At 37.6% G+C, this 72,089-nt stretch overlaps 5 protein-coding genes across 5 annotated transcripts in view; all 5 read left to right on the forward strand.

Annotated features, from left to right (window-relative positions):
* The first annotated feature begins 8,752 nt into the window (after positions 1-8,752).
* LOC114500117 (olfactory receptor 4A5-like) lies at positions 8,753-14,576 on the forward strand. The gene is made up of 2 exons (XM_028516712.2): positions 8,753-9,271; positions 13,522-14,576. The coding sequence occupies exon 2, from the start codon at positions 13,572-13,574 to the stop codon at positions 14,517-14,519; it is 948 nt and encodes a 315-aa protein (XP_028372513.1). The 5' UTR covers positions 8,753-9,271; positions 13,522-13,571; the 3' UTR covers positions 14,520-14,576.
* Positions 14,577-33,617: 19,041 nt separating this feature from the next.
* LOC114500170 (olfactory receptor 4A5-like) lies at positions 33,618-39,121 on the forward strand. The gene is made up of 2 exons (XM_028516781.2): positions 33,618-33,904; positions 38,079-39,121. Exon 2 carries the CDS (start codon positions 38,129-38,131, stop codon positions 39,074-39,076), a length of 948 nt encoding a protein of 315 aa, XP_028372582.1. The 5' UTR covers positions 33,618-33,904; positions 38,079-38,128; the 3' UTR covers positions 39,077-39,121.
* A 19,085-nt stretch (positions 39,122-58,206) lies between these two features.
* Positions 58,207-72,089, forward strand: part of LOC114500110 (olfactory receptor 4A5-like) — a 133,826-nt gene continuing 119,943 nt past the window's right edge. The window contains exon 1 of the mRNA XM_036029417.1: positions 58,207-58,329. The gene's annotated coding sequence lies outside the window, so the exon portion shown is untranslated. The remainder of the gene's footprint in view (positions 58,330-72,089) is intronic.
* The window catches only part of LOC114500172 (olfactory receptor 4A5-like), a 74,500-nt gene continuing 60,685 nt past the window's right edge, over positions 58,275-72,089 (forward strand). Inside the window, exon 1 of the mRNA XM_036029425.1 lies at positions 58,275-58,329. The gene's annotated coding sequence lies outside the window, so the exon portion shown is untranslated. The remainder of the gene's footprint in view (positions 58,330-72,089) is intronic.
* LOC114500194 (olfactory receptor 4A16-like) lies at positions 62,604-63,726 on the forward strand. The gene has a single exon (XM_028516808.2). It carries the CDS (start codon positions 62,619-62,621, stop codon positions 63,564-63,566), a length of 948 nt encoding a protein of 315 aa, XP_028372609.1. The 5' UTR covers positions 62,604-62,618; the 3' UTR covers positions 63,567-63,726.

Raw genomic sequence — 72,089 nt, forward strand, 5'->3', positions numbered from 1 at the left:
GGCAATAATGCTCAGGATTGAAGTGAAGTAGGCTAAGATCAGAGAGAGTTGCTGTGTAGTATGTACAATTGTATGGAATGACAATTATGTACAATAGTACTCGAACAACAATATGACAAGAAATATATAATTTTGATAAGTGGAATAGAAAGTACCTGATCAAGAGTTGTGTGCTATTGGAATATGGGTGAAGTGAAAAAAGGCAAATTGAAGAGATAATTAAAGAGATAACTAAGAGAGAATAAGGAAAACTAGTCAAATAATGCAGTTAAACAGAGAGAAAAAAAGAGGAAAACTAAACATAACGAAGAGAAATAAAAAGCACTAATAAAATAAAGGTAGTCAAATAAGAAAAGATAATAATAAAACACATAAACAATAAACTCCCAGCTCCATGGGATAGCAAAGTGACATTTGTCTCAGTTTCTCTGTTTTTGGTGTTAGCCTTGTACTGCCACTTTCATCTGCTTCTGGAATCTTCATAACTCCAATTCTCATGGTCTCCTCTGGGGGAAGAAATAAAGAAAGAAAAAAAAAAGAGAGGATCCAAAAATAAAGAAAAATGATAAATCTCCTGCTGACTTTAAACCTGTTGAATGAGTTCTGCTGGTTTTCCTAGATGCCACAAGAAGAGGTGGGCTGGGTTTTGCTTTTCTCCCTTCCTATGGTTTTGAGAGGATGGAGACAGGGTTTGGGTTGCAATATTCACAGTTTCCTGGCCTCTGCTGGCCCAGTTCCTCTGTTAACTGCCAGGCTAAAATGAGCCACCCAGTCTTTGGGCACACACAGTGAGTCAATATTGGGCATGGAGCCTGAGACAAGTGAGGTGTGTAGTTCTCCTCAGCTACTCAGTCTCTGGGCATCCAGCATGAGTCAATCTTGGGTGAGGGGCCCAAGACAAGTGGGGCCTGTGATTCTGCTCAGCTACTCAGTCTCTAGGTGCCCAGTGTGAGTCAATCTTGGGTGTAGAGGCTGAGTAAGTGGGGCACACATTCTGCTCTGCTCTGCTGTCAGGTTCTGGGCATGTGCAGCTGAAATCACCCTTGGGTTCGGGCAGCCACTGCTGAGAGTTCCTTACAAAGCAGCTGATGCATGGGTCACAGGCCAGCAGTGATCACGGAACACTGTGGATGGCTCGCTGAAAAACACACGAAAAAAAACACATGCACAGAGACAGACCAGTTTCTGTGGGGAAGTAGGGACGAAATGGCCATCCCCCCCTAGTGGGGAGCGCCCTATTTACCATCCATACCTGCTTTTGTTGGGCTCATTTTGCATAATAGTTCAGGTAAAGTACAGTACTTATCAGGGGGAAGTAAGGAACTATAGAAAACAAGGAACTCTGTTGGTCTATTGAGTTGGGGTCAAAGAGCTGTAAGACTTTGAGGAACAAACTAACTTCCTCCTTGGACCCCTCTCATTCAACTGAGAGCATTCTGAACAAAGAAGGTTTCACAGTAATTTACATATTTTTTCTTAGGCCTGATCACCCAGGGAATCCACCCTTTTCAGCACAGAGCTGCACCACCCTGTCATTGTTTCAGGCTTAGGTGGAGCAAGGGAACTAAGGCAATAAGGAGATTTTCTCCCAGATGATGAGAACTCAGGCTATGTCAAAGCCGAGGAGCGAGGGTCCATCACCCCCTTTTGCTGAAGCTCCCCAAGTCCTTCTCTTGGGGGGCCACCCAAAGTGATCGTGCCTGTCTTAGGTCATTCCCCCCTTGGGGAATCTTACCCGTCTTTGGCTAACCAACCAAGCTTTTTGGGGTTCAGTTATGAATAAAGCAGCAGAAGCAGCATTCCTGCCAGGGAGATAAGCTTTTGTCTCCTTGCTGGCTTACGGTTCCAAGGGCGTTCCCTTAGCCTTAGCCTAGGCAGGGGTTTCAGCTTCTGATACCAGTCAGGGTGGTTCCCAACAAGCAGCTGTGTGATGTTCTTCACAAGTGCCTGGCTTTTCACACAGCCCACCCTTCTACCTGGTTTGGAGACTATCTGAGTCAGGGTCTCACATGCCCAAATTCTCCCTTCTCCAGGTGTAGCCCAGGACCCCAATTTCTCTGGTGCCAGGGTCCACAGTCCCAATGGATGTATACTGCCTCTGTGTGTCTCCCACTTCATCTCTATTCCCACCAGCAATTTCCAGCATCTAGGTTCTTCCTGGTGGCAGGCTGCCCTCCCTGCTCTGGTAGGGAACGGAGCTGGTGCTCTAACAGTCCACCCCATACCCTCAGCAGGCACAGGGTGGGGGCCACAGTAGCCTTGGTCCCTGACAGATCCCATGGACCTTACTGTCCTACAGCAATATCCTTATTATCTGTTTTTGAATGGCCTCTTCAAGTTTTTGCTCTGAACTACAAATAAACTGGGATTCCTTTGGCTCTTCACTCTTTTCCTCCAAAGATCAGCCAGGTGTTCCAGATGGGCACAGAGAGTCCTGGGCTCTGCTCTCACCTACCTTGCTGCCATCTCCTCTTAACAGTGTCAGTAAATGTTGTGTAGTTTATGATTTCAGTAGTATACTAGCTGCTCTATATAATTAAATAGTTGTCATGTTGGGGTCTGACACTTCATTGACCTCACAAAGTTGAAGCTTAAATGTGAGAGCTTCTATAAATGGTTGACCCCCTGAGACAGCTCTGCACACAGTCCAGGCTGTTTGAAGTTCCTTTGGATCCATACAATACAGATGGTCTCAGGGACACATTCTGTTTTTAGACACTGGCAATAAGTTTTGTTTATTTTCTCTTAAGTTGCCCTTTTATCTCTTTTCTTGGGACATTACATGAAATGCATACCGAGTGGTATATATAGTCTATGGACATTTGGGATCACAGTCCCCAATCACTGGCCCTGTATCTCTGAGCCTGAGTAAAGAAGTAAACATATATTTTTAATATGGTTATATTTGGAGGTGGGGCCTTTGGGAAGTGATTTGGTCATGAATGTGGAATCCTATGAATAGAATTCAAGTCCTTATGACACAGTCCACAGAAAGCTCTCTTGTCCTTTATGCCAGGTGAGGAACCAGGGAAGATGGCTGTCTGTGAACTAGGAAGCAGGCCCTCCCCAGGCACTGCAGCTGCCAGAACCTTGACTTTGGTGTTCTCAGTTTCTAGAAGTGTGAGAAATACTGTTTATGGTCTAACATTAGTCTATGGTATTCTGTTGTGGTAGCTCAAAAGGATGAAGACAGGCATTTAGTTAATTTTTAAATTTGTATAGTTACTTCATGTGATAAGATAAAAGTCTTGGTTAATTGTGTGCATTCAATGGTCTCTGTAAAGTCAGCGAAAGCTGCCTCACTGTCTTTGTGCTCTCTGTTCCCTGCACAATGACTGGGACATAGAATCCACTCCATAGACTTTGTCGCTTTTATTCTTGAATTTTCAATCTATTGGAATGAGAATTTTACTGATGAGTTTTGATGAACTCTATCTAGATTAAATTTATGTGCACATTTACTACAAATTTTTGTTCTTCTTTGATATTTGCTATAAATATTTCCCTTATGTTATTTATGCTATAATTATTGGTGTTCTCACAGAAATAGGTTATATTTTCATATTTTTTTCTGTTTTTGATTCCTTCTATCCCATCACTCTTGGAAAATGTAATTTTCTTCTTAAAAGATTTTATGAATTATAACAGGTTATGTTTTTAAAATGGGTTTAAAAAGTTTTTAAACCCAGATAGAATTTACTTTATGATGAAAAAAGATCTAAGCTTTTTTCACCCAATTAAGTAAAATAGTTTGTTTTATGATTTATTCCAATAATTAAAACCCTTCCATTTACTATATCAACTTTTATACACCTATAAGCTTCAATGTTAGGGCTGTTTCTCCTCATCCTCTTCTTCTTCTTTTTGTTAGTTTAGGGCAAACCTGACTAAATGATTCTTTTAGTGTGGACCCAGGTAACTCTCTAGTGTTCAGCTGATTGCTGGGCAAAGGAGGGTCCTCGATGACTTTGTTTATATGAATTGTGCCTAGCAGTAATGGTTGGGAGATTAGGCTGTTGTTCCAGGTCTTTCTTTTTTTTTTTTTCCACATAGATAAAGGACTATATAGCCAAAGTCTCTCCAGTGATGTTGTCAGACTTGTTAAATGGCAACTCAGGGCTTCCAGAGGGAGGTGGCAGAAGCTGTCAGGCCAGTTAAGATCTCATTCCAGCCTGACATCAGACTGAAGTCCAGGGTCTGAAGTTGGAAATCCAGACTCCATGGCACATCATAGGAAACAACCAACCAAAGGAAAAGGTGCTCCACAGAATGGGAGAAAATATTTGCAAATCATATGTTTCACAAGGGGATAATATCCAAATTAGATGAGGAATTTCTATAACTCAGTAGCAAAAAATTCCCAAATAACCTGGTAAAAAATAGGTAAAGGATCTGAATATCCATTAAAAATACTTTATTGTTATTGTATTAATTGGCTCAATTTTTTCTCTTTTACCCTCCTCTGCCTAGCCGACTCCCCTCCTCTGGATGCCAGTCATTCCCCACCCTGTTGTCCATGTCTTTGGGGCATTCATACATGTTCCTTACTAGTACCTTCCCCTTCTTTGCACCCTTATTCCCCTCCCACCTGTCCTCTCTTCACCTTCAGTCTGTTCCATGTTTCCATGCCTCTAGTTCTTTTTTGCTTGTTAGTGTATTTTGTTCATTGGGCTCCTCTTATAGGTGAGATCATATGGTGTTTGTCTTTCACTGCCTGGCTTATTTCACTTACCATAATGTACTCTAGTTCCATCCAAGCTTTCAGAAAGGGTAGGAGCTCCTTCTCTTTTCCTGGGTCAAAAGTGAGCAACAATAAGGAAAGGCAGTTCTGTTTTTAGGTTTTTAAGGACATTCCATATTGTTTTCCACAGTGGCTACTCCAGTCAGCATTCCCACCAATAGTGGACTAGGGTTCCCTTTTCTCCACAACCTCCCCAGCACTTGTTTGTTGATTTATTAGTGATGGCCATTCTGACAGGTGTGAGGTCATAGCTCATTGTGGTTTTAACTTGCACCTCTGATGACTAGTGGTGTTGAGCATCTTTTGGTATGTCTATGTTCACAGCAGTGCTATTTATGAGGGTGTGGCAAAGTCACATTGCAGATCAGCAGGTGGGGTGAGAGATTGTATTTGTTTTGGGGAAATACAGTTGTTCCCATCTCCAAAACAGCATGCTCTCAGTTTTATTCTGATTGAGTTGAATGCATAGATCATTTTGAAGTGAATAACATCTTAAGAATTTTGAATTTTCTAATTCCTGAACATGATATATCCAATTACTTAGGTGTTTAAAACTTAATTGTGAGAAGATTTGTAGTTTTTAGATTAGGGATGTTGCTCATCTTTTGCTAAGTATTTATATTTTCAGATGCTATTGTAAAAGGTGCTTAAATTGTTTTTATTTTCCAATTGTTGTTGATGCTAATATATAGAAGTGCAATTGAACAATTTTTTAGGCCTTGAAATTCACAAACTTGCTAAATTCACCTACCATTTCTAATAATCTCTGAAGGTTCCTTAGTGTTTCCTATGACATAATGATGTCTACAGAAAAGGATGGTTCATTTCTTAGGAGATAGAGGAGTATTTAGCTTATCAATTTCTTTGAGTCATTTCAGCAGGTTGTGTTTTCCTCATATTTTACCCCTTTCATATAACTTACCAAATTCTTTGAGTTTGCATTTTCTACAACTATAATTGCTTATTCTTTTAATTTTATTTCTATTTGTTAATTTTATTTTTGGCTTCACATGGAAGATTTTATTTTCAATCCATAGCCCATTTTAGCCTATAAGTGCCCTTGTTGTTTCCCTGAGTTAATGGGGAAATGGTTCTAGTCTTCTTTAGACATAATGTTTGATTTTGAGGATCCTGATTATATTTATTTTTTCCACATTTTGTTTTCTTTTTTAAAAATTAAGTTTAATGGGGTGACATTGCTTAACGAGACTATGTAGGTTTCAAGTGTATATATCTATGATACATGTTTTGTATATAGCTTTGTGCTCTCACTACCCAAAGTCAAATCTTTTTTCAATATAAATTTTATTTATTTATTTTTAGAGAGAGGGGGAAGGAAGAAAGAAAGAAGGAGAGCAATATCAATCAGTTGCCTCCCATACCTCCCCAAACAGGGACCTGGTACACAATTCAGGCATGAGAATAGAATCAGTGAACATTCATTTTGTGGAATGACTCCCAACCCATTGAGACACACCAATCAGGGCTAAAGTCAAATCCTTTGTTGCCATGTTTTTGGATCCCTTTACTCTGTATGAGGGATCTGGATGATGTTCACCTGCTTTTATTTCTGATATGAATAATTTGGCTTTTCTCTCTTTTCTCTAAAGGCACCAACATTCCACTGTTTTGGTTTTTCTTTCCTTCTATTTTACTGATTTTTCAAAATCGTATCTTTATTATGTCCTCCCGTAACATATTTCTGTATAAACTGTTTCCATTTTATTAGGGAGCTTTATTATGCTACTTCATGCTCTTGGGAATGACTTTCTGACATCATTTATGACCTAAACGGTATTTGTGATGCCATTAAATAGTGTGGAATTAGGCTTCTGCCAAAGTCCTCAGGCTTTAAATATTCATATAGTAGACCCTTCCAAGAACATCTGAACACTAGCATTATGGGGTTCCAATGGCATTGCATGAATAATTTCCCATTTCAGTCCCCTAGAGTCAGGGTTCTTACTTTCTTGTTATATACTAGGATGTGAGAGAGCTTATAATGGATCAGGTAGGATTTGTAGAATTCTCCAATGGTCATGGACTATGTTATTCCATATATTTTCCAGATTGGTATAGGCTTGGTGTTTTGACTAGACTGAGGAGTCACAGTTGACGAAAAATATTTACCATAGCTCCCACACCCTTCCAAACATCTTTCTTTAAGCAACACTTATGATGTTATCAATGTAATAGCTTGACTTATTGAGAGTATGTTCATATCTAAATTTCCTTTCCAAACATGACAATAGATATGGCTTATAGAGAATTCATGTGGATCATTGCATATTTTGAGGCAAGATCTGTATCAGTGAATATTTGCGGTGTATTTTGCGTATTGAAGCATATAAATTCAGTTTCATGGCTTTTGTAATCATGATCATATCCAGCAAACATCTATCATTCAGATAAACAGAAAGCATTAGTAGTTCTTTGCACTCAGCTGGAACGAATGTGGAGAATTAAACATATACATGTATTTGTTCTCCATTCTGAATCCTAATTTAGTTCAGAGTACTCTTATCATATCAGACAGTTCTTCTATATCAAGGATATCTTCTCCATATTTTGCCACTTAATCTGAAGAGAAGAACAGTACTTAGATGTACCCTTTATATCTTAGAAGTAATGTGTGTAATATTTGGGGTTGGTAGATTGTGTCCATTTTCTTTAAGCTGGAAAGCACCAACTTTTGGTGGGCTTAGCACATAATTACAATCTTCAGTTGGTTCAGATAGGTATTTAATGTCTCCTTCTCTAAGGCCCTTAGGACAACATTTGTGGACATGGAGATGCTCAGTGGAGCCCATAGTAAACTATCCTAGGGAAAGTACAGTGGAAGCCATCACAGACTTGATGTAGAGGGAGGCTCTTGTTGGAAAGTAATTCCTTTCTTGTAGAAAGTTACTCACTTGATGCTAGACTGAAAATAAAGGACTGAGCTAATGGACTAGAACCATTATGATTCAGCTGAGCTGGATTCAGGCCTTCAGAACTAAACAGCTGTGATTACTTGTCCATTCAATAGTTGAATCATCAACTTCAATATATCCCCCAAGCCCCCACTTGTCTCCCTCTGAGCTCTGGACCTCTAACATCTAGCAGCAGTGTCCAACATTTTGGCATCTCTGGGCCACACTTGAAGAAGAAGCATTGTCTTGAGCCATATACCAAATTCACAAACACTAATGCAAACTGATGAGCGAAAAAAGAGAAGGTTTTAAGTAAATGTATGATTTTGTATTGGGCTGCATTCATAGCCATCCTGGGCTCCACATGTACTGTGGGTGTCAGGTTGGACACTCCTGGCAGTAAGGACCTCCTTTTCCAGAGATATGGTTGACAAAGTGACCCAAGAGTGGTTTTCCCTTCATTTGGGCTTAAATAATGTTTGCCTTACCTAAAGATTTCCTAAAATGAAACCCATAAATTTTTATTCACTTTAATTTTTTTCTTTTCAAATTGCAGCTTTTCAATTATCTGTCTGTGTTTTATTCTTTCTTGGAAAGACCCATATCGTTTTTCTCTAAGCATTGTTCTAGGGGAGAAAACTGTCATTATTTCATTTGAATTTGTTCCAAATATTCTAATAAACTAATCTATACCTACCTTACATTCTCTTTCTTTAAAACAAAAATGATATAAAAAGCTAAAGAGGCTGGATTATTTTTCTGATAGAAACACCTGAGAGATTTCTGGAAACTCAACTTTCTGTCTGCGCTGAAATCTACCTTCCAGTGGTATCTGATTCTTTAGACATTTCCTTGTCATACTTTCCTCGGAATAGATATGTCTCATTGCTTGTAGAATGTTGTGTAAGGTGCCAACTATCTGGGATGATGTTGGGGAGAGGAAGAAACACACTTCTAATGAGGGAAAACGTGTCTTTAGGGATATGCTGTTTATGTGATTGAAAGGCTGAAGAATTCTACTACCTGGGAGAACTCTCATTCATTGATATTTCAGGAAGATAAATCCCAGCATTTGTCTTGTTAGCTTCAGAGATTAATGGTCAGAGACACATATGTTATCCTAAATGTTGATAGGAAAGTCTTTTCTGTTTATCTTACCACAATCGACTGAGGAGAAGTACATTCAAATAACTACATTCAGTGTCTTAAAATTTCTGGGGTTTTTGTTTTGGCAAAGAATGGATTTGGCCAAGTTAATTTCCACAAATTCGGCCAGTTTTACAAAACCATGAGAACACAGCATCTTTGTTTTTCTTTGAAGAAATTTTCCCAGCAGGTGAGAGTGTTCAAGTATTTTACAAGTAAATATGTATTTTTTATTTAAGTGTCTTTATATCCTAGATATGTGCATTGGATACTGCAACCATTGTCTGAAAGACTGAGGTGATGGGGGATCTGTGTGGAAACATGGGAAGTGTGGCCACAAGAAGCTATTTCCACATCTACTGATCACTATACATTACTCAGTGTTCCATGGTCACACATAGATACAGGAGGTACCCACAGTCACTGCCAATGAAAGAAGCACTGATTTTAAAGACTAAGGGAAAGACCTGAGGTGAGTTTTTAGAACAACCAAAGTTCACCCAACATATTGAAATGTTGCTAATGTCTTAGATATATACATTTTCATTGGAAGAAATCCGAATTAAGAAAATTAAGCTAGCAAAATAGGGAAATGAGCCAGAATATGCAAAATGTGTTCAGTCCTAGCATTGGAGCCTGCCAGGTGTTTCTTGTTTGTTTTGTTAAATAACATAGAGAAACATGGAATGCATTTGAACTAACCTAATGTATTCACAGTCTTTGTTCACGGGCTATTATATTTTACGTGGTAAATTTAGATTTCTCATTATTCTAAGAGCTTTAAATGAGCATTTATGATACATCATCTGTATATTGTATTGTGTGTTTACAACCCGAAACCATATCTTCTTCCTTTGCCATATGTATGACCCCCTTTATGCTGTACTACCCTCCCCCCTTCCTTCTGGGGTAACCACCATACTGTTGTCTGTGTCCCTGAGATTTTTTTTCTTCCTTGTTAATGTGTTACTTTCAGTTTTATTTCCCACATATGAGTAAAATCATATGGTCCTTGACTTTTTCAGTCTGACTTATTTCACTTAGTAGAATATCATGGTCCATCCACATTGTCACAATGGCAGGGTTTTAGCTTTTCTCATGGTGGACTAGTATTGTGTGCATGTGACACATCTCCTTTATCTGGCCACCTACTGAGAAACACTTTGGTTGTTTTCATGTCTTGATCACCATTAATAAGGCTTCAGTGAACATAGGGGTACATATATCTTATGTTACCTGCCAAACTTAGTTTAAAAACAATGAGAGAACTTAAAGTTGTAACATAGCATGTGCTTTAAAATAGGGAGAACTAAATTTTCTTATATTTTAGAAGCTTCATAAGGGATTTTGAATTTTTCATTTTGAAATTTTAAAATTATACTTGACATTCAATATTATTCTGTATTAGTTGCAGGGCTACAGAATAGTGGCCACACAGTCATATACTCCACAGTGTGTTTCTCTCAATACTTAAAGTACCCACACTGCCCCATGCATAGTTATTACAATATTACTGACCACAATCCCCATGTGAGATTTTGATTTTTATATGAAAAGTTGATATGTGTGAATGTTTTCAAAACTGAAATTCATAGACACAGACAACAGTAGTGTGGTAAGCAGAGGGAATGTAGGTGTTAGTAATGAAGGGTAGAGGGGGCCAAATCTATGGTCATGGAAAATGATTTGACTTTGGGTAGTGAGCACACAGTGCAATACACAGATCTCGTATCATAGAAATGTACACTTGTAACCTGTATGAGCTTACTAACTAATACCATCCCAATAAATTTAATAAAAAATTAGCACAGCAACCCATGTGGTACATATTTGAAAGAAACCTGTGTTTAGGGAAGTGCCTTGTTTATTATCACATATAGAGTCATAAAACTGTAATTTTAAAGTAATTCAGAGGGTATTTTTGTTACCATGGAATTTTAATTTATCTTTTTAAAAGGGTATCCTCTTAAGATACTATGTTAAATGATGTTTTTTAAATAGAGAAATGTTAAATTAGCAGTTTAAGTTGAAAGTCTAATAAATCTATGAGTTTTTATAGTATTGGATCTTTGATGACTTAAGCAAGAGAGAATAGATTATATACCCAGTTTTTATATCTAAATAATTTACCTGGGTAGTAGGAGATTTATTCTGGAGAAATCTAACATTGATGAATAATAAGAGTAGGGCACTAGGCAGTGCTGCATAAAATAAGGAGTGAGAAAAAGAGAACTGGCTATAGACTACCTGATATCCTCATGTTCCTCAATAGGTGTGTCCTTATCAATGTACAGCTTCAACAATGGTAGAGCTTCTCAATGAACTAGAAGCAGCAATATGAATGAGGCATGTAGAATGATCCTCACAGCTGGCTTCTAAAGAAGGCTCAGCCTTTCAGCAATCCTCCCTCACTCCCTCCCGTGCCAAATCTATGGGAATGGAATCAGCTTGTCTATCTTTTGATTTAAGTGATTTTGAAATTTTCCTCTGTAACAAATAAGCGAAAAATTAAGGTTTGTGTTTAAAGTTGTACAATTATTTTCTCTTATTTAATTTTTTCCTTTACCATCAGATATAGAGAATTCAAGGAATGACTTTTTAAAAAAATTCTTTGCTTTTTTTTTTATTAAACTGTGCTCTCTGTCGATTTCTTCCATTGTCTTAAGATGCCTCCTGAGTGTTCCCTGTATGATCCTGGTGATTAGGCTTCTAACACTTCCTCAAGAAAATAAATTTTCCTGAAGAAGATTTTTAAAAAGACTATTAATCTCACTTAATTATCACATTAATATTCTTATTTCTGTGGATATTTATTTCTTAAATACAATTTCTCCTTTCTGATTTGATCCTTTTTTTCCATCATATTATGCTATTCAGTTTGTCTTATGATGGATGGGTTCCACTTTTTTCCCTCTCATTCTGCTTGCTTCTAGTCCAAATACATTCCACCACAGGTGAATACTACTACTCATGTATAATCAAATAGATTATTCTTGAGACATACAATCTTTGCCTAAAGAGGGCTTCATTAATTATGATATTCTTTTTATCATTACCTTATCCCTATAATTATTACCCCATTAACAGAGATCCAGATGATTCCTTGTGATAGAATGTTGATAGTGAAGCATTGAAGAGCATTAATGATAGCTATAATTTATTGAAGCTTACTGGGTGTCAGTCACTATTCTAGGTATTTACTTGTAATACAACAACAACCAAAGAGGCAGGCTCTATTGGTGTCCCCATTCTAAAAAGGGTGAAACTGAGGCACAGAGAAAGTTATTAGGTTGCCCAAGGTCACCTAGCAGTATGTGGCAAGGCAGGGATTTCAACACAGGCAATGCATCTCCAGAGTCCATGTGATTTATCACTGTGGTACACTCTCCCAGAAAGGGTGTTTTGGGTAATACATAAGTATACACTGAATAGAGTAACTTGTAACCAGTATTTGTTCTCTGTAATGATAAAATTTCTCTTTCCCGTGGGTAACGTTTTTTTAAGGAACAGGGATAGGCTTGAACATTTCTATTTTATTATAAAAATATGAAAATGCCAGTAGAATAGAGTGTAAGATAGGGTTGCACAAAGAGTGCCATGGAAGGTAAGACTGGACAAGATTTCTGAATTTGTCTAGATCCAGTCCTTTATCTTCTCAAAGAGGAAATTGAGATAAAGATGCAATTACATTCAGAAATGACTCAACCCCATGGTTTCTTAAACTGACCTTGGGCTCTTCCTTTGAGAATGCTGGTTTTTGGAACCTGGGCACCATAGCTCCATTTCAGAGCACTCTTGGTACCTTGAAAAAATTATAAGTATAACCATGTCTCATTGTCTTGTACCTCTCTTTTCAGTGCCTGTGTTCCCCTTCTTAAATACTAGGGTCACCCCAAGAGTTTTGAAAAAAATAATACCTGCTGGTAACTTAAGAGTTCATGATAGTCATGAGTCAGTGAAGTTCAAAAATATTTGGTGAAAATCTAAATAGTGCCTCTGTGTTAAGTGTTGTAGTATAACAAAGATTATGTAGATCAAATTACCACTTCTTAAAAAGCTGATAGTAAAAAAAAAAAAAGAAAGAAAGAAAAATTGCTGACAGAGTCCAACTGAGTAATGCTTTTTGGAACAGTGTGCCAGGAATGTCATGGTCTGATGTATTCCAGTGTGTGGAAATGTAATGATAGATCCATGAAGACTGAACATCCTTTGAGACATACAGGACTGAATACCTACTAACAACTTTTCATTGTATTAGGTGAGTTATTCCAAAAGAGACATGATTTTTAGTGCTACATCAATTATATTATAAAGGTCCTCACCAGAAATACTACCAACTCAGAGGGCTGACTTCATGCCAAATATTTAAGAGATTTTTTTGCCACTAGCAGAGAGTAAGTCATTCCTGACTTGTGTGCCTAGGTGACACTTTAAATAAGACTCTATGAAAGACACAACTGGCTGTGGGGCCTTTGATACTTTTCTTTGTGGACAATTCACTAAGACTTAGAGGGAGAACCTCTTACTCCTAGACTAACAAAAAAAATCATCTGAGGAGAAACAGAATTGTCAAGGGAAGGTGAAATAGGGTATTAGTAAGAAGAACTCATAGATATTCACCAAATGTTTACTCTGGGTAAACTGCTGTAGAAAACAAAATAATGAAGATGTGCTCCAAAACACAATGGATGTATTCATAGCATGTTCATGGTTTCATTACAGGTCCCTTCTCCTGACCTCTCACCCTGGAAACTGGCTTTAGAGAAGACTAAATGGGACATAGTAACAATGTGACAGAATTTGTCCTCCTGGGCCTCACTCAGGATCCTGGGACTCAAAAAGCATTATTTGTCATATTTTTGCTCATTTACATTGTGACAGTGGTGGGCAACCTGCTCATTGTGGTGACTGTTCTTGCCAGCCCCTCCCTGGGCTCTCCCATGTTCCTCTTCCTTATCTATCTGTCACTCATTGATGCACTGTATTCCACTGTCAGTTCACCCAAATTGATCATAGACTTACTCAGAGGTCAAAAGACAATTTCCTTCTCAGCTTGCATGGGACAGCTGTTTCTGGAACACCTTTTTGGAGGTTCTGAGATCTTCCTTCTGGTGGCCATGGCCTATGATCGCTATGTGGCCATCTGTAAGCCACTGCACTACATAACCACCATGAATAGACAGGTTTGCTTCCTGCTGATGGTGGTGGCTTGGGGTGGAGGTTTTGTGCATTCTTTGATCCAACTTCTCTTTGTGTACAACCTCCCCTTTTGTGGCCCCAATGTCATTGACCACTTTGTCTGTGACATGTACCCACTATTAGAACTTGCCTGCACTGACACCTACATCTTAGGCCTCTCTATGGTTGCCAATGGTGGAGCAATGTGTATAGTCATCTTTATTTGTTTACTAATATCCTATGGAGTCATCCTAAGTTCCCTTAAAACTCACAGTCAGGAAGGGAGGCGCAAAGCCTTGTCTACCTGCATTTCCCACATCACAGTGGTTGTTCTCTTTTTTGTTCCCTGCATTTTTATGTATGTGAGACCTGTTTCTAACTTCCCTGTTGATAAATTCATAAGTGTGGCTTATACTGTTATCACTCCCATGTTGAATCCTCTAATATACACTTTGAGAAATTTAGAAATGAGAAATGCTATGAAAAAACTTTGGTGTAAGAAGTTAGCTATAGATAGAATGAGAATGCGTCATTTATGTTGAATGCACTTGGTACTAATTCTGAAGCAACAAACAGGCAGTGCATTCTAACAATTGATGACTTAGCGCAATGAGTTCTCTTGGGGTCCTTTTTTTATTCACACAATGGTATCAAAAGTTAGAACAAATTGTCCTTTGAGGTTAGAATCAAACTAATAAAGAAATTCTGAAGGATGAAAAAAAAAGGCACAGGTATTTTTCTTATTGTTAGGAAAAATAAACTAAGTTTACCTTGTAACATTTTTTATTGTTCAGTTATAGTTGTCCTGATATTTTCCCCATTGCTCTCCCCTGCCTTTACCACCAACTCCCACCACCCACGGTCAATGTCCCCCACCCTGTCCATGCCCATGTGTCCTTTATTTGTGTTTCTTGGCTTGCCCCTTCCCCTTTTGGCTCTAGTTCCCCTAACTTGTCCCCTCTGGTCATTGTCAGATTGTTTTCTTATTTATATTGAAAGGGCTTTAGAAGAGTATTTTTTCCTTAGAAAGTGAAAAACAAGCTGACTTTGAAAATTTGCTTTAACACCAAATGGTGAGAAATTAATTTGGCTAATGCTTAGAACAAATCTCTAATGTTTAAATGGTGGTTTTTGTTTATTTATATTTTATTGTTGTTCAAGCACAGTTGTTCCCATTTTAACCCCACCCCACTTCCCTGACACACCCATCTCCACCTCCCATCCTCAAACCTACTCCTTTTGCTTTGTCCATGTGTCCTTAATACATGACCCTTGATGGCCCTTCCCCTATCTTCCCTCAGCATGACTCTCCCCCAGCCCCTCTGATAACTTCAGTTTGTGCTTTATTTCAAAATTTAAATGTTTGTTGTTGTATGCATACAACAGATTTTTGCAGCTGCCTTAAGCATTTTGTCTTCAAGATTACTTCTGTTTCTCATTTTGATGCCTGTGCATTTGAAGTTTAGGATGTTTAGATGGGAGATGATACCATATTTCATTAAATGCATAATCATGGAGCAGTTCTGTTAGATGGGATGTTGGAGATATTCACAGGTTGGATGAGCCCGACTGGGATGGTTGACATTGAAAACAGATTCTAGTTCTTGATTAGAATATAGAGTGCTATACTAATCGAAGTCATAAACATATTTTCATGCTTTTCCTCACTAGTAATTATATGGCTTTTTGCCATTCTTCAAAGATAAGATGGAGCTTATTTTATCTTCATGACACTGAAGATTGGGAAAAGAAATGTATTATTTTGCACAGCAATGTTTTTCCTAAAAGTTGCATTCAACTTCAATACTTTAAATTATAGGCCTAATAATGGTTTATTTTTATATAAAAAAACTTTTGGTTATCAATCTTATCTTAAAATTTTTTTTTCCTCAGCCTGTAGCCCCTAAAGGACATCACAAACTAGGAAGAAGATGGAATTGCTTTCATTCTATTGTAGAAATATCATGTATGTTTTGTAAGAATTTTTCTCCTAACTAAAAAATATTAGAACTTCTCTCACTTCAAAATTTTGTTATGAATTTTTTCTTGCATACCAATAATATATGCAATTTATACTCAGAATTTGATCAATATTGAAATTACCTGTGTATACCATCTGTCTCCTTCTTTTTAAGGGTAATCCCAATGTTGAATTTTTTATTAATCATAGTTAAAAATAACTTAAGTGCATATGTATGTATCTTCAAGTTATAGAGTATACAGTTTCATATTCTTTACCTTTATTAAAATTATGCTACCTAGGACAAAGTTTTTTGAGTCTTTTATCAACAATGTTGACTTCCTAATTCAATCATGTTGCCACATGTCTCTGTAGTCCCACCAGCTCCCTGCTGTGTATTATTCCATGTCTAAATATACCACATGTTATGAACCCATTTGGCCAGCTTGCTACTCTGTGCTGCTATGGACATCCTGATAGAAATTACTTTGTGTTAAATAGACTGTTTGCAGGCTCACTTTTATGGATGGTTACAGTTCTCTCTTAAAGTTACATTATCAGTTACACTCCTGCTTGTGTTTATATGTGTGCATTTGTGTGTGTGCGTGTGTTTAAAGAATTTAAATCTACTTTACAAGGGGCTTTCTGTTGTGATAAAACCAAGTTTTTCAACACATTTTTCAAAAATGCAACCTCCTTTCCTAATCTGATATGTCATGTTTCCAATAAAGTCCAAATACCTGTGTACCTATTTCTAGACTTTTTTCTTTTGATTGGTTTATTATGCTTAAGACAGTACTACATTATTCTGGGTCATATAAATAGATTTTTATATATGTTAAGAGACTTACTACACAATATTCTTATCAAAAACAACACTCTCTTTACAACTATTTTCCACATAATTAATAAAATAATTTCAGAGGTCTTAGAAACCTATCAGCATTTTGACAGAGAGTGTATTAAGTGTCTAATTAACCTGGAAAGGAATTGATATATTGGTCCCATTGAATCATTGTTTCTAGGAACATGAAAAATCATAGCATTTATTTAGGACTTTAAGTTTCAGTTACCTTTTGGAATACTGCTGAGCAGTAATGATATCAGTGACTTTTCTTTCCAATATCTTTCTAATATTTTATATCATATTTCTGATTTTTTATTACTTAGCAGAGGAAAAATGATATAATAACTGTGAATAGAGGAAACCTGGTCTTATTCTTAGTTGTAATGGGGATGCTTGTGGTATTTCTCTATAAACACGGGTTCATTAAAAATTATCATCTCAAGTGTCCTCCAAGAAACAGGTATCACTCTTCAAAGGAACAACTGCAAATTATTTACAAAGGGTTTACAATATTAAATACCAGATGGGAGAGGGAATGAGATTATAGGGGAAACTTGTGAAGGGTTAGCAGGAACAGTTATAAAGGACACATGGACAATAACCCATGGGGTTAGAACCAGGGGAGAGAGGTTAGGAGGGCTGGGGAGATGGGGAGGGGTGAAGGGAAGAGGCAGAAAACTGTACTTGAACAACAATAAAAAATGTTAAAAACAAAAAAGAAGTTTAAAAAATGGTGAAGTACGCAGGACTAGCAAAGGTGGGATGTCATTACTATCACAATTATGAAGGCAAAATAGAATAGATTTTTTTTCTGAACATAGAAATAACTATAACAGAAAAAGGAGGGTCATTTGACAGGAGCTGTGCCTTGAGTAGAGAGACAGCCATTTCCAAACTGGCCCATGAAGGAAAGTAGCAGATGAATTAATACCTTGATGTCTCTTCACTGTCTGATCTCCTGTTATTTCCTTCCATTGGTGAACTTAACCAAAAGGGAAAGGGTGAGTTCACCTTGCTGATGACCACTTTAGCAGCCATTTTCTTAGGGCCCAGAATAAGGTGGAAAAGAGTAGAGTTGGTTATAGAGGAGCAAATGTAGTACGTCCATAACCCCCAACGCTTTTTGATTCTACTATTCACTTACAACTTTGGATGGAAAGTAAAACTCTGTCCCCAACACAGGAAACATGAGAAGTCCCTGTAACTTCCATATCATCAATTGATTTTAGCTCAGACATGATCCCACTTCAAATCTAATTGAAATATGAACCACCAATGCTCTTCATATGAAGTAGCAGAGGAGGGAAAGATAAAGAGCTAAGGAAATGATTACATAAAACAATACATCCACTTCTGTCTAAGCTTCCACAGACTTTCATGTGGTCAAAGTTAACAGTCATAACTTGTCAACTACCAATTTTATATTCCTTTCACTTTCTGTCAGTTTCTTGGCTAGTGAGAGAATGTTATCTGGTTGGATGATTCAAACCTGAATTACCATAGGAGTCAAATCTATAATGGTTCTGTTTTGTTGTTTTCCCCGTTTCTCATTGCTGTCTCCTGGGCATGGCAGTAGAAGGAGACATTGTATTTCATGCATTTATTTGTTTGTGGCAACCTAATTTTCTGTTATTAATTAGGACCAGGCACTCAGCTCAGTGTAGGGATCTTCCTGTTTCATGAGCCTGGGGAGCCCAACATAACCATGGACATTTTCCATTGAAAACCTAAGGGAACAATGACTGTGATCATTGGTAGAAGTATTCCTCTGTAGGCACTAGGGCTTTCAAACATACCAAGCTCAAACTTCCAAGAAACTCAATCAAAACTACCTTAGGTGAGTGATCATGTGTAATAGGTGTAAGAATGATGGGGTCATTTGAGCTCCACATTTGATTCACTAACTTTTGTCTGTTCTGACTACAGGGAGATGGCCTGATTAAAGTATACGAGTGGCTGAAGTGTATACCATACCTCTGGGAAAAGAAACCAACATTGTTTTGTGCTGTCTTTTCTCTCAAGAGGCAATGTCATAAGAAACTTCACCACCCCATTTCATCATTTTATCATGTTGGATGCTTCTGAGTAGTGGGGAAACTTGTAAGATCAGTGGCATAGACTAGTTATTTTAAAATATGAAAGAACTAAAGAAAATCATGCTTAAAGAGTTGAAGGAAAAAACTATTAACTAGTATCTCAATAGCAAGTGATTTATATCAATAACTAATGAAAATGAAAAAGAACACAAATAAATTGCAGACAATAATTGAAATAAGAAATCCACTAAACTGGCTCAACAGTAGATCTGAGCAAGCAGAAGGAAGTCAGTGAAGTTGAGGATAGTTCACTGAGATGATCCTGTTAGGGGAACTGGTACATAGAGCTGTTCCGAGCCCCCTTTGTTGAGTAGCAATGTACAATAGAGACTTGAGTTTATTTCTAGGCTCTTTATTGTGTTCCATTGGTCTATGTGTCTGTTTTTATGCCAGTAGCAGGCCATGTTGAGTATAGGTGGTCTTGTAATGCAGTTTGATATCAGGTATTGTGATCCCTCCTGCTTTACTCTTCTTTCTCAAAATAGCTGTAGGTATATGGGGTCATTTACGGGTCCATAGAAAGTTTTGAAATGTTTGTTCTATACCTGTGAAATATGCCATTGGTACTTTAAGAAGCATTGAGTTGAATGTAGAAATTGCTTTGGGTAGTATGGTCATTTTGGTGATGTTAATTCTTCTGATCCATGTCCACAGTATATGTTTTCATTTGTTTTTGTCTTTCTTAATTTCCTTCGACAGTATTGTGTAGTTTTGTGACTAAAGGTTTATTCCTAGGTGTTTTATTTTTCTTGTTGCTATATCAAGTGGGATTGTTTTCTTGATTTCTGTTTCTGATGATTCATTGTTGGTGTTCAAAGTGAGTTTGATTTGTGAATATGGAGTTTGCATCGTGATGTTTTGTTAAATTCATTTATTATGTCCAGCAGTTTTTTGGTGGAATCTGTAGGATTTTCTATGTATACTATCATGTTATCTGCAACCAATGACAGTTTTGCTTCCTCCTTTCCAATTTGGATGCCTTTTATTTTCTTGTCTGATTGCTGTGGCTAGGACTTCCAATAATATGCTGAATAGAAGTGATGAAGGTGGACAACCTTGTCTTGTTCCTGATCTTGTGAAACAGTTTTCAGTTTTTGCCCATTGAGTGTGATGTTGGCTTTAGGTCTCTCATGTACGGCCTTTATTAGGTTGAGGAATCCTCCCTGTATCCCCACTTGGTTCAGTGTTTTTTATCATAAATGGATGCTGTACCTCATCAAATGCTTTTTCTTCATCTATTGATATGATCATGTGATTTTTGTTTTGTTTTTGTTTTTGTGATGTATTAACTTTATTATTTAGTGAATATTGTATCATCCTTGCATTGTTGGGATGAATCCTATCTGGTCATGATGTATGATCTTCTCAATGTGTTGCTGGATGCAGTTTGCCAATATTTTGTTCAAAATTTTAGTGTCTATGTTCATCAGGCATATTGTCCTGAAGTTTTTTTTCTTGTGTCTTTATCTGGTTTTGGGATTAGATTCATTCTGGCTTCATAAGAAGCATTTGGGAGTCCTCCATCTTCTTGGATTTTTTGGAATAATCTGTGAAAAATAGGGGTTAGCTCTTCCTTAAGTGCTCTTAGGAATTTTCCTGTGAAACCATCAGGTCCAGAGCGTTTGTGGCTTGGGAGTTTTTTGATTACTACTTCATTTTGTCAGCTGTTATTGGTCTGTTCAGACTTTCTGCTTCTTCTTCATTGCATTTTGGAAGATTACATTTTTCTTGAAAATTGTTCGTCTGTCTAGTTTTTAAAATTTCTTGGCATATAGTTCTTCATAGTAATGTGTTATGATCCTTTGTACGTCTGTGGTATCAGTTGTAATCTGTCCCCTTTCATTTCTGATTGTGTTTATTTGGGTCCTCTTTCTGTTTTCCTTGATGAGTCTGCTTAAAGGCTCATTGATTTTGTGTATCTTTTCCAAGAACCAGATCCTGTATTTATTGATCCTTAGAATTGTGCTATTAGTTTCTATGTCATTTAATTCTGCTCTGATCTTGGTTATTCCTTTTTTCTACTTGCTCTTGCTTGTGTTCATTGTTTTTTCTTGAGTTCTTGTAGGTGTAGGGTTAGGTTGTTTATTTGAAATGTTTCTAGTTTCTTTTTAGGTAGGCCTGTATCACTATGAATTTCCTTCTGAGGTCTGCCTTTGTTGTGTCCCACAAGTTTTGGGTTATTGTGAATTCATTTTCATTTGTTTCCAGAAATTTTTTGATTTCTTCTTTCATGTCATTCTTGACTCATTCATTTATAAACTGCTATTTAATCTCTATGAATGTGAGTGTTTTTCATGTTTTTCCTTTCAGTTGGTTTCTAGTTTCAGTCCCTTGTGATCAGAGAATGTGCTTGATATGATTTCAATTTTGTTGAATTTGTGGTGGCTTGTTATGTGTCCTATCATGTAGTGTATCTTTGAAAATGTTCTATGTGCTTTTTAGAAGAATGTGTATTTTGCTTCTTTGGGATGACAGGCTCTATATATATCAGTTTAGTTTACTTGATCTAGGACGTTTTTCAATGCTACAATATCTTTGTTGGTATTTTGTGTGGAAGATCTATCCATTTTTGACAGTGGGGTGTTAAAATTCCCTAGTATAATTGTGTTGCTGTCAATATCTTTCTTGAAGTCCTCCCAGATTTTCTTTATGTATTTTGGTGCTTCTATGTTGGGTGCATATATATTTACAATGTTTATTTCTTCTTGACGGATTCTTCCCTTGAGTATTATGAAGTGACCTTCTGCATGTCTTTTCATGGTTGATTTTGTAGTCTATTTTGTCTGATATGAGAATTGCTATTCTGGCTTTCCCCTGTCTCCCCCCCGCCCCATTTGTTTCCTTGGAAAATTTGTTTTGAGCCCTTCACTTTCAGTCTGTGTAGGTCTTTTGTCCTGAGGTAGGTCTCTTGTAGGCAGGATATGTGTGCGTCATGCTTTCCTATCCATTCAGCTACCCTATGTCTCTTGATTGGAACATTCAATCTGTTTATGTTTACTGTTATTATTGATAGGTTCTTATTCATTGTCTTTTTCATACCTGTGTTCCTATCTCTCTCACTCTTTTCCTTCCTTTTCTTAAAGCAGTCCCTTTAACATCTCTTGCAGAGCTGGGTTGGTGGAGATGTATGCTTTTAGACTTCTTTTGTCTGGGAATCTCCTTATTAGGCCTTCCATGTTAATTGAGAGCCTTGCTGGGTAAATTATCCTTGGCTTCAGTCCTCTGGTTTTCATTACCTGGAATATTTCTTGCCATTCTTTAAGAGCTTGGAGTGTTTTCATGAGGAAATCAGCTACTGGCCTCATCAGGGCTCCCTTGTATGTGATTTCCTGTTTCTCCCTTGCTGTCTTTAAGATTCTCTCTTTGTCTTAGAATTTGCAATTTTAAGTATGTTGTGTCTTGGGGTGGGCCTCTTCGGGTTCCTCTTGATTGGGACTCTCTGTGTTTCCTGGATTAGTGTGACTTTTTCTCTCTTCAGATCAGGGAAGTTTTCCATCATTACTTTTTCAAACAGGTTTTCTAGCCCTTGCTCTTCTTTTGCTCCTTCTGGTATCCCTCATATATGGTTATTATTCCATTTCATGTTATCCTGCAGTTCCCTTACCACCTCTTCATTATTTTTGAGTCTCTTTTGCTTTTCTTGCTGTATCTTGGTGTTTTTTTCTACCTTGTCCTCCAGATCACTGACTTGACCCTTGGCTTCATGCAACCTGCTTGCCATTCCTTCTAATGTGTTTTTTATTTCTGAGATTTTACTCTTCATTTTTTTCCTGGTTTTGGTTTATAGTTTCTTTTTCCATTTTTCATGCTGATGTAGTTCTCACTCAGTTCCCTGTAGTTGTCTGTGAGTCCTTTGAGCATCTTTATAACCATTATTTTTTTATTTTAATTTTTTTAGAGAGGGAAGGGAGGGAGAAAGAGAGAGAGAAACATCAGTGTGCAGTTGTGGGGGCCCATGGCCTGCAACCCAGGCATGTGCCCTGACTGGGAATTGAACCTGCTATGCTTTGGTTTGCAGCCTGCGCTGAATCCATTGAGCTACACTAGCCAGGGTATAACCATTATTTTTAATCCTATATCTGATAGTTTGGTTACCTCCATTTCATTTAGTTTTTTTAGTCCAGAGTCTTCCATTCCTTTTGAATGCATGTTCTTTTCTTTGTCTCCCCATTTTAGGTGACTCTTTTTGTTTGTTCCTGTGCTTTCTGATGTTGTGCTTTGCTAGCTGCCTTTGTAGGGTGAATTTCTATGACAGTAATTCTATGAGGTTCAGTGGTGTGGTCTCTTGATCTCCTTGTCTGGATGCTGTAGGTTTGCCCTTTCTTCTGTTTGTATGGGCTCTCTCATTGTACTTGGGTTTTTACCTTTTGTTGGTTCCTTTGTTGGTGGTTTCTCTCCTCTAGCAGGTATACAGATGTTCTTAGCTCCTACCTATTCTTGTGTGTGATCAGTGGCAGGAGGTAGGCAAAATGGATTCAGATAGGGAGAGAGTATTTTATGGGTATTTATGAGAGTGTTTTAAGTACCAGCAAGTAGAGAAGACATAGGAGATTGTTTGGATAAGCATAATGTTAACTGTGATATTCACCCAACTAGTCACATTTTACAAAAGGGAAAGAACAATAGGCCCCCTATTAGTGGGGATGATTATTTGAGCTGAATCCAGAAACAGAGCAAGGTGAGATGAAGAGATATAGTGTGCATAAAGGATAGAAAGTAGGTGTAGTGTGAGATATAATAGAGTGAACTACAGTGATAATAATGTTCAGGATTGAAGTGAAGTAGGCTAAGATCAGAGAGAGTTGCTGTGTACTATGTACAATTGTATGGAACAACAATTATGTACAATAGTACTCGAACAACAATAATATGACAAGAAATATATAATTTTGATAACTGAAATAGAAAGCACCTGATCAAGAGTTGTGTGCTATTGGAATATGGGTGAAGTGAAAGAAGGAAAATTAAAGAGATAATTAAAGAGATAATAAAGAGAGAATAAGAAAAAACAGTCAATGCGATTAAACAGAGAAAGAAAACAAGGAAAACTAAACATAAGGAAGAGAAATAAAAAATACTAATAAAATAAAAATGGTTAAAATAATGAAATGATAATAATAATACACATAAACAGTAAAATCTCAGCTCCATGGGATAGCAATGTGGTCTTTTTCTCTGTTTCTCTGTTTTTGGTGTTAGCCTTGTACTTCCACTTTTCATCTGTCTCTGGAATCTTCATAACTCTATGTCTCATTGTCTTCTCTGGGGGAAGAAATAGAGAAAGAAAAAGAAAAGAGAGGATCCAAAAAGAAAGAAAAATTATAAACCTCCTATTGACTTTAAACCTGTTGAATGAGTTCTGCTTGTTTTCCTAGATGCTACAAGAAGAGGTGGGCTGGGTTTTGCTTTTCTCCCTTCCTATGGTTTTGAGAGAATGGGGACCAGGTTGGGGTCACAATATTGTTTCCTGGCCACTGCTGCCTCAGTCCTCTGTGAGTTGCCAGGCTAAAACCAGGCACTCAGTCTTTGGGCACACACAGTGAGTCAATATTGGGCATGGAGCCTGAGAGAAACGAGGTGTGTAGTTCTCCTCAGCTACTCAGTCTCTGGGCACCCTCATGAATCAATCTTGAATGTGGAGCTGGAGACAAGTGGGGCCTGTGATTCTTCTCAGCTACTCAGTCTCTAGGTGCCCAGTGTGAATCAATCTTGGGTGCAAGGCTGAGCAAGTGGGATACACATTTTGCTCTGCTCTGCTGTCAGGTTCTGGGCATGTGCAGCTGAAATCACCCTTGGGGTGAGCTAGCCACTGCTGAGAGGTCCTTACAAAGCAGCTGCGTGATGTTCTTCACAAGTGCCTGTCTTTTCACACAGCCGACCCTTCTACCTGGTTTGGAGACTATCTGAGTCAGGGTCTCACATGCCCAAATTCTCCCTTCTCCAGGTGTAGCCCAGGACCCCAATTTCTCTGGTGCCAGGGTCCACAGTCTCAATGGATGTATACTGCCTCTGTGTGTCTCCCACTTCACCTCTATTCCCCCCAGAGATTTCCAGCATCTAGGTCCTTCCTGGTGGCAGGCTGCCTTCCCTGCTCTGGTAGGGGAGGGAGCTGGTGCTCTAACTGTCCTCCCCATACCCTCAGCAGGCACAGGGTGGGGGCCACAGCAGCCTTGGTCCCTGAGCAGATCCCATGGACCTTACTGTCCCACAGCAATCTCCTTATTATCTGTTTTTCAATATCCTCTTCAATTTTTTTGCCTCCAAACTACATATAAGCTGGGGTTCCTTTGGCTGTTCACTCTTTTTCTCCAAAGATCAGCCAGGTGTTCCAGCTGGGCACAGAGAGTCCCAGGCTCTGCTCTCACCTACCTCGCTGCCGTCTTCTCCCAACAGTGTCAGTAAATGTTGTGTAGAGTTATGATTTCAGTAGTATACTGGCTGCTCTATCTAATTAAATATTTGTCATGTTGAGGTCTGCCACTTCATCGACCTCACAAAGTTGAGGCTTAAATGTGAGAGCTTCTGTAAAAGGTTGACACCCAGACACAGCTCTGCACACAGGTGGGGCTGTTTTAAGTTCCTGTGGATCTGTATAATACAGATGGTCTCAGAGACACATTCTGTTGTTAGACACTGGCAATAAGCTGTGTTATTGTCACTGAAGCTGCACCCTTACTTGTTTTTTCTCAAACATTATATGAAATGCCTACCAAGTGATTTATATTATCTACGGACTGTTAGGCTTAGAGTCCCCACTCACTATCACTCTACCTCTGAGGCAGAGGTAAGGTGTAAATCTTTTCTTAATATGGTTTTATCTGGAGGTGGTGTCTTTGGGAAGTGATTTGGTCATGAATGTGGAGTCCTTATGAATAGGATTCATGTCCTTATTACAGAGACCACAGAGAGCTCTCTTGTCCTTTATGGCAGGTGAGGACCCAGGGAAGATGGCTGTCTGTGAACTTGGAAGCATGTCCTCACCAGACACTGTGGCTACCAGAACCTTGACTTGGTGTTCTCAGTTTGTAGAAGTGTGAGAAATAACTATTTGTTTTATACCAAGTCGTCTATGGTATCCTGTTATGGTAGCTCAAAAGGACAGAGACAGGTATTTAGTTAATTTTTTTAAAGACTGATAGACTTTTTTAAAAGATTTTATTTACTTATTTTTAGAGAGGGAAGGGAGGGAGAAAGAGAGAGAGAGGGAAACATCAATGTGATGTTGCTGGGGGCCATGGCCTGTAACCCAGGCATGTGCCCTGACTGGGAATGGAACCTGTGATGCTTTGGTTTGCAGCCTGTGCTCAATCCACTGAGCTATGCCAGCCAGGGCTTGCATTTAGTTAATTTTTAAATTTGTATAGTTACTTCATGTGATAAGATAAAAGTCTTGGTTAATTGTGTGCATTCAATGGTCTCTGTGAAGTCAGGGAAAGCTACTTCACTGTCTTTGTGCTCTCTGTTTTGCACAATGACTGGGATATACAATATGCTCCATTGACTTTGTCACTTTTATTCTTGAATTCTCGAGCAAATGGAATGAGAATTTTACTGATGAGTTTTGAAGAACTCTTTCTAGATTAAATTTATGTGCATATTTGCTACAAAGTTTTGTTCTAATTTGATATTTGCTACGAATATTTCCCTTATGTTATTTATGCTACAATTATTAATGTTATAACAGAAATATGTTATATTTTAATATTCTTTCACTTTTGATTTCTTCTATCACATCACATTCAGAAAATTCCATTTTCTAATTAAAAGGTTTTATGATTTATAACAGTTTATGTTTCTAAAATGGCATTTAAATATTTTTAAACCCAGGTAGAATTTATTTTATGATGATAAAATATCTAAGCTTATTTCTTCCAAACAGGAAAAATTGTTTGTTTTATTATTCATTCCATTAATAATTAAAACCTTTCTATTTACTATGTCAAATTTTATACACCTGCAGGGTTCAATGTTAGGGCTGTTCCTCTTGGCCCTCCCTGTCCTCCTTCTGTTAGTTCAGGGAAAACCTGAGTGAATGGTTTTTTTGGCCTGGTCTGAGGTCACTCTCTAGTGTTGAGATGACTGCTGAGCATTTAAGGATTGTCCTAGATGACTTTGTTTATATGAATGGTGCCTAGCAGTAATGGTTGGGAGATTAGGCTGTTGTTCCAGGTCCTTCTTTTTATGTTTTTTTCCATGTAGATAAAGGACTATATAGACAAAGTCTCTCCAGTGACATTGTCAGACTTGTTAAATGGCAACTCAGGGCTCCCAGAGGGAGACTGCAGAAGCTGTCAGGCCTGTTAAGATCTCATCCCAGCCTGACATCAGCTTGAAGTCCAGGGTCTGAAATTGGAAATCCAGATTCCATGGCACATCATAGGAAACAACCAACCAAAGGAAAAGATGTCCCACAGAATGAGAGAAAGTATTTGCAAATCATATAATTCACAAGGGGTTAATATCCAAATTAGACGAGGAATTTCTATAACTCAGTAGCAAAAAATTCCTAAATAACCTGGTAAAAATAGGTAAAGGACTTGAATATCCATTAAAAATACTTTATTGTTATTGTATTAATTGGCTCAATTTTTTCTCTTTTGCCCTCCTCTGCCTAGCCGACTCCCCTTCTCTGGCTGCCACAGTCATTCCCCACCCTGCTGTCCATGTCTTTGGGGCATTCATACATGTTCCTTACTAGTACCTTCCCTTCTTTCCACACTTATCCCCCTCCCACCTGTCCTGTGTTCACCTTCAGTCTGTTCCTTGTTTCCATGCCTGTGGTTCTATTTTGCTTGTTAGTGTATTTTGTTCCTTGGGTTCTTCTTATAGATGAGATCATATGGTATTTTTCTTTCACTGCCAGGGTTATTTCACTTAGTGTAATGTTCCCAGTTCTATCCAAGCTGTCAGGAAAGGGTAGGAGCTCCTTCTTTTCTTCTGGGTCAAAACTGGGCAACAAAAGGAAAAGGCAGTTCTGTTTTAGGTTTTTATGGACATTCCATACTGTTTACCACAGTGGCTACTCCAGTCTGCATTCCCACCAACAGTGGACTAGGGTTCCTTTTTCTCCACAACTGTTGGGAACCGCCCTGACTGGTATCAGAAGCTGAAACCCCCACCTAGGCTAAGGCTAAGGGAACGCCCTTGGAACCGTAAGCCAGCATGGAGACAAAAGCTTATCTCCCTGGCAGGAATGCTGCTTCTGCTGCTTTATTCATAACTGAACCCCCAAAAGCTTGGTCGGTTAGCCAAAGACGGGTAAGATTCCCCATGGAGGGAACGACCTAAGACAGGCACAATCACTTTGGGAGGCCCCCCCAAAAGAAGGACTTGGGGGGCTGCAGCAAAAGGGGGTGATGGACCCTCACTCCTCAGCTTTGACATAGTCTGAGTTCTCATCGTCTGGGAGAAAAACTCCTAATCTCTTGGTTGCCTTAGTTCCAGTGCTAAGCCTGAAATAATGACAGGGTGGTGCAGCTCTGTGCTGAAAAGGGCGGATTCCCCGGGTGATCAGGCCTAAGAAAGAGTATGTAAATTACTGTGAAACCTTCTTTGTTTAGAATGCTCTCAGTTGAATGGGAGGGATCCAAGGAGGAAGTTAGTTTGTTCCTCAAAGTCTTACAGCTCTTTCACCCCGACTCAATAGACTGGCAGAGTTCTTTGTTTTCTATAGTTCCTTACTTCCCCCTAATAAGTACTGTACTTTACCTGAATTATTATGCAAAATGAGCCCAATAAAAGCAGGTATGGACGGCAAATCAGGGTGCTCCCCACTACGGGGGCTGGCCATTTCGTCCCTACTTCCCCACAGAAACTGGTTTGTCTCTGTGCATGTTTTTTTTCTCGCGTGTTATTGTGGAGCCATCCACAGCATTCCGTGGTCACTGCTGACCGGTGACCCACATGCAACACACAACCTCCACAGCACTTGTTTGTTGATTTATTCGTGATGGCTATTCTGACAGGTGTGAGGTGGTATCTCATTTTGGTTTTAACTTGCACCTCTGATGGCTAGTGGTGTTGAGCATCTTTTGGTATGTCTATGTTCACAGCAGTGCTATTTATGAGGGTGTGGAAAAGTCACATTGCAGAACAGCATGTGGGATGAGAGATTGTATTTGTTTTGTGGAAATACAGTTGTTTCGATTTTCAAAACAGCATGCTCTTGGTTTTATTCTGATTGAGTTGAATGTATAGATCATTTTGAAGTGAAAAACATCCTAACAATTTTGAGTTTTCTAATTCCTGAACATAATATACCCAATTATTTAGGTGTTAAAACTTAATTGTGAGAAGATTTGTAGTTTTTAGATTAGGGATGTTGCTCATCTTTTCCTAAGTATTTATATTTTCAGATGCTATTGTAAAGGTGCTTCATTTGTTTTTATTTACCAATTGTTGTTGATGCTAATATATAGAAGTGCAATTGAATAAGTTTTTGGACCTTGAATTTTATATTCTTTTAAATTTCCTTACTATTTCTAGTAATCTCTGAAGATTATTTAGTGTTTCCTTTGACATAATGATTTCTACAGAAAAGGACAGTTCATTTCTTGGGAGACAGAGGAGTACTTAGCTTATCAATTTCTTTGAGTCATTTCAGCAGGTTGTGTTTTCCTCATATTTTATCCCTTTCATCTAAGTTATCCAATTCACTGAGTTAACATTTTCATAAGTACAATTGATTATTCTTTATATTTTGTTTTTTTAAATTGTATTTTTGACTTAACCTAGAAGATTTTATGTTTAATTTGTAGCCTACATTAGCCTATAAGTGCCCTGGTAGTTTCCCTGAGATAGTGGGTGAAATGCTTCCAGTCTCCTTTAGACAGAATGGTTGATTTTGAGGATCCTAATTTAATTTATTTCTTCCACATTGTGTTTTCTTTTTTAAAAATTAAGTTAATTGGGGTGACAGTTGTTAATAAGTTTGTGTAGGTTTGAAGTGTGCATTTCTATGATATGTGTTCTGTATGTAGCTTTGTGCTCTCACTACCCAAAGTAAAATGTTCTTTTTAAAATATAGATTTTATTTATTTATGTTTAGAGAGAGGGGGAAGGGAGAAAGAAAGAAGGAGGGCAATATTGATCAGTTGCCTTCCACACCTCCCCAACCAGGAACCTGGTCCACAATGCAGGCATGAGAATAGAATTGGTGAACTTTCATTTTGTGGAATGACGCCCAACCCACTGTGACACACCAGTCAGGGCTAAAGTCAAATCCGTTATTGCCATGATTTTGCCTCCCTTTATCCTGTATGAGGGATCTGTATGATGTTCATTTGCTTTTATTTCTGATATGAGTAATTTGTCTTTTTTCTCTTTTCTGTATAGGTCCCAACTTTCGGCTGTTTTGCTTTTCTTTTCTTCTATTTTACTGATTTTAAAAAATCTTATCTTTATTATGTCCACCATAATATATTTTTGTATAAACTGTTTCCATTTCATTAGGGAGCTTTATTATGCTCTTTCACGCTTTTGGGAATGACCTTCTGACATCACCTATGACATAAAGGGCACTTGTGATGCTATTCAATTGAGTCTCTATGAAAATCCAATGACCTCCAGTAGTTTTCTTTTCAATGAGCTGCATGTGTTGACTGCATTAGGGAATTACTGAATCTCCAATTCGTGTTTTCAAAACAGGATGTTGGGATTAGGCTTCTGCCAAAGTCTCTAGGAATCAAATATTCATATAGTAGACCCTACAGAGAACATCTGAGCACTACAATTATGGGGTTCCAATGACATTGCATGAATAATTTCCCATTTAAGTGCCCTGGAGTCAGGCTTCTTTCTTTCTTGTTATATACTAGGATGTGAGAGAAATAGTAATGGATTAGGTAGGATTTGTAGAGTTCTGTAATGTTCATGGACCATGTTATTCCCATATATTTGCCAGATTGGTGTAGGCTTGGCATTTTGGCTAGGTTGAAACATCATAGTTGACTAATGATGTTTACCATAGCTCCCACATCCTCCCAAACATCTTCCTTTAAGAAACTTTTATGATGTTATCAATGTAATAGCTTGACTTATTGAGAGTATGTTCATATCTAAATTTCCTTTCCAAACATGACAATAGATATGACTTATAGAGAATTCATGTGGATCATTGCATATTTTGAGGCAAGATCTGTATCAGTTAATGTTTGCAGCATATTGTGCTTACTGAAGTATGTACATTGAGCTTCAGGGCTATTATAATCATTATCATATCTAGCAAACACCTGTCATTCAGATAAAGAGAAAGCATTAGTAGTTTTTTTGCATTCAGTGAAAGGAATGTGGAGAATTGAACCTATGTATGTATTTGTTCTCCAGTTCTGAGTCCTAATTTAGTGCAGAGTATTCTTATCATATCACATAGTTCTTCTAAATTAAGGATATCTTCTCCATATTTTACCACTTAACCTGAAGAGAAGAACAGTGTTTATATGTGCCCTTTAAATCTTAGAAGTAATGTGTGTAATATTTGGGGTTGGTAGATTTCATCCACTTTTATTTAAGTTGGAAACCACCAACTTTTGGTGGGCTTAGCACATAATTACAATCTTCAGCTGGTTTAGATAGATATTTAATGTCTCCTTCTCTAAGGCCCTTATGACAATATATGTGGACATGGAGATGCTCAGTGGAGCCCATAGTAAACTATCCTAGGGAAAGTACAGTGGAAGCCATCACAGACTTGATGGAGAGGGAGGCTCTTGTTGGAAAATAATTCCTTTCTTGTAGAAAGTTACTCACTGGTTATAGATTGAAATGAAGGACTGAGTTAATGGACTAGAACCATTATGATTCAGCTGAGCTGGATTCAGGCCTTCAGAACTAAACAACTGTGATTACTTGTCCATTCAATAGTTGAATCATCAACTTCAACAAATCCCCCAAGCCCCCACTTGTCTCCCTCTGAGATCTGGACCTCTAACATCTAGCAGCAGTGTCCAACATTTTGGCATCTCTGGGCCACACTTGAAGAAGAAGAATTGTCTGGGGCCATCCATTAGATACAGAAACACTAATTCAAACTGATGAGGAAAAAAAAAGCTTTTAATTAAATTTATGATTTTGCATTGGGCTGCATTAATAGCCATCCTGGGCTCCACGTGTACTGTGGGTGGCGGGTTGGACATTCCTGGCAGTAAGGACCTCCTTTTCCAGAGATATGGTTGACAAAGTGACCTAAGAGTGGGTTTCCCTTCATTTGGGCTTAAATAATGTTTTCCTTACCTGAAGATTTCCTAAAATGAAACCCATAATTTTTAAATTCACTTTATTTAATTTTTTTCAAATTCTAGGTTTTTCCTTTTTATTAAATTTTATTTTAATTGTTGTTACAGTACAAATTTCTATCTTTTACTCCCATCCCAACAGCCCCACCCAGCCCTCCCCTCCTACCTCCCATTTCCACCCTCCCCTAGTTTTTATCCATGTCCTTTATATTTGTTCCTGTAAACCCTTTCCTTTTTCCCTTGAAATTCTCTGAAATTCCCTCTCCTCACCCCTCTGAACACTGTCAATCTGTTGTCTATTTCAGTGCCTTTGGTTATATTTTGCTTGTTTTTCTTTTGTTTTGTTGTTTAGGTTTCTGTTAAAGGTGAGATCATATGGAATTGGTCTTTCACCGCCTGGCTTTTTTTGCTTAGTATAATACTTTCCAGTTGCATCCATGCTGTGGCAAAGGGTAGGAGTTCCTTGTTTCTTTGTGCTGCATAGAATTCCATTGTGTAAATATATCATAGTTTTTTGATCCATTCATTTACTGATGGGCATCTAGGTTGCTTCTAGCACTTGGCTATTGTAAATTGTACTGCTATGAACATTGGGGTGCATAGGTTCTTTTGGATTGGTGTTTCAGGGTTCTTAGGATATAATCCTAGCAGTGGAATAGCTGGGTCAAAAGGCAGATCCATTTTTAGTTTTCTGAGAAGGCTCCATACCATTTTCCATAGTGGTTGGCTTCTCATCTATTTGTCTGTGTGTTACTCTTTCTTGGCAAAACCCAAATCTTTTTTTGTCTAAGGATTGTTCTAGGGGAAAAAACTGTTTTTACTTTATTTGAATTTGTTCCAAATATTCTAATAAACAAATCTGTAATGACCTTACATTGTCTTTTCTTTAAAACAGAAATGATATAAGAAGCTAGAGAGGCTGGATTATTTTTTTGATAGAAATACCTGAGAGATTTCTGGAAACTTAACTTTCTGTCTGCGCTGAAATCTACCTTCAAGTGGTATGTGATTCTTTAGATGTTTCTTTGACATATTTTCCTCAGCATGGATATCTCTCATTGCTTGTAGAAACTTGTGTAAGGTGCCAACTTTCTGGGATGAAGTTGGGGAGAGGAAAAGTCATACTTTTAATTAGGGAGAAGGTGTCATTAGGGATATGCTGTTTGAGTGACTGAAAGGATGAAGAGTTCTAGTACCTGAGAGAATACCCAGTCACTGGCTCTTTGAAGAAGATAAATCCTAGCATTTGTCTTGTTAGCTGCAGAGATTAATCATCAGAGACATGAATGCTATCCTAAATGTTGATAGGAAAGTACTTTTTGTTTGTCTTACCATAATTGACTGAGGAGAAGTACATTCAAATAACTACTTTCAGTGTGTTAAAATTTCTGGGGGTTTTGTTTTGGCAAAAAATGGATTTGGCCAAATTAATTTCCACAAATTCAGCCAATTTTACAAAACCATGAGAACACAGCATCTTTGTTTTTCTTTGAAGAAATTTTCCCTGAATGTGAGAGTGTTCAAGCATTTTATAAGTAAATATGTATGTTTTATTGAAGTGTCTTTATATCCTAGATATATGTGTTGGATACTGCAACCCTTGTCTGAAAGACTGAAGTGATGGGGAGTCTGTGTGGAAACATGGGAAGTGTGGCCACATGAAGCTATTTCCACATCTACTGATCACTATACATTACTCAGTGTCCCATGGTCTCACATAGATACATGAGGTACCCACAGTCACTGCCAATGAAAGAAGCACTGATTTTAAAGACTAAGGGAAAGACCTGAGGTGAGTTCTTAGAACAACTGAAATTCATACAATATATTTAAATGTTGCTAATGTCTTAAATATATACATTTTCACTGGAAGAAGTCTGAATTAAAAAAATTAAGCTAGCAAATTAAGGAAATGAACCAGCATATACAAAATGTGTTCGGTTCCTAGCATTGGAGCCTGCCAGGTGTTTGTCGTGTGTTTTGTTAAATAACAAAGGGAAACATGGAATACTTTTGAACTAACCTAATGGGTTCATAGTCTTGGTTCATGGGCTATTTTATTTTACATGGTAAATTAACAGTTGTAATTATTCTAAGACCTTTAAATCAGAATTTAGGATATATCATCTCTATACTTCATTGTGTGTTCACCACTCAAAGTTGGATCTTTTTCCCTCACCATATATATGACTCCCTTTACACTTTACTGCCCTCCCCACTTCCTTTTGGGTTAACCACCATACCACTAACTATGCCCATGAGTTTTGGTTTTTGTTTTTCTTTCTTGTTAATGTGTTGCTTTCAGTTTTCTTTCCCACATATGAGTGAAATCATATGGTCCTTGACTTTTTCTGTCTGACTTATTTCACTTAGTAGAATCTTGAGGCCCATCCACATTGTTACAATGACAGGGTTTCATCTTTTCTCATGGCAGAGTAGTGTTGTGTGCATGTGCTACATCTCCAATATCTAGCCACCTAAGAGGGACCCTTTGGTTGTTTTCATCTCTTGGTCACCATGAACAAGGCTGCATTGAACATAGGGGTACATGTATCTTATGTCACCCCACAAGTCTAGTTTAAAAATAATGAGAGAATTTGAAATTGTAACATAGCAAATGCATTAAAACAGGGAGAAATAATTTCCTATCCTATTCTAGAAGCTTGATGTAAGATTTTGGATTTTTTTAATTTGAAATGTTTAAAATATACTTTACATTCAATATTACTCTGTACTAGTTTTAGGGCTATAACATAGTGACCACACAATTATATATTCCACAGTGTTTTCCCCTCATCTTTAAAGTGCCCACCCTGCTCCATGCATAGTTATTACAATATTAGTGACCACATTCCCCATGTTGAATTTTGATTCTGATATGGAACCTAGATATGTGTGAATGTTTCAAAACTGAAATTCATAGACACAGACAACAGTACTGTGGTTAGCAGAGGTAATGTAAGTGTTAGTAATGAAGGGTAGAGGGGGCCAAATCTATGGTGATGCAAGATGGTTTGACTTTGGGTAGTGAGCACACAGTGCAATACACAGATCTTGTATCATAGAAATGTACACTTATAACCTATATGAGCTTACTAACTAATACCATCCCAATAAATTTAATAACAAATTAGCACAGCAAACCATATAGTAAATATTTGAAAGGAACCTGTGTTTAGGTAAGTGCCTTGTTTATTATCACTTGTGGAGTTATAAAACTGTAATTTTAAAGTATTTCAGAGGATATTTTTGTTACTATGGAATTTTAATTTATCTTTTTAAAAAGCCATATGCTTAAGAAACTATGTTAAATAATGTTTTTTAGGTAGAGAAGTGTTAAGTTAGCAGTTTAAGTTGAAAGTCTAATAATACTATCTGTGAGTTTTTATAGAATTGGATCTTTGATGACTTAAACAACAGAGAGTAGATTGTATACCCAGTTTCTACTAAAGTAAGGAGTGAGAAAAAGAGAATTGGATATAGACTACCTATATCCTCATGTTCCTCAATAGGTGTGTCTTTATCAGTGTACAGCTTCAACAGTGGTAGAGCTTCTCAATGAACTAGAAGTAGCAACATGAATGAGGCATGTAGAATGGTCCTCACAGCTGGCTTCTAAAGAAGGCTCAATCTTTCAGCAATCCTCCCTCCCTTCCGTGCCAAATTTCTAGGAATGGAATCAACTTATCTATCTTTGAATTTGAGTGATTTTGAAATTTTCCTCTGCAATAAATAAGCAAAAAATTTAGGTTTGTAAGTATAGTTGAAAAATTATTCTCTGTATCTTAATTTTGTCCTTTCCCATCAGATGTAGAGAATCCGAGGAATCAGTTTTTAAAAAAATCTTCTTTGCTTTTCTTTATTAAACTGTGCTCTGTGTTTATTTCTTACGGTGTCTTAAGATGCCTCCTGAATGTTCCTTGTAAGATCCCTGGTGATCAGGCTTCTAACACTTCCTCAAGAAAAGATTTTCCTGAAGAAGATTTTTAAAAAAACTACTAGTCTCAGTTAATTATCACATTAATATTCTTATTACTTGTGGATATTTATTTCTTAAATATAATTTCTCCTTTCTGATTTGACCCCCTTTTTTTTCTTTCATTTTATGCTATTCAGTTTGTCCTATGATGGATGGATCCCAGTGTTTTCCCTGTTATTCTACTTGCTTCTAGTCCAAATACATTGCATCACAGGTGAATACTACTACTCATGTGCAATCAATTAGATAATTCCTGCAATATACAGTCATATTCTATGCCTAAATGGGATCCATAAATTATAATATTCTTTTTATCCTTTCATATGCCTATAATTATTACCCCATTAACAAAGATCCAGATGATTTCCTGTGATACAATGATAGTGAAGCATTCAAGAACATTAATGGTAGCTATCATTTATGAAGCTTACTGGGTGCCAGTCAGTATTCTAGGTATTTACTTGTAATAAAACAGCAACCCAAGGGGCAGGCTCTATTGGTATCCCCACTCTGAAAAGAGTGAAACTGAGGCACACAGAAGTTTATTACGTTGCCCAAGGTCACCTAGAGGTAATTGGCAAGGCTGGGATTTGAACACAGGCAATGCGTCTCCAGGGTCCATGTGATTCAGCACTGTGCTACACTCGCCCATGAAAGGGTGTTTGGGTATTAAATAAGTGTACAGTGAACAGAATAACTTGTAATCAGTATTTGGTCTCTGTAATGATAAATCCCCCTTACCAGTGGATAGCCCTTTTAAAGGAACAGTTATAAGCTTGGATATTTCTATTTTATTACAAAAATGTGGAAAAGTCAGTAGAATAGAATGTAAGGAAGGGTTACACAAAGAGTGCCATGGAAAGTAAGACTGGACAAGGTTTCTGAGATTGTCTAGTTCCAGCCTTTTATCTTCTCAAAGAGGAAACTGAGATTGACTTGCAATTACATTTAGAAATGTTTCAACCCATGCCTTCTTACATTGACCTGGGGCTCTTCCCTTGAGTATGCTGATTTTTGGCACCTGAGCACCATAGCTCCATTTTGGAGCACTCTCAGTATCTTGGAAAAATTTTAAGTATAACCATGTCTCATTGTCTTGTACCTCTTTATTCAGTGCTTGTGTTCCCCTTCCTCAATACCAGAGTCACTCCAAGAGTTTTGAAAAAAATAATACTGGTAGCATAAGAGTTCATGATAGTCACAAGTCAGTGTGACTTGTTCAAAAATATTTGGTGAAAATCTAAATAGTGTCTCTGTGTTAGGTGTTGTAGGATAACAAAGATTACATAGATCAAATTACTCCCTTTTGAAAAGCTGATAGTAAAATAAAAAAAGAAAAAAAATTCCTGACAGTAACAGAGTCCAAATGAGCCATTGCTTTATGGAACAATGTGCCAGTAATTTCGTGCTCTGATGTATTCCAGTGTGTGGAAATCTAATGATACATCCATGAAGACTGAACATCCTTTGAGACATACAGGACTGAATACTAATAGCAACTTTTCATAGTATTCAATTATTCCAAAAGAGACATGATTTTTGGTGCTACATCAATTATAGTATAAAGATCCTCACCACAAATACTATCAACTGAGAAGACTGAATTCATGCCAATTTATTTAGAGAGGTTTTTTTTTTTTTTTTTTTGCCACCAGCAGAGAGTACGTCATTGCTGACTTGTGTGCCCAGGACTGACACTTTAAATAAGGCTGTGTTAAAGACACAACTGGCTGTGGGGCCTTTGATAGTTTTCTTTGTTACCAATCCACTAAGACTTAGAGGGAGAACCTCTGGCTTGTAGTCTAAAAAAATCATCTGAGGAGAAACAGAATTGTCAAGGGAAGGTGAAATAGGCTATTAGGAAAAAGAACTCATAGATATTCACCAAATGTTAATTGTGTGTAAACCACCATAGAAAATAAAATAATGAAGGTGTGCTCCAAAACACAATGGATGTATTCATAGTGTGATCATGGTTTCATTACAGGTCCCTTCTCCTGAGCTCTCATTGCGGAAACTGGCTTTAGAGAAGACTAAATGGGATATAGTAACAATGTGACAGAATTTGTCCTCCTGGGCCTCACTCAGGATCCTGGGACTCAAAAAGCATTATTTGTCATATTTTTGCTCATTTACATTGTGACAATGGTGGGCAACCTGCTCATTGTGGTGACTGTTCTTGCCAGCCCCTCCCTGGGCTCCCCCATGTTCCTCTTCCTTATCTATCTGTCACTCATTGATGCAGCGTATTCCACTGTCAGTACTCCCAGATTGATCACAGACTTACTCCGAGATCAAAAGACAATTTCCTTCTCAGCTTGCATGGGACAGCTGTTTCTGGAACACCTTTTTGGGGGTGCTGAGGTGTTCCTTCTGGTGGCCATGGCCTATGATCGCTATGTGGCCATCTGTAAGCCACTGCACTACATAACCATCATGAATAGACAGGTTTGCTTCCTGCTGATGGTGGTGTCCTGGGCTGCAGGTTTTGTGCATTCTTTGATCCAACTCCTCTTTGTGTACAACCTCCCCTTTTGTGGCCCCAATGTCATTGACCACTTCATGTGTGACATGTACCCACTATTAGAACTTGCCTGCACTAACACGTACATATTAGGCCTCTCTATGGTTGCCAATGGTGGAGCTAGCTGTATGGTCGTCTTTATTTGTCTACTAATATCCTATGGAGTCATCCTAAGTTCCCTCAGAACCCATAGTCGGGAAGGCAGGCGCAAAGCCCTGTCTACCTGCATTTCCCACATCACGGTGGTTGTTCTTTTTTTTGTTCCCTGCATTTTTATGTATGTGAGACCTGTTTCTAACTTCCCTGTTGATAAATTCATAAGTGTGGCTTACATTGTTATCACTCCCATGTTGAATCCTCTAATATACACTTTGAGAAATTCAGAAATGACAAATGCTATGAAAAAAGTCTGGTATAAGAAGTTAGCTATTGACAGAATGAGAATATGTCATTCATATTGAATGCACTTGGTACTAATTCCAAAGGAACAAACAGGCAGTGCATTCTAACAAGGGATGACTTAATCAAGTCAATGAGTTGTTTTAGGATGGTTGTCTTTATTTATACAAAGGTATCAAAAATTAGAACAAATTGTCCTTTGAGGTTAGACTGAATTTAATACAGAAATTTGAGGGATGACTAAAAAGGCACAGGCATTTTTCCTACTACTAGGAAAAATGACTAAGTTCACCTTGTAACATTTTTTATTGTTCAATTACGGCTATCCTGATATTTTCCCCATTGCTCTCCCCTGCCCTGTACTACCAAGCACCACCTCCCAGGATCAATGTCCCCCACCCTGTCCATGCCCTTGAGTCCTTTATTTATGTTTTTTGGCTTGCCCCTTCCCCTTTTGGCTACGATCCCCTTTACTCCTTTCCTCTGTCCTTGTCAGCTTGTTTTCTATTGTTTATATTAAAATGGGATAGAATTGTTTTTTTCCTTTGAAAGTGGAAAACAAGTTACCTTTGAAAATTTGCTTTAACCCCAAATAATGAGAAATCAATTCCGCTAATGTTTAGAATAAATCTCTCATGTTTAAACAGCAGTACTTATTTATTTATTTATTTATTTATTTATATTTATTGTTGTTCAAGCACAGTTGTTTCCATTTTCACCCCACCACACTTTCCTACCACACCCATCTCCACCTCTCATCCTCAAACCTACTCCTTTGGCTTTGTCCATGTGTCCTTAATACCTGACCCTTGATGGCCCTTCCTCTATTTTTCCTCAGCATGACTCTCCCCCAACCCCTCTGGTAACTTCAGTTTGTACTTTATTTCAAAATTTTAATGTTTCTTGTTGTATGCACACAATAGAATTTTGCAGGTGCCTTAAGCATTTTGTCTTCAAGATTACTTCTGTTTCTCATTTTGATGCCTGTGCATTTGAAGTTCAGGATGTTTAGATAGGACATGATACCATATTGGTTAAATGCACAATCATGGAACAGTTCTGTTAGATGGGATGTTGGATATATTCACAGGTTGGGATGAACCCGATTGGGATGGTCAACATTGAAAACACATTCTAGTTCTTGATTAGAGTATAGAGTGCTATACTAATCGAAGTCATAAACATGTTTTCATGCTTTTCCTCACTGGTAATTATGTGTTTTTTGCCATTCTTCAAAGATTATATGGAGCTTATTTTGTCTTCATGACACAGAAGATTGGGAAAAGAAATGTATCATTTTGCACAGCAGTGTGTTTCCTAAAAGTTTCATTGAACTTCAATACTTTAAATTATAGACTTAGTAATGGTTTGTTTTTATATAAAAATATTTTGGTTATCAATCTTATCTGAAAAGAATTTTTTTCCTCATCCTGTAGCCCCTAGAGAACATCACAAACTAGGAAGAAGATGGAATTGCTTTCATTCTATTGTAGAAATATAATCTTTGTTTTGTAAGAGTTTTTTTGTAACTAAAAACAGTTAGAACTTCCCTCACTTAAAAATTTTGTTAGGAATTTTTTCATGCATACAGATAATATATGCAATTCATACCCAGAATATGATCAATATGAAATTACCTGTGTATACCATACTTCTGCTTCTTTCCAGAGGTAATCCCAATGTTGAATTTTTTATTAATCACAGTTAAAAATAACAACTGCATATGTATGTATCCTTAAGTTATAGAGTGTACAGTTTCATATTCTTTACCTTTATTAAAATTATGCTACATAGGACAAAGTTCTCTGAGTATTTTATCCACAGTGCTGACTTTCTAAGATATAATCATGTTGTTGCTTTTCTCTGTAGTCCCACCAGTTCCCTGCTCTGTATTATTCCATGTCTAAATATACCACATGTTTTGAACCCTTTTGCCCAGCTTTCTACTCTGTGCTGCTAGGGACATCCTGAAAGAAATTACTTTTTGTTAACTAGGCTGTTTGCATGCTTACTTATATGGATAATTACAGTTTTGTCCTAAAGATGTATTATCAGTTACACTTCTGCTTGTGTTTATATATGTGTGTTTGTGTGTCTGCATGTGTTTAAAGAATTTAAATCTACTTTAAAAGGGGCTTTCTGTTATGATAAAACCAAGTTTTTCAACACAGTTTTCAAAAAAGCAACCTACTTTCCTAATCTGATATGTCATATTTACAATAAAGTCCAAATACCTGTGTACCTATTTCTAGACTCTTTTCTTTTTATTGTTTTATTATGCCTAAGACAATACTACATTATTTTGGGTTATGTAAGTAGATTTTCATATATGTTAAGAGACGCACTACACAATATTCTTATTAAAAACAACACTTTCTCATTACAACAACTATTTTCCACATAATTAATAAAATAATTTCAGAGGTCTTAGAAACCTACCAGGATTTTGACAGATAAAGTATTAAATGTCTAATTAACCTGGAAAGGAACTGATACATTGTTCACATTGAATCATTGTTTCTAGGGACATGAAAAATCATAGTATTTATTTAGGACTTTGAGTTTCAGTTACCTTTTGGAATATTGCTGAGCAGTAATGATATCAGTGACTTTTCTTTCCAACATCTTTCTAATATTTTATATCATATTTCTCATTTTATTTTACTTAGAAGAGGAAGCATAATATAATAACTGTGAGTATAGGAAACCTGGTCTTATTCTCAGCTTTAATGGGGATGCCTGTTGTGTTTCTCTATAAAAACGTGTTCATTAAAAATTATCATATCAAGTGTTCTCCAAGAAACAGGTATCACTTTTCAAAGGAACAACTGCAAACTATTTACAAAGGGTTTACAATATTAAATACCAGATGGGAGATGGAATGAGATTATAGGGGAAACTTGTGAAGGGTTAGCAGGAACAATTATAAAGGACACATGGACAATAACCCATGGGGTTAGAACCAGGGGAGAGAGGTTAGGAGGGCTGGGTAGGTGGAGAGAGTTGAGGGGAAGGGGCAGAAAACTGTACTTGAACTACAATAAAAAATGTTAAAAACAAAAGAACTTTAAAAAATGGTGAAATACTCAGGACTAGCAATGGTGGCACATCATTACTATCCCAGTTATGAAGGCAAAATGGAATAGATTTTTTTTCCAAACATAGAAATAAGTATAACAGAAAAAGGAAGGTTGTTTGACAGGAGCTGTGTCTTGAGTAGAGAGACAGCCATTTCCAAACTGGCCTATGAAGGAAAGTAGCAGATAAATTAGTACCTTGATATCTCTTCAGTGTTTGATCTCCTGTTATTTCCTTCTATTGGCTGAACTTAAGCAACAGCTAAAGGGTGAGTTAACTTGGCTCATGACCATTTTAGTGGCCATTGTCTCAGGGTCCAGAATAAAGTGGAAAAGATTAGAGTTGGATCTACAGGAGCAAATGTAGCACATCCATAACACCCAACCCTTTCTGTTTCTACTATTCACTTATAATTTTGGAAGGAAAGTAAAACTCTTTCCTCAACACAGGAAACATAAAAAGTCCCTTTAACTACCATATCACCAATTGATTTCAGCCCAGACATACTCCCACTTCAAATCTAATTGAAATATGAACCACCAATGCTCTTCATATGAAGTAGCAGAAGGGGGCAAGATAAAGAGATAAAGAAATGATTACTTAAAACAAAACATCCACTTCTGTCTAAGTTTCCACAGATTGTCATGGGATCAAAGTTAATAATCATATCTTGTCAACCACCAATTTTGTATTCCTTTCACTGTCTGTAAATTTCCTGGCTAGTCAGAGAATATTGTCCAGTTGGATGATTCAAACCTGAATTACCATTGGAGTCAAATCTATAATGGTTCTGTTTTGTTGTTTTCCCCATTTCTCATTGCTGTCTCCTGGGCATGGCAGTAGAAGGAGACATTGTATTGCATGCCTTCATTTGTTTGTGGCAATGTAATTTTCTGTCATTAATTAGGATCAAGCACTCAACTCAGTACAGGGAACTTCCTGTTCCATGAGCCTGGGGAGCCCAACATAACCATGGACATTTTCCATTGAAAACCTAAGGGAACAATGACTGTGTTCATTGGTAGAAGTATTCCTCTGTGGGCACTAGGGCTTTCAAACATACCAAGTTCAAACTTCCAAGTAACTGAATCAAAGATACCTCAGGTGGGTTATCATGTGTAATAGGTGTAAGAATGATGAAGGTCATTCTGGACTCCACATTTGATTCACTAACTTTTGTCCATTCTTTGCACAGGAGAGATGGCTCCATTTAAGTATAGGCATGGCTGAAGTATATACCATACCTTTGGGAAAAGTAACCAACATTGTTTTGTGCTGTCTTTTGTCTCAAGAGGCAATGTCATAAGAGACTTCACCATCCCATTTCATCATTTTATCATGTCGTATGCTTCTGAGTAATGGGGATACTTGTAAGATCAGTGGCATAGACTGTAGTTATTTTAAAATATTAAAAGAACTAAAGAAAATCATGCTTAAAGAGCTGAAAGAAAAAAGTATTAAACAGTGTCTCAACAGCAAGTGATTTATATCAATAAACAGATAAAAATCATAAAAAAGAACACAAATAAATTTTAAACAATAATTGAAATAAGAAATGCACTAAAGTGGCTCAATAGTAGAACTGAGGAAGCAGAAGGAAGTCAGTGAGTTGAGGATAGTTCACTGAGATGATCCTGTCAGGGGAACTGGTACATAGAGCTGTTCATAGCTCCCTTTGTTGAGTATTAATGTACAATAGAGACTTGAGTTTATTTATAAGCTCTTTATTGTGTTCCATTGGTGTATGTGTCTGTTTTTAGGCCAGTAGCAGGCCGTTTTGACTGTAGTGGTCTTGTGATGCAGTTTGATATCAGGTATTGTGATCCCTCCTGCTTTACTCTTCTTTCTCACAATTGCTGTACCTATTTAGTGTCACTGATGGGTCCATATAAAGTTTTGAAATATTTGTTCTATAGCTCTGAAATATGCCATTTGTACCTTAATAGGCATTGAGTTGAATGTAGAAATTGCTTTGGGTGGTATGGTCATTTTGGTGATGTTAATTTTTCTGATCAAAGTCCACAGTATATGTTTCCATTTGTTTGCATCTTCCCTAGTTTCTCTCTTCAGTGTTGTGTAGTTTTGTGAGTACAGTCTTTCACCTCCTTGGTTAGGTTTATTCCTAGGTATTTTATTTTCTTGTTGCTATATCAAGTGGGATTTTTTTCTTGATTTCTGTTTCTGATGATTCATTGGTGTTCAAAAGTGAGTTTGATTTGTGAATATTGAGTTTTTATTGTGCTGTTTTGTGAAATTTATTTATTAAGTCCAGCAGTTTTTTGGTGGAGTCTATAGGATTCTCTATGTACACTATCATGTCATATGCAAACAATGACAATTTTGCTTTCTCCTTTCCAATTTAGATGTCTTTTATTTTCTTGTCTGATTGCTGTGGCTAGGACTTCCAATACTATGTTTATAAGAAACGATGAAAGTGGACAACCTTGTCTTGTTCCTGATCTTAGTGGAAAAGTTTTCAGTGTTTGCCCATTGAGTATGATGTTGGCTGTAGGTCTCTCATGTATGGCCTCTATTACATTGAGGAATGCTCCCTGTATTCCCACTTGGCTGAGTGTGTTTATCATAAATGGTTGCTGTACCTTATCAAATGCTTTTCCTGCATGTATTGATATGATCTTGTGATTTTTGTCTTTGTTTTTGGTTATGTGATTTATTACCTTTATTGTTTACTGTATATTGTGCCATCCTTGCATCCTTGGGACAAATACCACCAGGTATTTGGATGATGGTGTATGATCTTTTCAGTGTGTTGCTGGATGCAGTGTGCCAATATTTTGTTGAAGATTTTAGTGTCTATGTTCATCAGGCATATTGTCCTGAAGTTTTCTTTCTTTGTTGTGTCTTTATCTGGTTTTGGGATTAGGTTCATGCTGGCTTCATAAGAAGCATTTGGGAATCCTCCATCTTCTTGGATTTATTGGAATAGTGTGTGAAAAATACGGGTAAGCTCTACTTTAAGTGCTCCTGTGAAACCATCAGGTCCAGGGCTTTTGTGGTTTTGGAGTTTTTTGATTACTTCTTCAATTTCATCAGCTGTTATTGGTCTGTTAAAGCTTTCTGCTTCTTCTTCATGGAGTTTTGGAAGATTACATTTTTCTCGAAATTTGTCCATTTTACCTAGGTTTTCAAATTTCTTGGCTTATAGTTCTTCATAGTAATTTCTTACGATCCTTCATATTTCTGTGGTATCAGTTGTAATCTGTCCCCTTTCATTTCTGATTGTGTTCATTTGAGTCCTTAGTCTTTTTTGGTTGATTAGTCTGCTTAAAGGCTCATTGATTTTATCTTTTTTTCAAAGAAACAGATCCTGTATTTTGTGATCCTTAGAATTGTGCTATGAGTTTCTATGTCTTTTAATTCTGCTCTGATGTTGGTTATTTTCTTCTTTCTACTTGCTCTGGGTTCTGTTCACTGTTGTTCCTTGAGTTCTTGTAGGTGTAGGGTTAGGTTGTTTATTTGAAATGTTTCCATTTTTTTTTTTTTTTTGGGTACGCCTGTATCACTATGATCTTCCTTCTGAGGTCTGCCTTTGTTGTATCCCACAAGTTTTGGGTTAATGTGAGTTCATTTTCATTTGTTTCCAGATACTTTTTGATTTCTTCCTTGATCTCATTCTTGACCCATTCATTTATAACATGCTATTAAATCTCCATGAGTGTGAGTGTTTTTTAGGTTTTTCCTTTCAGGTGGTTTCTAGTTTCAGTCCCTTGTGATCAGAGAAAGTGTTTGACATGATTTCAATTTTCTTGAATTTGTGGAGGCTTGTTTTGTGTCCTATCATGTAGTGTATCTTTGAAAATGTTCTATGTGCTTTTTAGAAGAATGTGTATTTTGCTTCTTTGGGATGAAAGGCTCTATACATATGAGTTTAGTTTGCTTGATCTAGGACATTGTTCAATGCTACAATATCTTTGTTGGTATTTTGTGTGGAAGATCTATCCATTTTTGACAGTGGGGTGTGGGAATCCCCTAGTATAATTGTGTTGCTGTCAGTATGTTTCTTGAAGTCCTCCAAGATTTTCTTTATGTATTTGGGTGCTTCTATGTTGGGTGCATATATATTTACAATGTTTATTTCTTCTTGACGGATTTTTCCCTTGAGTGTTAAATGAAGTGATCTTCTGGGTTTCTTTTCATGGTCTTTTTTGTAGTCTATTATATGTGATATGAGAATTGCAACTCTGGGTCCCCCCACTCCATTTGTTTGCTTGGAAAATTTGTTTCGAGTCCTTCACTTTCAGTCTGTATAGGTCTTTTGTCCTGAGGTAGATCTCTTGTAGGCAGTATATGTGTGCGTCATGCTTTGTTATCCAATCAGCTATTCTATGTCCTTTGAATGGAACATTCAATCTGTTTATGTTTATGGTTATTATTGATAGGTTCTTATTCATTGCCTTTTTCATAACCGTATTCCTATTTCCCTCAGTCTTTTCCTTTCTTTATTAAAGCAGTCCCTTTAGCATCTCTTGCAGAGCTGTGTTCATGGTGATGTATACTTTTAGACTTCTTTTATCTGGGAAGCTCCTTTTTTTGGGCTTCCATGTTAATTGAGAGCCTTGCTGGGTAAATTATCCTTGGTTGCAGTCCTCTGGTTTTCATTACTTGGAATATTTTTTGCCATGCTTTTTGGGCTTGGAGCATTTCCACTTACACGTCAGCTGCTAGCCTTGTTGGGGCTCCCTTGCATGTGATTTCCTGTTTCTCCCTTGCTGTCTTTAAGATTCTCTCTTTGTCTTAGAATTTGCCATTTTAATTATGTTGTGTCTTGGGGTGGGCTTGTTTGGGTTCTTCTTGATTGGGACTCTCTGTGTTTCCTGGATTAGTGTGACTTTTTCCCTCTTCAAATTAGGGAAGTTTTCCATCGTTACTTTTTCAAACAGGTTTTCTATCCTTTGCTCTTCTTTTGCTACTTCTGGTATCCCTAATATATGGTTATTATTCCATTTCATGGTATCCTGCAGTTTCCTTACCACCTCTTCATTATTTTTTAGTCTATTTTGCTTTCCTTGCTGTATCTGGGTGTTTTTTTTTCTACCTTGTCCTCCAGATCACTGATTTGATCCTCTGTTTCATGCAACCTGCCTGCAATTCTTTTTAATGTGTTTTTTATTTCTGAGATTTTACTGTTCACTTATTCCTGGTTTTGGTTTATAGTTTCTATTTCCTTTTTCATGCTGATGTGGTTCTCACTCAGTTCCTTGTAGTTGTCTGAGTCCTTTGAGCATCTTTATAGCCATTATTTTTAATCCTATGTCTGATAGTTTGGTTACCTTTCTTTCATTTAGCTCTTTTAGTTGGGAGTCTTCCATTCCTTTGCATTGCATGTTCTTTCTTCTTCACTCCATTTTGGGTGACTCTTTTTGTTTGCTTCTGTGCTTCCTGATGTTTTGTTTGCTAAGTCTTTGTAAGGTGAATTTGTATGATAGGAATTCGATGAGGCTGAGTGGTGTGGTCTCTTTGATCTCCTTGTTTGGATGCTTTAGGTTTGTCCTTATTTCTGTTTGTGTGAGCTCTCTCACTGTACTTGGGTTTTTACCTTTTAGTGGTTCCTTTGTTGGTGGTTTCTCTCCTCCAGCAGGTATAATGATGTTCGCAGCTCCCGCCTATTCTTGTATGCGATCATTGGCAGGGGGTAAGCAAAATGAATGAAGACAGGGGAGAATAGTTTATGGGGTTTAAAGCACCAGCAAATAGAGACGATATAGGAGATTCTTTGGATAAGTATAAGGTTAACTGTGGTATTTCACACAGCTAGCCACTTTTCACAAAAGGTAAAGAAAGATAGGACTCTTATTAGAGGGGAAGATGATTGTGAGCTGAATCCAGAAAACAGAGCAAGGTTCCATGAGGAGATATAGTGTGAGTAAAGGATAGAAGTAGGTGTAGTGTGAGATATAATAGAGTTAACTGCAGTGGCAATAATGCTTAGGATTGAAGTGAAGTAGGCTAAGATCAGAGAGAGTTGCTGTGTAGTATGTACAATTGTATGGAACAACAATTATGTACAATAGTACTCGAACAACAATAATATGACAAGAAATATATAATTTTGATAACTAGAATAGGAAGTACCTGATCAAGAGTTGTGTGCTATTGGAATATGGGTGAAGTGAAAGAAGGAAAATTAAAGAGATAATTAAAGAGATAATAAAGAGAGAATAAGGAAAATCAGTCAAAGAATGCAATTAAACAGAGAAAGAAAACAAGGAAAACTAAACATAAGGAAGAGAAATAAAAAGCACTAATAAAATAAATGTGGTCAAATAAGAAAAGATAATAATAATACACATAAACAGTAAACTCCCAGCTCCATGGGATGGCAAAGTGACATTTGTCTCAGTTTCCCTGGTTTTGGTGTTAGCCTTGTACTGCCACTTTCATCTGTCTCTGGAATCTTCATACCTCCGAGTCTCATGGTCTCCTCTGGGGGAAGAAATAAAGAAAGAAAAAGAAAAGAGAGGATCCAAAAAGAAAGAAAAATGATAAATCTCCTGCTGACTTTAAACCTGTTGAATGAGTTCTGCTGGTTTTCCTAGATGCCACAAGAAGAGGTGGGCTGGGTTTTGCTTTTCTCCCTTCCTATGGTTTTGAGAGGATGGGGACTGGGTTTGGGTTGCAATATTCACAGTTTCCTGGCCTCTGCTGGCCCAGTTCCTCTGTTAACTGCCAGGCCAAAATCAGCCACTCAGTCTTTGGGCCCACACAGTGATTCAATATTGGGCATGGTGCCTGAGACAAGTGAGGTGTGGAGTTCTCCTCAGCTACTCAGTCTCTGGGCATCCAGCATGAGTCAATCTTGGGTGAGGGGCCCAAGACAAGTGGGGCCTGTGATTCTTCTCAGCTACTCAGTCTCTAGGTGCCCAGTGTGAATTAATCTTGGGTGCAGAGGCTGAGTAAGTGGGGCACACAATCTGCTCTGCTATGTTGTCAGGTTCTGGGCATGTGCAGCTGAAATCACCTTTGGGGCGAGGCAGCCACTGCTCAGAATTCCTTACAAAGCAGCTGTGTGATGTTCTTCACAAGTGCCTGGCTTTTCACACAGCCCACCCTTCTACCTGGTTTGGAGACTATCTGAGTCAGGATCCCTCATGCCCAAATTCTCCCTTCTCCAGGTGTAGCCCAGGACCCCAATTTCTCTGGTGCCGGGGTCCACAGTCCCAATGGATGTATACTGCCTCTGTGTGTCTCCCACTTCATCTCTATTCCCTCCAGCAATTTCCAGCATCTAGGTCCTTCCTGGTGGCAGGCTGCCCTCCCTACTCTGGTAGGGGAGGGAGCTGGTGCTCTAACTGCCCTCCCCATACCCTAAGCAGGCACAGGGTGGGGGCCACAGCAGCCTTGGTCCCTGAGCAGATCCCATGGACCTTACTGTCCCACAGCAATCTCTTTATTATCTGTTTTTCAATGTCCTCTTCAATTTTTTCCCTCCAAACTACATATAAGCTGGGATTCCATTGGTTGTTCACACTTTTCCTCCAAAGATCAGCCAGGTGTTTCAGCTGGGCACAGAAAGTCCCAGGCTCTGCTCTCACCTACCTTGCTGCCATCTTCTCCCAACAGTGTCAGTAAATGTTGTGTAGAGTTATGATTTCAGTAGTATACTAGCTGCTTTATCTAATTAAATATTTGTCATGTTGGGGTCTGACACTTCATCGACCTCACAAAGTTGAGGCTTAAGTGTGAGAGCTTCTGTAAATGGTTGACACCCACACACAACTCTGCACACAGTCCAGGCTGTTTTAAGTTCCTGTGGATCCGTACAATACAGACAGCCTCCGAAACACATTCTATTGTTAGACACTGGCAATAAGCTGTGTTATTGTCACTGAAGCTGCACCCTTACCTGTTTTTTCTCAAACATTAGATAAAATGCCTACCTAGTGATTTATATTGTCTATGGACTGTTAGGCTTGGAGTCCCCACTCACTATCCCTGTACCTCTGAGGCAGAGGTAAAATGTAAATCTTTTCTTAATGTGGTTGTATCTGGAGGTGGTGTCTTTGGGAAGTGATTTGGTCATGAATGTGGAGTCCTTATGAATAGGATTCATGTCCTTATTACAGAGACCACAGAGAGCTCTCTTGTCCTTTATGGCTGGTGAGGACCCAGTGAAGATGGCTGTCTGTGAACTTGGAAGCACGTCCTCACCAGACACTGCAGCTACCAGAACCTTGACTTGGTGTTCTCAGTTTGTGGAAGTGTGAGAAATAACTATTTGTTTTATACCAAGTGGTCAATGGTATCCTGTTATGGTAGCTGAAAAGGACAGGTATTTAAAAACAGGTATTTAGTTAATTTTTTTTAAGACTGATAGATTTTTTAAAAAGATTTTATTTATTTATTTTTAGATGGGAAGGGGGGGGAGAAAGATTGAGAGAGGGAAATATCAATGTGATGTTGCTGAGGGCCATGGCCTGCAACCCAGGCATGTGCCCTGACTGGGAATCCAACCTGCGATGCTTTGGTTTGCAGCCTGCACTCAATCCACTGAGCTACACCAGGAAGGGCTTGCATTTAGTTAATTTTTAAATTTGTAGTTACTTCATGTGATAAGATAAAAGTGTTGGTTAATTGTGTGCATTCAATGGTCTCTGTGAAGTCAGGGAAAGCTGCTTCACTGTCTTTGTGCTCTCTGTTCCCTGCACAATGGCTGGGGTAAACAATGATGTATGGGTCACCAGCCAGCAGTGATCACGGAACGCTGGGGATGGCTTGTTGAAAACACATGAGAAAAAACATACACAGAGACAACCAGGTCCTGTCGGGGAACAGGAACAGCAGGGCCACTCCTCACGTGGGGAGAGCTTGGCCACCCTCCCAGGTGGGGAGAGCGTGCTGTTCCCCCTCTGGAGAGGCTTTTTATTGGTTTCATTTGCATAAGAATTCAGGTAAAAGCTTATTACTCATTGCTAAGAAGTAAGGATCAAATAATAGATAACAAGGATCTGAGGGCCTATTTTGAGTCAGGGTCAAAGAGCTATAAAACTTTGAGGAACAAACTAACTTCCTCCTTGGACCCCTCTCATTTAACTGAGAGCATTCTAAACAAAGAAGGTTTCACAGGAATTTACATGTTCTTTCTTAGGCCTGATCACCTGAGGAACCCGCTATTCTCAGCACAGAGCTGTACCACCCTGTCATTGTTTTAGGCTTAGGTGGAGCAAGGGAACTAAGGCACCCAGGAGATAAGGAGATTTTCTCCCAGACAATGAGGACTCAGGCTCTGTTAAATCCGAGGAGCGAGGGTCCATCACCCCCTTTTGCTGTGGCCCCCAAAGTCCTTCTTTTGGGGGTCTTCCATGTGATCGTGCCTGTCTTAGGTTGTTTCCCCCTTGGGGAATCTTACCCATCATTGGCTAACTGACCAAGCTTTGGGGTTCAGTTATGAATGAAGCAGCAGAAGCAGCACTCATGCTGGGGAGTTAATCTTTTGTCTACTTGCTGGCTTATGGTTCCAAGGGCGTTCCCTTAGCCTTACCCTAGGCGGGGGTTACAGCTTCTCCTACCAGGCAGGGCGGTTCCCAACAATACAATAAGCTCCATTGACTTTGTCACTTTTATTCTTGAATTTTTGATCTATTGGAATGAGAATTTTACTGGTGAGTTTTGAAGAACTCTTTCTAGATTAAATTTATGTGCATATTTGCTACAAATTTTTGTTCTAATTTGATATTTGCTACAAATATTTCCCTTATGTTATTTATGCTACAATTATGGGTGTTATTACAGAAATATGTTATATTTTAATATTCTTTCACTTTTGATTTCTTCTATCGTATCACATTCAGAAAATTCCATTTTCTAATTAAAAGGTTTTATGATTTATAACAGCTTGTGTTTCTAAAATGGCATTTAAATATTTTTAAACCCAGATAGAATTTATTTTATGATGATAAAATATTTAAGCTTATTTCTTCCAAATAGGTAAAACTGTTTTATTATTTATTCCATTAATAATTAAAACCTTTCTATTTACTATGTCAAATTTTATACACCTGCAAGGTTCAATGTTAGGGCTGTTGCTCTTGGTCCTCCTTGTCCTCCTTTTGTTAGTTCAGGGAAAACCTGACTGAACGATTCTTTTGGCGTGGTCTGAGGTCACTCTCTAGTGTTGAGATGACTGCTGGGCGTTTAAGGAGCATCCTAGGTGACTTTGTTTATATCAATAGTGCCTAGCAGTAATGGTTGGGAGATTAGGCTGTTGTTCTGAGTCCTTCTTTTTATGTTTGTTCCATGTAGATAAAAGACTATATAGACAAAGTCTCTCCAGTGACATTGTCAGACTTGTTAAAGGGCAACTTAGGACTCCCAGAGGGAGGTAGCAGAAGCTGTCAGGCCAGTTAAGATCTCATCCAGCCTGACATCAGCTTGAAGTCCAGGGTCTGAAGTTGGAAATCCAGACTCCATGGCACATCATAGGAAACAACCAACCAAAGGAAAAGGTGCTCCGAAGAATGGGAGAAAAAATTGCAAATCATATAATTTACAAGGGGTTAATATCCAAATTAGATGAATTTCTATAACTCAGTAGCAAAAAATTCCCAAATAACCTGGTTAAAAATAGGTAAAGGACCTGAATATCCATTAAAAATACTTTATTGCTATTCTATTAGTTGACTGAATTTTTTCTCTTGCCCTCCTCTGCCCAGGTGATTCCCCTCCTCTGACTGCCACAGTCATTCCTCATCCTGTGTATCATGTCTTTGGGGCATTCATACATGTTCCTTACTAGCACCTTCCCCTTCTTTCCACCCTTATCTCCCTCCCACCTGTCCTCTCTTCACCTTCAGTCTGTCCCATGATTCCATGCCTGTGGTTCTATTTTGCTTGTTAGTGTATTTTGTTTATTGGGTTCCTCTTATAGGTGAGATCATATGGTATTTGTCTTTCACTGCCTGGCTTATTTCAATTAGCATAATGCCCTCCAGTTCTATCCAAGCTGTCAGGAAAGGATAGGAGCTTCTTCTTTTCTTCTGGGTCAAAACTGAGTAACAATAAGAAAAGGCAGTTTTGTTTTAGGTTTTTAAGGACATTCCATAATTTTTTCACAGTGGCTACACCAGTCTGCATTCCCACCAACAGTGGACTAGGGTTCCTTTTCTCCACAACGTCTCCAACACTTGTTTGTTGATTTATTAGTGATGGCCATTCTGACAGGTGTGAGGTGGTATCCCATTGTGGTTTTACCTTGCACCTTTGATGGCTAGTGGTGTTGAGCATCTTTTGGTGTGTCTATGTTCACAGCAGTGCTATTTATGAGGGTGTGGCAAAGTCACTTTGCAGAACAGCATGTGGGTTGAGAGACTGTATTTGTTTTGTGGAAATACAGTTGTTCCAATTTCCAAAACAGCATACTCTCAGTTTTATTCTGATTGAATTGAATGTATAGATCATTTTGAAGTGAATAACATCCTAACAATTTCAAATTTTTTAATTCCTGAACATGATATATCCAATTACTTAGGTGTTTAAAACTTAATTGTGAGAAGATTTGTAGTTTTTAGATTAGGGATGTTGCTCATCTTTTCCTAAGTATTTACATTTTCAGATGCTATTGTAAAAGGTGCTTCAATTGTTTTTATTTACCATTTGTTGATGCTGATACAATGAAGTGCAATTGAATAATTTTTTGGACCTTGAATTTTATATTCTTTTAAATTTCCATACTATTTCTAGTAATCTCTGAAGGTTATTTAGTGTTTCCTATGAAATAATGATGTCTACAAGAAAAGGATAGTTCATTTCTTAGGAGATAGAGGAGTACTTAGCATATCAATTTCTTTGAGTCATTTCAGCAGGTTATATTTTCCTCATATTTTACCCCTTTCATCTAATTTACCCAATTCACTGAGTAAATATTTTCATAACTACAATAGATTATTCTTTATATTTTATTTTTTTAAATTGTATTTTTGACTTAACATGGAAGATGTTATGTTAATCTGTAGCCCACATTGGCCTATAAGTGCCCTGGCAGTTTCCCTGAGATAGTGGGAGAAATGCTTCCAGTCTCCTTTAGACAGAATGGTTGACTTTGAGGATCCTAATTTTATTTATTTTTTCCACATTGTGTTTCTTTTTTAAATTAAGTTAATTGGGGTGACATTTGTTAATAAGTTTGTGTAGGTTTCAAGTGTGTATTTCTATGATATGTGTTCTGTATGTAGCTTTGTGCTCTCACTACCCAAAGTAAAATTTCTTTTTTAAATATAGATTTTATTTATTTATGTTTAGAGAGAGAGGGAAGGGAGAAAGAAAGAAGGAGAGCAATATTGATCAGTTGCCTTCCATACCTCCCCAACCAGGAACCTGGTCCACAATGCAGGCATGAGAATGGAATTGGTGAACTTTCATTTTGTGGAATGACACCCAACCCAGTGTGACACACCAATCAGGGCTAAAGTCAAATCCGTTGTTGCCATGATTTTGGCTCCCTTTATCCTTTATGAGGGATCTGTATGATATCATTTGCTTTTGTTTCTGATATGAGTAATTTGTCTTTTTTCTCTTTTCTCTATAGGTACCAACTTTTGGCTGTTTTGCTTTTCTTTGCTTCTATTTTACTGATTTTTAAAAATGTTATCTTTATTATGTCCACCATAAGATATTCTGTATAAACTGTTTCCATTTCATTAGGGAGCTTTATTATACTCTTTCATGCTTTTGGGAATGACTTTCTGACATCACCTATGACATAAAGGGCACTTGTGATGCTATTCAATTGTGCCTCTATGAAAATCCAATGACCTCCAGAAGTTTTCTTTCCAATGAGCTGCATGTGTTGACTGCATTAGGGAATTACTGAATCTCCAATTCATGTTTTCAAAATAGGATGTTGGGATTAGGCTTCTGCCAAAGTCCCCAGGCTTTAAATATTCATATAATAGACCCTACCAAGAACATCTGAGCACTAGAATTATGTGGTTTCAATGGCATTGCATGAATAATTTCCCATTTGAGTCCCTGGAGTCAGGGTTCTTTCTTTCTTGTTATATACTAGGATGTGAGAGAAATAGTAATGGATTAGGTAGGATTTGTAGAGTTCTGTAATGGTCATGGACCATGTTATTCCCATATATTTGCCAGATGGGTGTAGGCTTGGCATTTTGGCTAGATTGAAACATCATAGTTGACTGACAATAATACCTCCCACATCCTCCCAAACATCTTTTTTTAAGAAACTCTTATGATGTTATCAATGTAATAGCTTGACTTATTGAGAGTATGTTCATATCTAAATTTCCTTTCCAAACATGACAATAGATATGGCTTATAGAGAATTCATGTGGATCATTGCATATTTTGAGGCAAGATCTGTATCAGTTAATGTTTGCAGCATATTGTGCTTATTGAAGCGTATAAATTCAGCTTCAGGGCTATCATAATCATGGTCAGATCTGGCAAACATCTATCATTCAGAAAAACAGAAAGCATTAGTAAGTAGTTCTTTGCATTCACCTGGAAGGATGTGGAGAATTAAACATGTGCATGTATTTGTTCTTCATTCTGAATCCTAATTTAGTTCAAAGTACTCTTATCATATCAGATAGTTCTTCTAAATCAAGGATATCTTGTCCAAATTTTGTCCCTAACCTGAAGAGAAGAACAGTGCTTAGATGTACCCTTTAAATCTTAGAAGGAATGTGTGTAATATTTGGGGTTGGTAGATTTCATCCACTTTTATTTAAGCTGGAAAGCACCAACTTTTGGTGGGCTTAGCATATAATTACAATCTTCAGCTGGTTTAGATAGATATTTAATGTCTCCTTCTCTAAGGCCCTTAGGACAACATTTGTGGACATGGAGATGCTCAGTGGAGCCCATAGTAAACCATCCTAGGGAAATTACAGTGGAAGCCATCACAGACTTGATGTAGAGGCAGGCTCTTGTTGGAAAATAATTCCTTTCTTGTAGAAAGTTACTCACTTGATACTAGACTGAAAATACAGAACTGAGTTAATGGACTAAAATCATTATGATTCAGCTGAGCTGGATTCAAGCCTATAGAACCAAACAGCTGTGATTACTTGTCCATTCAATAGTTGAATCATCAACTTCAATAAATCCAGCAAGCCCCACTTGTCTCCCTTTGAGCTCTGGACCTCTAATATCTAGCAGCAGTGTCCAACATTTTGGCATCTCTGTGCTACATGTGAAGAAGAGGAATTTTCTTGGGCCATCCATTAAATACAGAATCAGTAATTCAAACTGTTGAGGAAAAAAAAAGTTTTAAGTAAATTTATGATTTTGCATTGGGCTGCATTTATAGCCATTATTGGCTCCACGTGTACCGTGGGTGGCAGATTGGACATTCCTCACAGTAAGGACCTCCTTTTCTAGAGATATGGTTGGCAAAGTGAGGCAAGAGTGGTTCTCCCTTCATTTGGGCTTAAATAATGTTTGCTTTACCTAAAGATTTCCTAAAATTAAACCCATATATTTTATTCACTTTATTTAATTTTATTCTTTTCAAATTATAGGTTTTTTCTTTTTATTAAATTTTATTTTAACTGTTGTTACAGTACAATTTTCTATCTTTTACTCCCATCCCAACACCCCCGCCTAGCCCTCCCCTGCTCCCTCCCATTTCCACCCTCCCCTAGTTTTTATCCATGTGTCCTTTATACTTGTTCCTGTAAACCCTTTCCTTTTTCCCCTGAAATTCCTTTGAAATTCCCTCACTTCTCCCCTCTGAACACTGTCAGTCTCTTCTCTATTTCAGTGTTGGTTATATTTTGCTTTTTTTTGTTTGTTTGTTTGTTTCATTGTTTAGGCTCCTGTTAAAGGTGAGATCATATGGTATTTGTCTTTCACTGCCTGGCTTATTTTACTTACTATAATGCTTTCCAGTTGCATCCATACTGTTGCAAAGGGTAGGAGTTCCTGGTTTTTTTCTGCTGCATAGAATTCCATTGTGTAAATGTACCATAGTTTTTTGATCCATTCATTTACTGATGGGCATCTAGGTTGCTTCCAACACTTGGCTATTGTAAATTGTACTGCTATGAACATTGGGGTGCATAGGCTCATTTGGATTGGTGTTTCAGGGTTCTTAGGATATAATCCTAGCAGTGGAATAGCTGGGTCAAAAGGCAGATCCATTTTTAGTTTTCTGAGAAGACTCCATACTATTTTCCATAGTGGTTGGCTTCTCATCTATTTTTCTGTGTGTTACTCTTTCTTGGCAAAACCCAAATCTTTTTTTGTCTAAGGATTGTTCTAGGGGAAAAAACTGTTTTTACTTTATTTGAATTTGTTCCAAATATTCTAATAAACAAATCTGTAATGACCTTACATTGTCTTTTCTTTAAAACAGAAATGATATAAGAAGCTAGAGAGGCTGGATTATTTTTTTTGATAGAAATACCTGAGAGATTTCTGGAAACTCAACTTTCTGTCTATGCTGAAATCTACCTTCAAGTGGTATGTGATTCTTTAGATGTTTCTTTGTCATATTTTCCTCAGCATGGATATCTCTCATTGCTTGTAGAAACTTGTGTAAGGTGCCAACTTTCTGGGATGAAGTTGGGGAGAGGAAAAGACATACTTTTAATTAGGGAAAAGGTGTCATTAGGGATATGCTGTTTGAGTGACTGAAAGGATGAAGAGTTCTAGTACCTGAGAGAATACCCAGTCATTGGCTCTTTGAAGAAGATAAATCCCAGCATTTGTCTTGCTACCTGCAGAGATTAATCATCAGAGACATGAATGCTATCCTAAAATATTGATAGGAAAGTACTCTTTGTTTATCTTACCATAATTGACTGAGGAGAAGTACATTCAAATAACTACTTTCAGTGTTTTAAAATTTCTGGGGGCTTTTGTCTTGGCAAAAAATGGATTTGGCCAAGTTAATTTCCACAAATTCAGCCAATTTTACAAAACCATGAGAACGCAGCATCTTTGTTTTTCTTTGAAGAAATTTTCTCCACAGGTGGGAGTGTTCAAGTATTTTACAAGTAAATATTTATGTTTTATTTAAGTGTCTTTGTATCCTAGATATCTGTGTTCGATACTGTAACCCTTGTCTGAAAGACTGAAGTGATGGGGAGTCTGTGTGGAAACATGGGAAGTGTGGCCACGTGAAGCTATTTCCACATCTACAGATCACTATACATTACTCAGTGTTCCATGGTTACACATAGATATAGGAGGTACCCACAGTCACTGCCAATGAAAGAAGCACTGATTTTTAAGACTAAGGAAAAGACCTGAGGTGAGTTCTTAGAACAACGGAAATTCATACAACATATTTAAATGGTAATGTCTTAGATATACACATTTTCATTGGAAGACATCTGAATTAAGAAAATTAAGCTAGCAAAATAGGGAAATGAGCCAGAATATGCAAAATGTGTTCAGTCCTAGCATTGGAGCCTGCCAGGTGTTTCTTGTTTGTTTTGTTAAATAACAGAGAAACATGGAATGCATTTGAACTAACCTAATGGGTTTATAGTCTTGGTTCATGGTCTATTATATTTTACATGGTAAATTAACATTTCTAATTATTCCAACACCTTTAAATCAGAATTTAGGGTACATCATCTGTATATAGGATTGTGTGTTTACCACTCAAAGTTGGATCCTTTTCCCTCACCATATGTTTTACCCACTTTACCCTTTACTACCCTTCCTTCTGGGTTAACCACCATACCACTATCTATACCTGTGAGTTTTGTTTTTTGTTTTTCTTTCTTGTTCATGTGTTGCTTTCAGTTTTCTTTCCCACATATGAGTGAAATCATATGGTGCTTGACTTTTTCTGTCTGTCTTATTTCACTTAGTAGAATCTCGAGGTCCATCCACATTGTCACAATGGCAGGGTTTCATCTTTTCTCTTGGCAGAGTAGTGTTGTGTGTATGTGCTGCATATCCACTATCCAGCCACCTCCAGAGGGACACTTTGGTTGTTTTCATGTGTTGGTCACCATGAACAAGGCTGCAGTGAACACAGGGGTGCATATATCTTATGTCACCCCACAAATTTAGTTTAAAAATAATGAGAGGATTTCAAATTGTAACATAGAAAATGCATTGAAACAAGGAGAAATAGTTTCCTATTCTATTCTAGAAGCTTCATGTAAGAGTTTGGAATTTTTAAATTTGAAATTTTAAAAATATACTTTACATTCAATATTATTCTGTGCTACTTTCAGGGCTATAACATAGTGACTGCAGAATTATATATTCCACAGTGTGTTCCCCTCAATCCTTAAAGTACCCACCCTGCTCCATGCATAGTTATGACAATATTATTGACCACATTCCCCATATGGGATTTTGATTCTGATATGGAACCTAGATATGTGTGAATGTTTCAAAACGGAAATTCATAGACACAGACAAGAGAATGGAGGTAAGCAGAAGGAATGGAAGTGTTAGTAATGAAAGGTAGAGGGGGCCAAATCTATGGTGATGGAAGATGATTTGACTTGGGTAGTGAGCACACAGTGCAATACACAGATCTTGTATCATAGAAATGTACACTTGTAACCTATATGAGCTTACTAACTAATACCATCCCAATACATTTAATAACAAATTAGCACAGCAAACCATATGGTAAATATTTGAAAGAAACCTGTGTTTAGGGAAGTGCCTTGTTTATTATCACTTGTGGAGTTATAAAACTGTAATTTTAAAGTACTTTAGAGTGTATTTTTGTTACTATGGAATTTTAATTTCTTTTTTTAAAAAGCCATATGCTTAAGAAACTATGTTAAAGAATGTTTTTAGGTAGAGAAGTGTTAAGTTAGCAGTTTAAGTTGAAAGTCTAATAATACTATCTGTGAGTTGTATAGTATTGGATCTTTGATGACTTAAACAACAGAGAGTAGATTGTATACCCAGTTTCTACATCTAAATAATTTAACTGGGTAGTAGGCAATTTATTCTGGAGAAGTCTAACATTGATATTTAGTAAGAGTAAAGTCACTAGATAGATCCTGCATAAAGTAAGGAGTGAGAAAAAGAGAATTGGATATAGACTACCTATATCCTCATGTTCCTCAATAGGTGTGTCTTTATCAGTGTATAGCTTCAACAATGGTAGAGCTTCTCAATGAACTAGAAGCAGCAACATGTAGAATGGTCCTCATAGCTGGCTTTTAAAGAAGGCTCATTCTTTCAACAATCACCCCTCCCTCCCTCCCCTGACAAATCTATGGGAATGGAATCAGCTTGTCTATCTTTGAGTTTAAGTGATTTTGAAATTTTCCTCTGCAATAAATAAGCAAAAAATTTAGGTTTGTATTTATAGCTGTACACTTCTTCTCTGTTTCTTAATTTTGTCCTTTACCATCAGATGTAGAGAATCCGAGGAATCAGTTTTTAAAAAAAATCTTCTTTGCTTTTCTTTATTAAACTGTGCTCTGTGTTTATTTCTTATGGTGTCTTAAGATGCCTCCTGAGTGTTCCCTGTAAGATCCCTGGTGATCAGGCTTCTAACACTTCCTCAAGAAAAGATTTGCCTGAAGAAGATTTTTTAAAAGACTACTAGTCTCAATTAATTATCACATTAATATTCTTATTACTTGTGGATATTTATTTCTTAAATATAATTTCTCCTTTCTGTTTTGACCCCCTTTTTTTCTTCCATTTTATGCTATTCAGTTTGTCCTGTGATGGATGGATCCCAGTTTTTTCCCTGTTATTCTACTTGCTTCTAGTCCAAGTACATTGCATCACAGGTGAATACCACTACTCATGTGCAATCAATTAGATAATTCCTGCAATATACAGTCATATTCTATGCCTAAATGGGATTCATAAATTATAATATTCTTTTTATCCTTTCATATGCCTATAATTATTACCCCATTAACAAAGATCCAGATGATTTCCTGTGATACAATGATAGTGAAGCATTCAAGAACATTAATGGTAGCTATCATTTATTGAAGCTTACTGGATGCCAGTCAGTATTCTAGGTATTTACTTGTAATAAAACAGCAACCCAAGGGGCAGGCTCTATTGGTATCCCCACTCTGAAAAGGATGAAACTGAGGCACACAGAAGTTTATTACATTGCCCAAGGTTACCTAGCAGTAATTGGCAAGGCTGGGATTTGAACACAGGCGATGCGTCTCCAGAGTCCATGTGATTCAGCACTGTGCTACACTCGCCCATGAAAGGGTGTTTTGGGTATTAAATAAGTATACAGTGAACAGAATAACTTGTAATCAGTATTTGGTCTCTGTAATGATAAATCCCCCTTACCAGTAGGTAGCCCTTTTTAAGGAACAGTTATAAGCTGGATATTTCTATTTTATTACAAAAATATGAAAAAGTCAGTAGAATAGAATGTAAGGTAGGGTTGCACAAAGAGTGCCATGGAAAGTAAGACTGGACAAGGTTTCTGAGACAGTCTAGTTCCAGTCCTTTATCTTCTCAAAGAGGAAACTGAGATCGACTTGCAATTACATTTAGAAATGTTTCAACCCATGTCTTCTTACAGTGACCTGGGGCTCTTACCTTGAGTATGCTGATTTTTGGAATCTGGGCACCATAGCTCCATTCTGGAGCACTCTCAGTACTTTGGAAAAATTGTAAGTATAACCATGTCTCATTGTCTTGTACCTCTCTTTTCAGTGCCTGTTTCCCCTTCCTCAATACCAGGGTCATCCCAAGAGTTTTGAAAAAAAAAATACTGGTAACATAAGAGCTCATGATAGTCACGAGTCAGTGAAGTTCAAAAATATTTGGTGAATATCTAAATAGTGCCCCTGTGTTAAGTGTTGTATGATAACAAAGATTACATAGATCAAATTATCCCCTTTTGAAAAGCTTATAGTAAAAAAAAAAAAAAAAAAGAAAAAAAATTCCTGACAGTAACAGAGTCCAACTGAGCCATTGTTTTATGGAATAATGTGCCAATAATATCATGGTCTGATGTATTCCACTGTGTGGAAAAGTAATGATAGATCCATGAAGACTGAACATCCTTTGAGACATACAGGACTGAATACTAATGGCAAATTTTCATAGTATTAAGTTAGTTATTCCAAAAGAGACATGATTTTTGGTGCACATCAATTATATTATAAAAGTCCTCACCACAAATACTATCAACTGAGCAGACTGAATTCATGCCAATTTATTTAGAGATTTTTCTTTTGCCACCAGCAGAGTGTAAGTCATTACTGACTTGTGTGCCCAGCACTGACAGCTGAAATAAGCTGTGTTAAAGACACAACTGGCCGTGGAGCCTTTGATACTTTTCTTTGTCACCAATCCACTAAGACTTAGTGGGAAAACCTCTGACTTGTGGTCTAAAAAAACCACCTGAGGAGAAACAGAATTGTCAAGGGAAGGCGAAATAGGCTATTGGGAAAAAGAATTCATAGATATTCACCAAATGTTTATTTTGTGTAAACCGCCATAGAAAATAAAATAATGAAGATGTGCTCCAAAACCGAATGGATGTATTCATAGTGTGTTCACAATTTCATTACAGGTCCCTTCTTCTGACTTCTCATTGGGGAAACTGGCTTTAGAGAAGACTAAATGGGATATAGTAACAATGTGACAGAATTTGTCCTCCTGGGCCTCACTCAGGATCCTGGGACTCAAAAAGCATTATTTGTCATATTTTTGCTTATTTACATTGTGACAATGGTGGGCAACCTGCTCATTGTGGTGACTGTTCTTGCCAGCCCCTCCCTGGGCTCCCCCATGTTCCTCTTCCTTATCTATCTGTCACTCATTGATGCAGTGTATTCCACTGTCAGTACACCCAGATTGATCATAGACTTACTCAGAGGTCAAAAGACAATTTCCTTCTCAGCTTGCATGGGACAGCTGTTTCTGGAACACCTTTTTGGGGGTGCTGAGGTGTTCCTTCTGGTGGCCATGGCCTATGATCGCTATGTGGCCATCTGTAAGCCACTGCACTACATAACCATCATGAATAGACAGGTTTGCTTCCTGCTGATGGTGGTGTCCTGGGCTGCAGGTTTTGTGCATTCTTTGATCCAACTCCTCTTTGTGTACAACCTCCCCTTTTGTGGCCCCAATGTCATTGACCACTTCATGTGTGACATGTACCCACTATTAGAACTTGCCTGCACTGACACCTACATCTTAGGCCTCTCTATGATTGCCAATGGTGGAGCAATCTGTACCGTCATCTTTATTTGTCTACTAATATCCTATGGAGTCATCCTAAGTTCCCTTAAAATTCACAGTCGGGAAGCAAGGCTCAAAGCCTTGTCTACCTGCATTTCCCACATCACAGTAGTTGTTCTTTTTTTTGTTCCCTGCATTTTTATGTATGTGAGACCTGTTTCTAACTTCCCTGTTGATAAATACATAAGTGTGGCTTACCTTGTTATCACTCCCATGTTGAATCCTCTAATATACACTTTGAGAAATGCAGAAATGACAAATGCTATGAAAAATCTCTGGTGTAAAAAGCTAGCTATGGACAGAATGATAATGTGTCATTCATATTGAATGCATTTAGTACTAATTCCAAAGCAACAAACAGGCAGTGCATTCTAACAAGGGATGACTTGGTCAACCCAATGAGTTGTCTAGGGATGCTTTTTTTATTCACACAAAGGTATCAAAAAGTAGAACAAATTATCCTTAGAGGTTAGACTCAATTTAATACAGAAATGTGAAGCTTGACTAAAAAGGCACAGGTGTTTTTCCTATTATTAGGAAAAATAAACTAAGTTCACCTTGTAACCTTTTTTATTGTTCAGTCACAGTAGTCCTGATAGTTTCCCCATTGCTCTCCCCTGCCCTGTACCAGCAACCACCACCTCCCAGGGTCAGTGTCCCCACCCTGTCCATGCCCATGATCCCTTTATTCATGTTTTTTTGGCTTGCCCCTTCCCCTTTTTGCTACTATCCCCCTAATTCCTTTCCTCTGGTCATTGTCAGTTTGTTTTCTATTGTTTATATTAAAATGGGTTAGAATTATTTTTTTCCTTAGAAAGTGAAAAAACAAGCTACCTTTGTAAATTTTCTTTAACCCCAAATAATGAGAAATCAATTTGGCTAATGCTTGGAACAAATCTCTCATGTTTAAACAGTAGTATTTATTTATTTATTTATTTATTTATTTATCATTGTTGTTCAAGTACAGTTGTTTCCCCTTTCACCCCACCACACTTTCCTGACACACACATCTGCACTTCCCACCCTCAAACCTACTCCTTTGGCTTTGTCCATGTGTCCTTAATACCTGACCCTTGATAGTCTTTCCCCTATTTTCCCCCAGCATCCCTCTCCCCCACCCCCTCTGGTAACTTCAGTTTGTACTTTATTGCAAAATTTAAATGTTTGTTGCTGTATGCATACAATAGAATTTTGCAGGTGCCTTAAGCATTTTGTCTTCAAGATTACTTGTGTTTCTCATTTTGATGCCTGTGCATTTGAAGTTCAGGGTGTTTAGATGGGAGATGATACCATATTTGGTTAAATGCACGATCATAGAGCAGTACTGTTAGATGGGATGTTGGATATACTCACAGGTTGGGATGAACCCGTTTGGGATGGTTGACAACGAAAACAGATTCTAGTTCTTGATTAGAGTATAGAGTGCTATACTACATAAACATATTTTCATGCTTTTCCTCACTAGTAATTATGTGTTTTTTGCCATTCTTCAATGTGTAGATGAAGCTTATTTTGTCTTCATGATACTGAAGATTGGGAAAAGATATGTATTATTTTACACAGCAATGTGTTTCCTAAGTTGCTTTCAACTTAAATACTTTAAATTATAGACTTAGTAATGGTTGTTTTTATATAAACAAAATTTTGGATTTCAATCTTATCTTAAAATTTTTTTTCTCAGTGTGTAGCCTCTCCAGAACATCACGTACTAGGAAGAAGATGTAATTACTTTCACTATATGTAGGAACATCATCTTTGTTTTGCAAGAGTTTTTTCCTTACTAAAAACAATTAGAACTTTCCTCACTTAAAAATTTTGTTAGGATTTTTTAATGCATACTAATAATATATGCAATTTATACCCAGAATTTGATCAATATTGTAATTACCTGTGCATACAATTCCTCTCCTTCTATCCAGATGTAATCCCAATGTTGAATTTTTTATTAATTATAGTTAAAAATAACTGCATATGTGTGCATCCTTAATTTATAGAGTGTACAGTTTCATATTCTTTACCTTTATTAAAATTATGCTACATAGGACAAAGTTTTCTGAGTATTTTCTCCACAGTGTTGATTTCCTAAGATACAATCATGTTGTTGCTTTTCTCTGTAGTCCAACCAGCTCCCTGCTGTGTATTATTCCACGTCTAAATATACCACATGTTATGAACCCATTTAGCCAGTGTCTTACTTGTGCTGCTCTGGACATACTGATAGAAATTACTTTGTGTTAAATAGGCTGTTTGCATGCTCACCTTTATGGATGGTTACAACTTTCTCCTAAAGATGTATTATCAGTTATACTCCTGCTTGTGTTTATATGTGTGCGTTTGTATGTGTGCATGTGTTTAAAGAATTTAAATCTACTTTAAAAGGGGCTTTCTGTTGTGATAAAACCAAGTTTTTGAACACAGTTTTCAAAAATGCAACCTACTTTCCTAATCTGATATGTCACGTTTACAATAAAGTCCAAATACCTGTGTACCTATTTCTAGACTTTTTTCTCATGTTGGTTTATTATTCCTAAGACAGTACTACATTATTCTGGGTCATGTAAGTAGATTTTTATATATATTAAGAGACTTACTACACAATATTCTTATTAAAAACAACACTTTCTCTTTACAACAACTATTTTCCACATAATTAATAAAATAATTTCAGAGGTCTTAGAAACCTACCAGGATTTTGACAGATAAAGTATTAAATGTCTAATTAACCTAGAATAGAATCGATATATTGATCCCAATGAATCATTGTTTTTAGGAACATGAAAAATCATAGCATTTATTTAGGGCTTTAAGTTTCACTTAGCTTTTGGAATACTGCTGTGCAGTAATGATATCAGTGACTTTTCTTTCCAACATCTTTCTAATATTTTATATCATATTTCTCATTTTATATTACTTAGAAGAGGAAGAATAATTAATAACTGTGAGTATAGGAAACCTGGTCTTATTCTTAGTTGTGCTGGGGTTGCTTGTGTTATTTCTCTATAAAACGTGTTCATTAAAAATTATCATCTCAAGTGTCCTCCAAGAAACAGGTATCACTCTTCAAAGGAACAACTGCAAATTATTTACAAAGAATTTACCAGATTAAAGACCAAATGAGAGATGGGATGAGATTATAGGGGAAACTTGTGAAGGGTTAGCAGGAACAATTATAAAGGATACATGGACAACAACCCGGGATGGGGTAGAAACAGGGGAGAGAGGTTAGGAGGGCTGGGGTGGTGGGGAGGGGTGAGGGGAAGAGGCAGAAAACTATACTTGAACAACAATAAAAAATGTTAAAAACAAAAGAACTTTAAAAAATGGTGAAGTACCCAGGACTAGCAATGGTGGGACATCGTTACTATCCCAGTTATGAAGGCAAAACGGAATAGATTTTTTTCCCAAACATAGAAATAAGTATAACAGAAAAAGGAAGGTCATTTGACAGAAGCTTTGTCTTGAATAGGGAGACAGCCATTTCCAAACTGGCCCATGAAGGAAAGTAGCAGATGAATTAATACCTTGATGTCTCTTCAGTGTTTGATCTCCTGTTATTTCCTTCTATTGGCTGAACTTAAGCAACAGCTAAAGGGTGAGTTAACTTGGCTGATGACCACTTTAGTGGCCATTGTCTCAGGGTCCAGAATAAAGTGGAAAAGATTAGAGTTGGATCTACAGGAGCAAATGTAGCACATCCATAACACCCAACCCTTTCTGTTTCTACTATTCACTTATAATTTTGGAAGAAAAGTAAAACTCTTTCAACACAGGAAACATAAAAAGTCCCTTTAACTTCCATATCATCAATTGATTTCAGCCCAGACATACTCACACTTCAAACCTAATTGAAATATGAACCACCAATGCTTTTCATATGAAGCAGCAGAAGGGGGAAAGATAAATATATAATGATTACTTAAAACAGAACATCCACTTCTGTCTAAGCTTCCACAGATTGTCATGGGATCAAAGTTAACAATCATATCTTGTCAACCACCAATTTTGTATTCTTTCACTTTCTGTAAATTTCTTGGCTAGTCAGAGAATATTGTGCAGTTGGATGATTCAAACCTGAATTACCATTGGAGTCAAATCTATAATTGTTGTGTTTTGTTGTTTTCCCCCATTTCTCATTGCTGTCTCCTGGGCATGGCAGTGGAAGGAGACATTGTATTTCATGCATTTATTTGTTTGTGGCAACCTAATTTTCTGCTGTTAATTAGGACCAAGCACTGAACTCAGTACAGGGATCTTCCTGTTTCATGAGCCTGGGGAGCCCAACATAACCATGGACATTTTCCATTGAAAACCTAATGGAAGAATGACTGTGTTCATTGGTAGAAGTATTCCTCTGTGGGCACTAGGGCTTTCAAACATACCAAGTTCACACTTCCAAGTAACTGAATCAAATATGCCTTAGGTGGGTTATCATGTGTAATAGGTGTAAGAATGATGAAGGTCATTTTGGACTCCACATTTGATTCACTAACTTTTGTCCATTCTTTGCACAGGAGAGATGGCTCTATTTAAGTATAGGCATGGCTGAAGTATATACCATACCTTTGGGAAAAATAACCAACATTGTTTTGTGCTGTCTTTTGTCTCAAGAGGCAATGTCATAAGAGACTTCACCGGCCCATTTCATCATTTTATCATGTTGGATGCTTCTGAGTAATGAAGAACCTTGTAAGATCAGTGGCATAGACTGTAGTTATTTTAAAATATTGAAAGAACTAAAGAAAATCATGCCTAAAGAGCTGAAGGAAAAAACCATTACACAGTGTCTCAACAGCAAGTGATTTATATCAATAAACAGATGAAAATCATGAAAAAGAACACAAATAAATAGTAGACAACAATTGAAATAAGAAATGCACTAAAGTGGCTCACAAGTAGGTCTGAGCAAGCAGAAAGAAGTCAGTGAAGTTTAGGATAGATCACTGAGATGATCTAGTTAGGGGAACTGGTACATAGAACTGTTCAGAGCCCCCCTTTGTCAAATATTAATTTATGGTAGAGACTTGGGTTTATGTCTAGTCTCTTTATTCCGTTCCATTGCTGTATGTGTCTGTTTTTAGGCCAGTAGCAGGCCATTTTGACTGTAGCAGTCTTGTAATGCTGTTTGATATCAGGTATTGTGATCCCTCCTACTTTACCCTTCTTTCTCACAATTGCTGCAGCTCTTTGGGGTCCTTTATGGGTCCATATAAAGTTTAGAAATGTTGGTTCTATACCTGTGAAATATGCCATTGGTACTTTAATAGCTATTGAGTTGAATCTATAAATTGCTTTGGGCAGTATGGGCCCAAAAGCCCATACTCATGTTAATTCTTCACTCATGTTAATTCTTCTGATCCATGACCACAGCATATGTTTCCATTTGTTTGTGTCTTCCTTAATTTATTTCTTCAGTGTTTTGTACTTTTGTGAGTACAGTCATTACCTCCTTCGTTAGGTTTATTCCTAGGTAGCTTTTCTTTGTTGCTATATCAAATGGGATTTTTACCCTGATTTCTGTCTGATGTTTCATTGTTGGTGTACAAAAGTGAGTTTGATTTCTGACTCTTGAGTTTGTATCCTGCTGTTTTGTCAAATTCATTTATTAGGTTGAGCAGTTTGTTGGTGGAATGTATAGCATTTTCTATGTACACTATCATGTCATCTGCAAAGAATGACAATTTTGCTTCATCCTTTCCAATTTGGATGCCTTTTATTTTCTTGTCTGATTTTTGTGCCTTGAACTTCTAATAGTATGTTGAATAGAAGTTTTGAAAGTGAACAATCTGGTCTTGGTCTTGCTCTTAGTGGGAAAGTTTTCAGTTTTTGCACATTGAGTATGATGTTGGCTATTGGTCTCTCATGTATGGCCTTTATTACATTGATAAATTCTCCCTGTATTCCCACTTGGCTGTGTGTTTTTATCATAAATGGGTGCTGTACCTTATCAGATGCTTTTTTTGCATCTATTGATATGATGATGTGATTTTTGTCTTTGCTTTTGGTTATGTGATGTATTTCCTTTATTGTTTAGTGAATATTGTACCATCCTTGCATCCTTGGGATGAATTCCACCTGGTTATGGTGTATAATCTTTTCAGTGTATTGCTGGATGCAGTTTGCCAGTATTTTGTTGAAGATTTCAGTGTCTATGTTCATCAGCCATATTGGCTTGAAGTTTTCTTTCTTTGTGGTGTTGTTCTGTGGTTTTGGGATTAGGATGATTCTGGCTTCATAAGAAGCATTTGGGAGTCCTCCATCTTCTTGGATTTTTTAAAATATATTTTATTGATTATGCTATTACAGTTGTCCCATTTCCCCCTGTTCACTCCCCTCCACCCTGTACACCCTCTCTCACCCATTTCCCCCCCTTTAGTTATGTCCATGTGTCAAACTTATAACTTCTTTAGCTTCTACATTTCCCATACTATTTTTACCCTCCCCCTATCTATTTTCAACCTACAATCTATGCTACTTATTCTCTGTACCTTCCCCCGTCTCTCCTCCTCCCACTCCCCTGTTGCTAACCCTCCATGTGATCTCCATTTCTGTGGTGCTGTTCCTGTTCTAGTTGTTTGCTTAGTTTCTTTTGGTTTTGCTTTAGGTGTGATTGTTAATAATTGTGAGTTTGCTGTCCTTCTACTATACATGTTTTTTTTTTTATCTTCTTTTCTTAGATAAGCCCCTTTAACATTTCATAAAATAAAGGCTTGGTGATGATGGACTCCTTTCACTTGACCTTATCTGAGAAGCACTTTATCTGCCCTTCCATTCTAAATGAAAGCTTTGCTGGATAGAGTAATCTGGGATATAGGTCCTTGTCTTTCATGACTTGGAATACTTCTTCCCAGCCCCTTCTTGCCTGTAAGGTCTCTTTTGAGAAATCAGCTGACAGCCTGATGGGAACTTCTTTGTAGGTGACTGTCCCCTTATCTCTTGCTGCTTCTAGGATTCTCTCCTTCATTTTTACCTTGGCTAATGTAATTCTGATGTGCCTTGGTGTGTTTCTTCTTGGGTCCAACTTCTTTGGGGCTCTCTGAGCTTCCTGGATTTCCTGGAAGTCTATTTCCTTTGCCAGTATGGGGAAGTTCTCCTTTATTATTTGTTCAAATACGTGTTCAATCTGTTGCTTTTCCTCTTCCCCTTCTGGTACCCCTATAATTTGGATGTTGGAACGTTTAAAGATGTCCTGGAGGTTCCTAAGCTTCTCCTCATTTTTTTGAATTATTATTTCTTCATTCTTTCTTGTTTGTTTTTTTTTTTCTTCCTTTTTGCCCAGTCTATTGTTTTGAGTCCCAGTTTCCTTCCCATCACTATTGGTTCTCCATGCATGTTCCTTCATCTCTTTTATGGTAATCTGCATTTTTTCATGTAATTTGCACCCAAAATCAGTGAATTCTGTGAGCTTCCTGATCACCAGTGTTTTGAACTGTGCATCTGATAGGTTAGCTATTTCTTGGTTACTCAAAAGGATGAGTTCTGGGGCACTGATTTGTTCTTCTATTTGAGCCATCTCTCTCTCTCTCTCTTTTTTTTTTTTTTGGTCTGGTCGCTCCTGTTACAGTGAGGGGTGGAGCCTTAGGTGTTCACCCGGGCTGGGCACCCCAGTCGCCAGATTGTGAAATTGCATGTGGGGGTGGGGCAGGGGCAGGAGGGAACAATGGCGGCAGCCCCACTCTCCTGGGATCTCAGTCTCTTCCCTAGGATCCTGGGCTGCACTCTGCCCTGGTCCACAATCGTAGCCTCACTGGGTTGCCAGTTGCTGCTTGCGTACTCAGGGTCTACTCGCTTCAATCTTGCTTGTCCCGGATGGCTTACACGCTCCTGGTTGCCTTAGGCACCCAGCTCTCCCTGCACTCCAAGCTCTGCGACCAGCACTCGTCTCTGCCCCTCCTACCGGTCTGGATGAATGGGTTTACTTCAACTTCTTGGCTGTCTGACTTCCATTCAGATAAATTCTCTGTCAGTTCTGGGTGTTATTCTGCCTCTAAATTGTTGTTGTTCTAATCTTGGTTGTGCGTGGAGGTACGGTGCATCCACCTATGCCTCCATCTTGCCGGAAGTCCCTTCTTGGATTTTTTGGAAAGTCTGTGAAAAATAGGGGTAGCTCTTCCTTAAGTGCTTTGTAGAATTTTCCTGTGAAACCATCAGGTCCAGAGCTTTTGCGGTTTGGCAGGTTTTTGATTACTTCTTCAATTTTGTCAGCCGTTATTGGTCTGTTCAGGCTTTCTGCTTCTTCTTCACTGAGTTTTGGAAGATTACATTTTTGTTTAAATTTGTCCATTTTACTTAGGTTTTCAAATTTCTTGGCATATAGTTCTTCATAGTAAGTTCTTATGATCCTTTGTATGTCTGTGGTATCAGTTGTAATCAGTACTCTTTTATTTCTGATTGTGTTTATTTGAGTCCTCTCTCTGTTTTCCTTGATGAATCTGCTTAAAAGCTCATTGATTTTGTTCATCTTTTCAAAGAACCAGGTCCTGTATTTATTGATGCTTAGAATTGTGCCATTAGTTTCTATGCCATTTAATTCTGCTGTGACCTTGGTTATTTCCTTTTTTCTACTTGCTCTGGGTTGTGTTCATTGTTGTTCCTCAAGTTCTTGTAGGCATAGGGTTAGGCTGCTTATTCGAAATGTTTGTATATTTTTTAGGTAGGCCTGTATCACTATGAATTTCCTTCTGAGGTTTGCCTTTGTTTTGTCCCACAAGTTTTGGGTTGTTGTCAGTTCATTTTCATTTGTTTCTAGAAACTTTTTAATTTTTTCCCTGATCTCATTCTTGACTCATTCATTTATAACATGCTATCCAATCTCCACGAGTGTGAGTGTTTTTAATTTTTTTTCTTGAGGTT

This window comes from Phyllostomus discolor, chromosome 6 (assembly GCF_004126475.2).
Source record: "Phyllostomus discolor isolate MPI-MPIP mPhyDis1 chromosome 6, mPhyDis1.pri.v3, whole genome shotgun sequence".
NCBI classification, from domain to species: domain Eukaryota; kingdom Metazoa; phylum Chordata; class Mammalia; order Chiroptera; family Phyllostomidae; genus Phyllostomus; species Phyllostomus discolor.

Bases quoted from the DNA above. Each gene is read 5' to 3' on its own strand.
- LOC114500170 (XM_028516781.2), top strand. From the start codon at position 38,129: ATGGGATATAGTAACAATGTGACAGAATTTGTCCTCCTGGGCCTCACT.
- LOC114500117 (XM_028516712.2), top strand. From the start codon at position 13,572: ATGGGACATAGTAACAATGTGACAGAATTTGTCCTCCTGGGCCTCACT.
- LOC114500194 (XM_028516808.2), top strand. From the start codon at position 62,619: ATGGGATATAGTAACAATGTGACAGAATTTGTCCTCCTGGGCCTCACT.